The 72,089-nt window shown below is 32.6% G+C and overlaps 2 protein-coding genes and 1 long non-coding RNA gene across 4 annotated transcripts; 1 reads left to right on the top strand and 2 right to left on the bottom strand.

Moving 5' to 3' along the window:
* Positions 1-5,107: 5,107 nt before the first annotated feature.
* Positions 5,108-8,485, bottom strand: LOC145593144 (uncharacterized). The gene is made up of 3 exons (XR_014102559.1): positions 8,245-8,485; positions 5,941-6,430; positions 5,108-5,433 (listed from the first exon to the last, which is right to left on the bottom strand). It is a non-coding gene; the product is annotated as an uncharacterized LOC145593144 (long non-coding RNA).
* A 26,274-nt stretch (positions 8,486-34,759) lies between these two features.
* On the bottom strand, positions 34,760-44,549 carry LOC145593143 (uncharacterized). The gene is made up of 9 exons (XM_081649651.1): positions 44,318-44,549; positions 44,021-44,126; positions 42,759-42,925; positions 41,764-41,909; positions 38,749-38,840; positions 38,311-38,648; positions 38,117-38,186; positions 36,208-36,270; positions 34,760-35,178 (listed from the first exon to the last, which is right to left on the bottom strand). The coding sequence occupies exons 1-9, from the start codon at positions 44,461-44,463 to the stop codon at positions 34,993-34,995; spliced, it is 1,314 nt and encodes a 437-aa protein (XP_081505777.1). The 5' UTR covers positions 44,464-44,549; the 3' UTR covers positions 34,760-34,992.
* A 10,154-nt stretch (positions 44,550-54,703) lies between these two features.
* Positions 54,704-63,948, top strand: LOC145591536 (auxin response factor 19-like). Of its 2 annotated transcripts, XM_081648026.1 has the most exons (14): positions 54,704-55,190; positions 55,598-55,710; positions 57,923-58,021; positions 58,143-58,199; positions 58,696-58,851; positions 58,927-59,011; positions 59,248-59,338; positions 59,840-60,004; positions 60,075-60,197; positions 60,342-60,417; positions 60,513-60,651; positions 61,287-63,037; positions 63,115-63,305; positions 63,406-63,948. In XM_081648026.1, the coding sequence occupies exons 1-14, from the start codon at positions 55,121-55,123 to the stop codon at positions 63,539-63,541; spliced, it is 3,252 nt and encodes a 1,083-aa protein (XP_081504152.1). In that variant the 5' UTR covers positions 54,704-55,120; the 3' UTR covers positions 63,542-63,948. The 2 variants fall into 2 exon arrangements, with proteins under 2 accessions (XP_081504152.1, XP_081504153.1); XM_081648027.1 differs by lacking the exon at positions 54,704-55,190 and having other exon boundaries at positions 55,696-55,710; positions 58,147-58,199.
* The last annotated feature ends 8,141 nt before the right edge of the window (positions 63,949-72,089 follow it).

Raw genomic sequence — 72,089 nt, 5'->3', positions numbered from 1 at the left:
CCGTATTGGCCTCTACTCGATTCTTATTGTGAAACGTATTTCCTGCAATCTCAAAGGCATACAAACAAAGATTCAATTTACTCCAAACTAATATTAGGCTAAATTGGTTGAATGTTAATGCAACACACAATTCTAAAATATTGTGATCACTAGCTTTAATTAATAACAAGATTAAAAAGGAACTTAAATCGGTCGTCCTAATTATCTTATTAGGCGTTATATTCAATTACATATTCCATTTAATTTAACATGCAATATGGTGATCATAAAATATAATAAAATTAACATTAACATTGGAAGCAATTTAACCATAACAATGTTAGTCAAATCAAATCATAATAAACCTAATCATGATACTAGCAACAAGAATAATAAAAAGAGTAATTAAGTGAATAAATTACTCACGTTCCGCGTTTCTTTAAATTGCTACATCATGAATAAATTGTTAGTAACTTTAATAAAATTATAAAATCAAATTGAAATCAAATTAAATAAAGGTAGAGTTGATTTGGGGCCAAACCCTCAGTCGGTTCTACCTTTCATGCCTTGTTTTAAGTATAGAACTTCGGGTGTTTCGGGGAGTGCTTAAGGGATTTATGACGAGAGAATAGGGTATTTTTACCGTGGCGCGGTAAATTCAAGTATTTACGCGTTTTTAAAACTATGATAACTTTTGATCTATAACTCGGAATAAGGCATATACTATATTGTTGGAAAGCTTATCAAGTCTAATTTCTAACACAATTAAAATCAGATCAAAATATTTTTTATATTTTACGATATGGCCGTTTTAGTGCAAGGGTATCGGCTTTGGGCTGGGTTTTAGTGTTTTTCTCATATCTTCTTCATTTTAAATCGGAATTGGGCTTATGATATACCGTTGAAAAGCTTATATCAAGGCCTATACAACCAAATAATATTTGGATCAAAATTATAGGGCTACAAAATCAGTTTAGCTTGTTTTTTATGTGGACACGAAAAGAGAAAAATAAGTTATGGTTTGGGAAATGGGCTAAGAATTGGGTTGGTTTATGAGATGTATTGGATTGAATATGGATTTAAGCACTCCATAGATTAAATACTCAACCCGACCAATAATGACAGTGAAAGCTTGTTCATCATTGGGTTTGGTTTTGGGGAGACAATTTTAGTGTCTACGGCCACATGTCACCTCCCTTAATAAAATGAAGTGTTTTATTTCCACCATAATAAAATAAATTTCAATTAATTAGTACACATTATATACACATATGAATAATAATAAAAAATTGCCTTTTCATCTCCTAAACGTTAAATATAATTTAAACTAATATGTCATTTCATATCCCACAATCTTCATGTATATATATCTAACTAAATTCCTTCTTCTTCTTTCACAGATTCACCCTCACTCTTTTTTTCTTTTAAGTATTAGAAATGAAACAATTACTTCGTATAAAAGTATACCTACAAATGAAAACTAACCTAAGTAACAACCCGTGCATTGAATAGGCCAAAAAGCTAATTTTTATATAAATTGCTAGAATTTAAAGTCGTCTATAAATGCAAATCCCTTAAAGTCGTCTATAATCGGCTTTCTAGTCTTGGAACATATCATTATTTCCTTTTCAACAGATATAGACAATGATTTTATGGTTAGATCAATTTTGTTTCAAATAACTATGTCAAGCATTATGGGAAGGAGGGGACAGAGGAAGTACTAATGTCTACGTGGTGCGACACTTGGTGAAAAATTGGAATGCCAAGTGTCGCTGTCTTGTGGTCTGGCTAAAAACTTATCTTTATTTATTAGTTACTAGTATATACCTCGGGCATTGCCTTAGATTTTCGTTTATTATTATTTTTTTTAATTTTTTTTTTTGAAGAAAATTATTTTTAACTTCTGTTACTTTTAAATAAATTACTATTGCCTGTCTGCCTCTATTATTTTAATGTCACATTTGGACTTTTGGCACTATTAGCTTGACCTACTCGATTCATGTGATGTTTTATGCCTCTGAATTGTTAGGTTAGAATATTATAAATTACTTAATTCCGGATAATTTTTGCGATTGTTTTTTTTTTTTTGTTGTTTTTTACAGAAGTTTTTGAGAAATTTGAGTTAACATTTAAAAAAACAAAAAAGCAAAATAGAAACTAATTGTAGTACAAAAAATAAGTAGTACCTTTGCATTTATTCTTCTTCAAATAAGCCGGAAAAAACAATAGTAATATGATTAGGATGAAAATAATTATCTACTCTAGATTATATCGAAATCAAAAACGTTGAAGAGCTAAGGCAGGGTATATAATTTTAGGATTGACAGGGTAAATATGATTTTTATAAAGAGATGCATAATTAAAGGTGGGCATCGGGTCGTACTGGCTGTTGGGCTGCCGTGGGCCGTGCCTTACCGTGCCTGGCAGTGGCTCGTGTCGTGTCGTGCTGGACCACCATTTGGCACACCCCAGCCCACGGAACGACCCACGTGTCTGGCGTGCCATGCCGGGCACTAGGCCGCCCATAATATTTTTTTCAAAAAAAAAATCAATATATTTTTTGGACAACTTTTAAAATGGATATACAATTTAAATAATTTTATTAATTTGTATTTATGTTTTTTTATTATTATATTACTATTGTTCTTTTTATTATTCTTATTTTTATTATTATAGTTCTTTATTATTATTTATGTTATTTTTATGGTGGTGTCGGACCATGCCTGGTGGGCCACCGTGCCGCCCGCGGGTTCGTGTCGTGCTCATGCCGGATTTTTCAAAATCGTGTTCACGGCACGGCCCACTCCTTGGTCACCGTGCCGTGGCGGGCTCGTATCATGCCAGGCCAATCTCGTGCCGGGCCCATGCCGGCCAGCGGCTAGCACAGCCCATGCCCAACTCTATGCCTAATATTATATTTTCGTGTTAATGCATTTCATTTTTTTTTTTTGGTATCACATCTATGCTATTAGTATCGAATTATCTTAAGAAATTGGATATGAATTGAGAAGTACTTGGATACCTGTAAAAGGAAAGGACATGTACACAAAAATACACTATCTATTTACGTAACGTACACTATTTAATCTATAAGTACAATATACGAATAAGCCGCGGTTAAATACATTAAGGAGTCAAGGCATAAACAAAATTAATGAAATCAAAAACAAAATCATAATTGTACACAAAAAAATATTAAAACTCAATATAAAGAATATTTCATTGATAAAGCTTTGATGGTAGACCAAAACATTAATGATACTTGACCTTATTTATAGTATAATTATGTGGTGTATTCGGATATGAGTAAAATTTTATTATTAATTGGATACTCATATAATTATAATTATGTGGTGTATCGATAGCACTAAAATTTATTGTTATGTTAATTAGATATTCAAGATAGATATCAATATTTTATCTAAATATATTCTATCATTTAAAAAGAGGAATTTAAAACTCTAAAAAGATTAAAAGTCTATGTATAGTTGTCGCTTATGTGGCATGTTTATGTATAGTTGTCGCTTATGTGGCCGACATTTGGCAAAAAACTAAAATGACCAGTGTCATTGTCTCGTGGCTTGGCTGCGAGACTGGCTTTATATATTAGTGATATGATATAATACGATACTTCCTCCGTTTCTATTTAGTTGACACGTTCAATTTAGACACGCATATTAAGGAGAGGAGAGAGAGTGAGATAAAATGATAAAGCAAGTGGGGTATACTAAAAAAGAAAGATACAAAATGTACCTAAAAAGGAAATGTGTCAACTAAAAATAAACTTCTGAAAAAGAAATACGTGTCAACTTAAAAAAACGGAAGTAAGTATATGATATTAGATTGTTGGTTTTTTAGATTTTGTACTTTATTTATTTTAGCTATTTTATAGAAATATCTAATATTTCAAGCTTACTTTGCTAATTTTTTTTTTTATATTGAAAAATCCATACCTTATAAAAAGTTCAAAAAAAACTCTTATGAATAGTGTGATGACTTTTTTTACCCTTAAAAATGTTTATTTACTCATACTATAGCCCATTTGTGGTTAACTTTATGCTTTATGTACTTGATTCTTTTCATATGCCCATTTATATTAACTTTAACCCTATTAATGATAGTATCACAAAGGAGGGGCTTTTGATTTTTTTTTTTTATTTTTTTTTATCATGCATTAAAAGTTGTATAATTAATGTCTAATTGAGTTGTATTTTAGATAATATGTCAAAAAATTCATCTCTCTATTTAGTTTATTGCCTAATTTCCGTAAATGTTTTTTCCACTTTATACTTTGTTTTTGTAGAGGAGTATACATTATTTGGACAAAAATGTTTAATTATACATGAAGATTATCCTTTTCAACTTATACCTGGAGTAAGGATAAATTTGTTCAGTTTGTTAAGAAGAAATGTTAGCTTATTTATTGTTGTTAATTTATGCTTTTGTGTTTGTTTATAGTGGAAGTTAAACCACGTGAAGAAGAAGAGGAAGAGGAGGAGATGGTTGAAATAGATGTTAGAAGGCAAAATTGTTGAACCTGATAATAATCCTCCTCAAGGGGTGGGGGAATAGGCTGGACATAACCCACTTTGTTACAATTTCCTTTAAAAAGACCACACCCTCTGAGCTTACCTCATCACCTAATTAGATAATTTTCTTTTGAAATTTTCTTCGTTTATTTCAAGTTGTAACATTTTAACTCACACTTGCCAATGCATAATTTAAATCATTCATATTTCTAATTATAGATACATAAAAATCTAAAAAATTAGATAATTAAAAAATATATAAATCGAGATGAATTTAATTAAATCCTATTTGACTATTTTGCCCAACAAAAAATCAATAAAAATAAAAGTCCATTCACTAGTGGAAAAATAGTTATCCGTAACGGGCAAAAACAACCTATATGTAACAGGCAGCGGCCTTTACGGATAGGCTATATTATTTGTAACGGGCAATGTCCGTTACAAATAAAACAAGTGCCCGTTACAAATAACCCTGTTATTTGTAACGGACACATGTTTTGCCAGTTACAGAAAACGGGTTAATAGTAACAGACATAATATCTGCCCGTTACAAATAGTGTTGTCACAATTAAAAAAAAAAAAAAAAAATCCAGCATATGCTGGATAGTGGATAGCTTAATGATATATGCTGGATAGTGGATAGCTTAATGATTTTATCAATTACAAAAAATAAATAATATTAAATAATAACTTATGCAAGTATACACTTCAAATACAATTAGCAAAAGCCATAAATTAAAATGATTTTATCAATTAAAGAAATTAAAAACAAGCCCTGCACTTGCTAATTGCTATGACTAAGATTAGATTTAAATGATTTTCCACCACTTTTCTAAATTGCTGTGACTTGTAGGTACTTTTTCGGCATCTTCTTTACATTCTCACTTTGGCTGGCTTGCTTGACATTTCTTAGAGGAATAAAAACCTGCATTTAGATCAATAATACACTTCAGTCAAAAGTTTTAAACATTAAAACATAACATTAAAACCTACATTTAGATTAAGTGAGGAGGATATGATAGATGGAGAGATGGGAGGAGATTAAGTGAGGATAAGAGAGAGAAATTGATGGCCATCAATTAGAAAAAAAGCTCAAATTTTGAATAATCCGGCAAACAAATTGGGTTTTCTACCTTGCATAATATATCAATCAACTCCCATAGTTATATCAATTCAAAGACCAATTTTATCCAAAATTGTTAAGAAATTAAATCTATAAAACCGAATTAATCAACCTGAACAATTTCTTAAAATTGTCACAACCCACATCAAATTCTCAAAATTATAATGTCTACTAAAAATCCTACTTTAAATCTTCAACACCATCTGATCAAATCTCAAAACCCCACTAATAAAATACCAAAAAAAAAAATCCCAGAAAATTAATTGTGGAATCAAAGCAAAATCAGATAGAATGAAGAAGGCAAGAGACCTGGATGAACGGCGACGTTTAGTGGGACCCGAAGCCGAAGACTTGAGAGGGGTATTTTGGTCAAACTGAGTTCTTCTTGGTGTTCGTTTAGTAGCAACAATGGACTTAAGTTGAAGAGAGAGATCGACAATGCCAAGTTTCTGTAAACGTTCACGGTTTTCTTTAATCCATTGCTCTCTTGTTTGCTCATAATTTGAAATTGTTTCAGCAACAGCAACAATAGCAGATTGTTGTTCTTTCTGGGGTTGTTCCTGTTGTTGGGGTTGTTCGCTGTTGTTGTTTGATTTGGGAGTGATTTCAGCAACAGGGGGGCAGATGAGGAACTGGAGGAATAAATGACTCTACAGCACTACCAACCGTGTTGAACTGTTGAAGCCGCCGGAGAAGATCTGAGTAGCATATCTTGCCATACTCTCGGTTTACTCATCACCATACCCAAACTTGCATCTCCATGATACCCAGATTCACTGCCTTATCCCATATTCACTCCCTTGCACATCAAACCCGAACCCCAAGTTAGATATATATAAGATCTTGATAAATCATGCTCTATAGTTGCATAACTTAGAGATATAGGACGAATTGAATATGAATTATGAAAAATAAAAATAATTATATAGGCCTTGTTTGGTAAATGGTTTTTGGCTGGCTTTTTGATTGATTTTTGGCTTTTGGCTTTTTCTTTTGGTCAAACAGCTAAAATACATGTTTGGTAAATGGCTTTTTAGCTAGCTAAAAGGCCAGCTTTTCCGCCAAAAACAAAAAGCTGGTCTTACTAGCTTTTTGGTTTTGGCTTTTGGCTTTTCATTAAACAAATTACTTTTTTATCCTTGATTAATAATTAATAATTAGTGATTAGTGATTGAAGATTAGTAACTATTAATTACGGAGTATTAATTGGTAATTAGTGATTAGTAACTATTAATTATTAATTAATAATTAGTAATTAGTAACTATTAATTATTAATTAATGAGTAGTGATTAGTAACTATTAATTGTTAATTAGTAATTACCAGTAGTAATAAGTAAATAATAATTAATAATTAATGATTAATGATTAATAATTAGTAGTTAGTTATTAATAATTAGTAGTTAGTAATTAATAGTTAGTAGTCAATAATTAATAATTAATAATTAATAATTAATAATTAGTAGTTAATAATTAATAATTAGTAGTCAATAATTAATAATTAATAATTAATAATTAATAATTAGTAGTTAATAATTAATAATTAGTAGTCAATAATTAATAATTAATAATTAATAATTAGTAGTCAATAATTTATAATTTATAATGAATAATTAATAATCAATAGTTAATAATTAATAATCAATAATCAATAATCAATAATCAATTAGTATTTTATATTTAATAATTAATTATAATTAGTACTTAATAATTAATAGTTACATTAATAATTAGTAATTATTAGTACCTAGTAATTAATAGTTAGTAATTAACAATTAGTAATTAGTATTATATAATTAATAATTAGTTTTTTGTACTTAATAACTAGTAGTTAGTAATAATTAATAATTAATAGTTAGTAGTTAGTATTTTGTATTAGTATTAATAATTAAAAATTAGTAACTAGTAATTTGTAATTAAGAATACCAATAATAAATGAATAAGAACACATAATAATGTCCTTTAAGGTCATTTTGCATAGTTACAGCTAACAACTAATTTTACCAAACATATTTACATACAATAAATGGTCAAACAGCCAATACTAACAGCCAGTCAAACAAGCAAGTTAAACAGGCAGCAGCCAACAGCCAATTGTCAAACAAGGCCATAATTTAAAACTTATAACATACAAGATCTGAGTCTATGGGTCAAAGATATGCTAGTATATCATGTTTTTTGTAATCAAATCATTTAAAATTTATTGATAGTAGCTTCAATCCAAATATCGTACAGGAATCATGCTAAAAAAAGTCATTTCAATCCAAGAAACGAGACTAATTGATTATAATTTAATATATAAAACCGATTGATTTGAACCAAAAAAACGCAAACTAGCAAAGAAAGATCCAAAATCAGAATAAATGCCATCAAATCAAAAGAAAATCAAGCGAGAATAAGGTTGAAAGAACCCACTACAAACAAACATAAAACAATAGATCTGAACCAAAAAAATGCAATAAACTAACAAAAATCATTCAAATAAAAATCAGATTAAAATCTAATTATAAAACCCTAAAATTCTACCAATTCGAATCTAATTGTTACAGATCTAGAAAAAACTCACCAAATTTCTTTTAAAAAAACCGCATAATCAAAAGAAAAGATCAAATTACCTTGGGAGTTTTTGGAGCAATGATAGTGAAAACATCAAAACCTCCGTCGTATCACCTTCTTCATTAAAATTGTACACAAGAAGCAGGAGTGAAGTGAGGAGAATGAATGGAGGTTCAACAATAATGGAGGGAGGAGAGAACTAGAATATGGAGGTAAAGAGAGTGAAAGAGAATAATTTCCGAGTGAAAGAGAGTGAGTTCTAGAGAGGAGAGAGAAAGAGAGGGGGTGAGTGAAAGAGAAAGTGAGTGACGGCTGAGTTCATTTTAGGGTTTTAATATACAGTAACATTTAACTTATTTATTTGTATCGGGCAACTACTGTCCGTTACAAACAACAAATAATTCGTATCGGACAAAATACTGCCCGTTACAAATAATGCAATTTTTGTAACGGGCATCATTTTGCCCGTTACGAATAATATTTTCCTTACTACTACGTTGCTTTAATGTAATGAACTATTATTTTGCCCGTTACAAATAGGTTTATTATAACTAGAAAATTATTGCCCATTACAAATAGGGTGTTACAAATGACATTTTTTCCACTAGTGATTATAAAAATGTGAATAGTGTAAGTAAATTTACAAATATTGCAACTAAAAGTGATGGAAAATGTACATTATAATTCAAAAAAAAAAGCCATGTTGTAACTACAAAAAGCTTACAAATTCATTCAAAATGAAATAATGTTGAGTAATTAGGTTTTGATGATTGTAAATTAATAATGATTATCTATCTAACGTGTTTGTTAAGTTGTGCATAGAAAGAACAAGTATGCTTAAAACAAGATACAAGGAACCAGAGTATTGACAAGTATATATAAGGAACTTGAGCAATATAGGATAAGCAATAGAGGAACAAGAACAATGATGAGTGTTATGGTTGATGACAAAGGAACCATGAAGGTAACTATATATGTAAATAGGTGTTTGCATATGTTAGCTTCATGAGGTAAGTACTCTATGCATACATGAGTTGTATATGTGTAGGAGTATTTATGTTGCTATAAGTTTAATTAGTTCTCTCACTTGAAGTTTGTTTATGAGAAACAAACTTCAATCTAATGTTCTCTTAAGTGTCTATGTGAAGACAGGAACTGACTTAGGTGAAGTCAATGGGTTGGAACTTTGATGACTTCAAGAGAAACATGAGAGAATGAATGAAACTAAAGCAGGTTCTCCCACGAGAATTAAACCATGAAGGAACCTGAAGATATTCTCCAACGAGATGCAGAAGGAACTTTTGGTAGGCTTTGCCACGAGAGCCAGAGCATGTTCCCTAACAGGTACACACAAGGAGATTTCTAACAGAAGCATGACAGCAAGCTAAAGAGTGAAGCTTGGACTGCGAAGATGACAACAAGTTCTAGAAAGGAACCTGGTCTGCGAGTTCTAATAAGGAATAAACAATAGTGACAGCAAGTTCCAGTTAGGAACTTGGATTGCGGTTCCAAATGTGGAATATTCCCCCGAGATCTAGAATACGTCAATAATACAAGATTCCAGAACAAGAGTTTCACATAAACAACATGAAGACGGAGAAATCGAAGTATATCGCTCTAGGATTCATGTAAGTATGTTGGACATAAAAGTCAGTCTGGAACAAGTCTATAAAACCAAGGTTGAACTCCATACAGTCAATGAAATTAGAGTTATTGACTTGTCAGGAACTCAGAGACTGTCAGAGTTCCAAAACCTAATCGGAACCTAAGTCTGCACGTCTTTAAAGGTCGGTTTTAATGATATATATATTTACCTAATACGTGCATATTTTTTAGGGTTTTGGTTTTACAGAATAAAGATACTTATTTTCTAATAAATCTCTTTTGGAAAAAGATAAGTTATTTTTGGAAAGTATTTTAAGCAAAAATAAGTTTAGAATAAATTATTTTTTTTTATGATAAGTATATCTTTGAAAAAGATAAGCTAGTATATTTGGAAAATATAAGTTTGGAATAAAATCTGATTTTATGATAAGTATATCTTTTGAAAAAGATAAGCTACTATATTTGAAAAGTATAAGTTTGAAATAAAATCTGATTTTATAGTAAATATATCTTATTATTATTGACAGAATATATTCTTAACAAAAAGATATATTTTTGGAAAACTTATTTTTGGAAAATATCTTTTAAACATATCTTTTGATAAAACTTATCTTTTACGAAAAGAATGATTTGGGTGTACTATAAATATGCTCATATGTATTCACTCAAAGTCGAGGTTGACAAAGTGTAGTAATTGTGCTTAATAGTTTAATTCTTCACCACGAAGCTAAGTCAAACCTCCGGGTCAAAGTTCCAGTCAGGGTTTGGTTTCAGTTCGTCCAGTAAGTTCCAGACAGATCTTGAGTGTCCAGCATATTAGTTTTATCTCTTTATTCATTGATGTGTATTTAGAGTTATTCTTTGAGATCTTGTAATTAGGAAAAAGAGTTTTGAGTGTTTTATATATTGGGGTGTGAGAGTTCGTGAGAAGTCTCGTTATCATAATTGTATGAGTGCAAAGTGTGAGATTCTAGGGTGAAGCCGAGTGAGCTTCTAGTGAGAGGCCGAGTGGATAGTACTCTGGGAGTATTGAGTAGAATCTAAGTCCGGGACATAGATTGGATAGGATAGGGTCCTATCGTGTAGCAAGTTCAGTCAGGAACTTGTGAGAAAGGTCTTATTGTAATAGGTTGTAACTTGGAGTGTTTGGCCTATTATAGTGGATTGGTTTGGCTTGAAATCCCTTGGAGGGTCGATGTTTTACTTCCAGTTAGGCCCTGGATGGTTTCCTCGTAAAATCCGCTTTGCATTGTCTAAGTTCCTAACAGCAATCAGTTTTATATTCCGCGAAAAGTAGGCACTAAGAACATACTACAATTCACCCCCGCTTATAGTATATCACCTAAATAACAAATAACGACATTTATCTTCTCAGGATATGATTGTCAACGATTTATTTTTAGTCTGCGTTCAAAAGCCTTCCCAATAAGTTTTGAATGTTAGGACAATGCAAACTATTACAACTTCACTAGACAAACTTATTATGTCGCGCACCACGAGCGCGTAGGCTCCCCGTATCTTAAAATTCAATAAACAACCCGAAATCGCATGGGATACAAAACTAATCTATTAGATAAAATTAAACAATTATTAATAGTGATCTAATGTAGAATTGGTAATAAATTTTTCACTTTTTCATCTAAAAGGAAAAACACAAAATTCCTAAGAAAAAAAAAATCAACTCCACAAGACCACAATAAGTCCACAAGTTTGCCTGTTTTGTACACTCGGGTTATTTGCTCATTAATTTATGCTCATTTTATAAATGAGTAAATAAATTTTACTCAATTATTTAATGAGAAAAAAATAATAAGCAAATTATACAGGTATACGATACACCCAGGTGTATGTAACAAATTCTAAGTCCACCCACAACGAAGCACAATTAACCCAAAATTAGGCTGCCCAAACGCAAATAACCACTACAACGTCTACAGTTTACCTAGAAAATACGGAGCAAATATCTGATGCAACATAGTAGAGGTGATCATTTGCGATCTTGGGCGGGTAGCGGGCTGGGCTTATGTTTATTTTTTTGTCCAACGGGCTTTATGTAGCAAATCCAAACCCTTTTATGCGGGCCTGATACTTTGTCCATGCCCGCTTACTAAACGGGTCGGGCTTGTCTGTGGGCTAACGGGCCTTAAATTTTTGTTTTATTTTTTATAATACTAATTAATATAGGATATATAAAGTTTATTGGAGGATATGAATTATTTTATGGAGGATATATACTGTTTGTTAGAGGATATAAATTATATGATGTATGATATATACAATTTCTTAGAGGATATATATATATATATATATATATATATATATATATATATATATATATATATATATATATATATATATATATATATATATTTTAATAGAAGATCGGATATGTATAATTTATTAGATGATATAAATTATTTGATGGAGGATATATATTATTTGATAGAGGATATGTACTGTGTTAGAAAATATGTATAGTTCATCAGATGATATATATAATTTGATATAAAATATGTAAAGTTTATTGGAGGATATGAATTATTTGATGGAGGCTATGTACAGTTTGTTAGAGGATATAAATTATTTGATGAAGGATACGTACAATTTGTTAGAGGATATGTATAATTTATTGGAGGATATGTATAATTTAATAGAGGATATGTACAATTTGTTGGATGATATGTATTATTTGATGGAGGACATATATAGTTTGTTAGATGATATGTACGTAGTATTTGATGGAGGGTATATACAGTCTATTAGAGGATATGTATTACTTGATAGAGGATAGGTACAATTTTTTGATAATGTGTGGTATTTGATAGAGAATATGTATAACTTGTTGGAGGATAATGTGTTATTTGATAGAGGATACATACAATTTATTAAAGGTTATATATTATTTGAGGGAGGATTTGCAAAATTTATGTATGATATGTATTGTTTAATAGAGGGTATGTACAGTTTGTTGAAGGATATGTATTATTTGATAGAGGATATGAACAGGTTGTTACAGAATATGTAGTAATCCCTCCGTTTTTTTTTATTTGCATCACTTTCCTTTTATGGGTGTTTTTTTTTAAATGCATCACTTCTATATTTGGTAACTTTATATTATATTTTATCATTTCTCTCTTTTACTTTAAACCCCACTCAAATTATTTTATCATTTCTCTCTCTTCCATGGTCCCCACTTAAATAATAAAAATATCAATATTCTCTCATATACCTTCTCGGTCATCATCTTACTTTTATTATAATAATTTATTCACCCACTTACAATATTTTATTACTCTCCTAAAACTTTGTGCATTCTCAAGTGATGCAAATAAAAAAAATATAAAAAAAAATAAAAAAAAAAACAGAGGAAGTATATGATAGCGGATATGTACAATTTATTAAATGATATATTTTATTTGATAGAGTACATGTACAACTTGTTAGAGGATATGTATAACTTTTTGGAGGATATGTATTATTTAATAGATGATATGTACAATTTATTAAAGAATATATATTATTTGAGGGAGGATATGTATGTATAATTTGTTAAATGATATATATTATTTGATAGAGGATATGTAAATTTTGTTGAATGATATGTATTATTTGATGCAAACCAAAAATACAAAGTTAATTAATTAAAAAATTATTGAAAAAAAAACAGAGGATTTTATTTTGAAGGAGAATTGATATAGTATTTTTTTTAATTAATAAAATAAATAAAATAAAAAATAAAAAAAAAAGGTTTTTGATCCCTCGACAGGGACATGCCGTTGGGCACATACACTCTTCACTTTGACGAAGGTACGTATGCGTGGCATAGCTTGTTGGGTTCCTCCCCTTACCTCTCCCATACAATTCACTTGGTGAAGTAGCAACATTTCCCTTTAATTTATCGTTGTGGTAATAGAAGAGGTATCATCCATCGTATAGATAATATTATAGTTACAATGCATGATATCATTTAACTTATGGAGGATATCATTTAACTTATAAATGATATAATCTACATAATAGAATTTATTTTATAAAAATAATTAAAAGGTAATGGCGGAACCACCATTGAAGGTCCCGTACTAAGCTCATGGGTATAACATAACTTGCTCATTTTTCAACCAAAATACATGCATTTGTTATCAAAACTCTCACAATTCAACATACAATCACATAGGACAATCAATTTCAACAATTATATATCACACATGAAAGCTCCAAATCGATTTTTTTGTGCATTTTTCGAAAAATCTGAGAATCTCAATCAATTATCAAGTCAATTCAAGCATAAATCATGGATAAATATAATCAACAATCTTTATTTTCTCTCTCCTCTACATCCTCTTCAATTCAAGCATAAATCATGGACAAATAAAATAGAAGAATTTAGCAGAAAGTTGAGGAGAGAGAAAATAGGGGTGGGTTAAAGGTGAAAATGGAGAGAGAAAGTGAAGTAGAATTGAGTGAGAGTGTTGTTGGTGATGGTGAGTGGAAATGAGGGTGTGAGAAGTATGTATATATTGCCGTACAAATAATAGTTGGACTGACGAAATGTTTGGTCAGACTTGACTGACCCAATAGTTTGTGGGCACCTAAAACACTAGATCGATCCACCTTGAATTTAAAAACCCAAAAATAAAAATATTATGTGCAAATCTCCAATTCCAAAATGATGAAAATCTCCAACCTTGTCTATAAATAAACTAAAACAATAACCGCTGACATCATCACTTTTTCATATTGTACACAAATCAAGTTGTGGTTAAAATTTTTCCTACCTAAATTAATTATTGACATCATATTTTTATTTTTATTTTTATTTTTTACCTTAAATTATTACAATAGTTTTTTTTTTAAAACAATTATTATATTATATTATATTCCATATATTATATTATGATGAATTTATGAGTTACTATTTGGCTTCAAAATATAATTACTCCCAGTTAAAGAGTACTTCGTATTGCATAATTTACTTAAATTTATACTCTTCTTCAAAATTAGTTAGATCTAAATAGCATCAATAACTATATATTAAAAGACACACCAGCAATGACATGAGTCATCTCCTGGTGAGTCCTTAGTTTTATTTTATTTTTTTTGAAAAAATATTTAATTATTGTATAAAATCTTATACAAAAATAATTTCTTATATAAGTTAACAAAGATAATTACTTTAAATAAAAAAGATTTGATATATCTTTCCACATCAACATTTATGACTAGAGTAGAAAATATTAACATAATTTGCGACATATTTTAATCTACTTCAAGGAAGTATTCGTATTTTTTCTCTAATAAAAATAGTTGTTCACTTATTATTAGAATTCACATCAAATAGTGTGTATATTTGTTAATTTTTTTTATATTTTTAATTTTATTGTAAACTAACCAATTATATTTAAAGTGGATTTCTAAATACCGCCAACGTTTTTTATCAAACCGACAACAAAATTAATAAATGGACAAAATTACCCTCACTCATCCTCACGTTGCTTTCTCTCTCCTAAGTGCAACAAGCCTCATATCAAATGTCAACCACTACAAAATTAAAGCAACCACAATTGCCACTACTACTCAAGCCACCACGGCCACGCCCACCGTCACCCACCATCACTGCCCACAACCACCCACCATCACTACCCACAACCACCAATTAAGAGGTAGCAGATTTTTTTTTTTGTGTTGTCGAAATCTCGAAAGAACCAATAACATACAATCAACAACCATCGGAAAAATGACCCACCACCTTCCAGGAAGGTGGTGGTTTTCTTTTAAATTCGACGACCAGCACAACCGGTGCACAAAATTGGTCACTCGGGACGGTAATCGGTTTTCACCGTCGGTTGACCATGGTAACCGGTGTCCAAAACCAGTTACCGTCCCGGATGACCGGTTTTTCACACCGATTGTCCACGGTTGACCGGTGTCCAAAACCGATTATCGTGATGTTCAATCGTTTTCCGTTCCGGCGATTTACGCCGGAAATTATTGAAAATAAAAATCGAATCGAGGTGACGAACTGGTTTTCCCGACCACCGTGATGCTGGTTCATCACCTCCATTCCTCTTCGCCGCTGTCCTCCGTCGCCAACTTACGACCGCAGCTTCTCTTTGCCTCCAGTTGGCTGCTGTGATTGATGGTGGTTGGGAAGTGGTGGTTATGGCCCTTATGTGTGAAGAGAGAGAAAAAAATAAAAGAGAAATAGGAAGATGTGGTGGGGGGTATAGTAAGGGTATTGATGTCCGTTCATCTTAAATGTTGGCGATTTTGATAAAAATTGTTGGCGGTATTTAACACCCCCCTTTTGATACGGAGTATTATTTTTAAAAAATTATCATACGTGGCATGGGACCTAAACTAGTTGTAATTAATGATTATGTTTTTATAATCTATCTCATACGAGGGACATATGTAAAATCTAATATATATAAATAAAGTAGGCATTTTTAGGGAACATTTGGCACGCCACATAAGTATAGGTATTACTTCGACCAATTAAAAATCAGATTTGTATTTTATTTAGAATTAAAAAATTCTTACGCCATCTAAGCAAAAGTGGCGAATGAGATTTAATAATTTTGACATGTAGATGAAAACAACGAATAGCGATTTTTAGGATCTAAATTATTTAAAAAACTAAAAGTTATCTTTTTTTAGAAGTAAAGATTATCTTTAGATATTCAAATTTGAATATCAAAATTTACAAAAAAAAAAAAAATGCATATAATAATTTTCAAAAAAAATAAAAATAAAAATAAAAATAAAAATAAAAAACGTATATGACAACTTTAAAAAAACATATATGATAATTTACAAAAAAAATGTATGATTATATGGGAAAGATTTTTATCGTGTAATTATAAATTTAACACCTGATGATTTAGAAAAAATAACTTATATGATAATTTATAAAAAAAAAATGAGATTTAATAATTTTGACACGTAGATAAAAACAACGAATCACTTTAGGATCTAAATTATTAAAAAAAAAAACTAAAAAAATTATCTTTTTTTAAGAAGTAAAGATTAACTTTAGATATTCAAATTTGAATATCTATTTACAAAATCAAAATTTACAAAAAAAAAAAAAAAAAAAAAAAAAAAAAAAAAAAAAAAACCATATATGATAATTTACAAAAATAAAAAAAAAGTATGATTATATGGGAAAGATTGTTATCGTGTAATTATAAATTTAAAACATGATAATTTAGGAAAAATAGCTTATATGATAATTTATAAAAAAAAATGTATTATTTTACCATAAATAATAGTAATAAATTTAAATGATAAATTACCATTAAAGATAAATTTTGATAGAGTTTATGATAAGAACTAAAAATTGTTCATTAATCATAATTAAATTAAAATTTGTCATACCTACCATTATAAATTGACGCATCATACGACACCAACAAAATTTCGTATCAATACATTACTAAAGAGAATTTTGTATAAGTAATTTTGTGTCGTTTTAGGTAATCAATGGCTAGGTTATTTTAATTTTAAAAATCCTTTTAAATTTATGTTTGTAATCGTCATTATTTAAATTTTATTTTTTGGGGATACTTAACGGTTATATGCTTATGTTTTGTTTACTGAATTTTGTTTTTACATGCAGATCTAAGCAAAAATGATTGGAAAATTAAAGTACGAATTTCTTGCCTGTTTGTCATACTAAAATTCCGTAAATAAGATAATTTAAAAAGTTTGGATATGGTGCTATTTAATGAGGAGTTATTATTATAAATTGTTTACATTTATTAAATTTTTTTTATAAGCCTCTTTAGTTTTTAATTAATTAATTTTATGGATATATTAAATTAACTTTATTTCTTATTTTTAATTACAGGGTGATTACGTTTATGCCTCAATTATAGTCAACTTTGTTCCACACTTTCGTCCAAAATTGATTGAAGAATGAGATTTATGAAATTAAATTATAGTAGTTGAGAATTCAAATCATTAATTAATCTTATAAATATATTGTATCATAAGTTAATAAAATATTATTAAAACATGTTATCGTACCGAAAATTTAAAAATATATTGAATAAAAATTTAAATTGAGAAAATAATCATAATAAAATTATTATGATTTAAAAGAAAATTACAATTAAAAAAAAAGACCTCTTATATTATCTATGATAATTGTTATCATTAATATCTAAAGTACATTAAGTCACAATTAGAAAAACATAATGCTTATAGATAATTTTTTTTTTTTTAAATGAGATTAGATTAAAAAAGAATGATAAAATTTATATTAAAAAGATATGATTTTTTTATTATAATTTTTAAATTAAAGGTAGCTATTTATAAGATATAGAAAAGGAAAAATTTAACAAATTAATAGAAATATAGAAAAATATTTGATAAAAATCCGTGCATCGCACGCGCTTACAACCAGTAAATAATTATTTTAAATAAATTTTTTATGTCGTGCATCACCCGAGGCTTATCTAGTCACTATTATGACTCACCCTAGTACTCCTTCACCTACTACGTACTCGCTATACACTATTTAAGCTTTGTAAATTGTACTGATACAACACCTCGTCTTCATTCTTCATACTTGAAATCAATTTTAAAAACAATGCCAAATTTTCTATCTCCTCATTTCTCCACTCTTAGGCGCACACTCACACTCATGGCGTCGACTCGAATGACTAGCACGGGCTCTACTTCACGCCTTAATTCTTCAAATTCCAACCCTTTTTTGTCACATCATCATCATCATCATCATCACAACCTTAATCCTCCTAAATTACTACCGCATTACGGCTGCCGGCCGAGGTTTGGTGTTGGTGCTGCTGCTGGTTTTTCTTCTTCGTCAAAGCGCTCTAACACTTACAGTCGTACCGTCTCTAAAAACAAACCAGATTCTAAACCAGACCCAGACCCGGTATTTTCTTCCTTCATATTTATTGTCCTCATTGCATTATTATGTATTTTATTTATTGGTTTTTATCAAGTGATTTCATAGTTTTACAATGGCTACACTAAAATTGTGGCTATTATAATGAGTGAATCTCAGCCATTCAATTTATAAGACTCATCTTATACATAATTGTTAGACGATCAATTTGGGTTTTGGCTTAGTTGCCAATTTTTCATTTAGGTTTAACCTCAAAAGGCCGACTTAGTTTAATCTAACCTGGTTTATTTTAACAGATTTTTTACTAAAAAAATTAAAAAATTCCATGATCATCTATCATATCATTTTAGAATTTAATTGGTACTACAAAGTAAAAAATTTGAGGTAGATAGCAAAATTCCATTAAACAGTGGTCATTCTTGTTGCAATTTTTTTCCAATCAATTTTAAGTAAAAATTTACAAGATTATTATATAGGAATGGTAATTTGGATGTATGGGTTAGGTTCGATAAAGTCGAATTAAGTCTATTTTAAATTTGTGTAATACTATCTAGATTATTGTATCCATATAGGTTTCGCGTCGGTTTTTGACATCTCTAGCTAACAAGTAATTATAATTACTACTCGTTGACAGTGGAATATTCAAAAAGGCTGGAATGTGCCGTGGTCATTGACTACAACTTTATCGACTGCGGCCCTTGCTAAGCTAAGGTTTTCAACATCACTTTTAGTTTATTGTTCCAATTACTTAGATATTTTAGGCTATTAATTTGTATGTATTTATGTTCTCAAATCCAGTTTTATTATGCCGTTTGATTTACTGTCAAGAGCTTGCGAATACTTTGGACCATTTGGACCTAATGCACATGGAATCATAAATCTTGGAATTAGTTGGTATGTGTCTTCCTTTGCTTAAGTTATACTTGTAAAAAAATGGTTATGACTTGCCCAAATAAGTTTGTGTTTCAAGTTTCAATCTTCTCAATTTAATTTATTATGCTCTAAAAAATTATTATTCAAGTATTCTGCTAGATGTCTTATACAAGTAGGGATGCATGTTTCTTTAATACAACTTGGTGCATTATAACATGAGCATTACAACTTGATGTCTTAGGTGAATCTCTTACTCAATTTTTTGTTTTATAGTATATGGCTTACCATAGTTTTGTGACTTTTGTCCTTGTTTTCGTCAAATGTGGCCATTTTTATGAATCCAACAGTCAGATATGCATACTAAGTGCTCATTAGTGGTATTGATGTATAATGCTTTCACGAAGTCTTAGCTCAAAGTTTGAATATGATTTTGGAAATGAATATGTAACCTGATTTTGCTTAGTACTGGTGTTAAAGGTGAAGACTTAAGTTGATGAGTGCGCATTACTTGTAGACTCAAATAATACAATTCATCCACACTGATTTTAGCTTGAATTGACTCTTACTTTGTAACCTAGCTAGTTTGGTTTCATATTTTCATCTCGGTGTGTATATTAATTTTCTTAGTTCCTGGTCTTCTGAGTATTTTTTTTTTCCTGTGTATTGACTATCCAAATATTTGCTATCTAAACTTTGAAATGCCATGCCCTTTGATTTAGCAATCGGGTTGATATATATCCTGAACCTGCCAAGCCAGGAGCTCGATCTATCCACCTCTAGTTACATTTATATTTGCTTTGATTCATGTACGGATTTTGTAATAATCGTAATGACGTCTATCTGTTACAAGAAATTAACTAACATTTGGTTGCATTAATTTGATATCTCTGGCAGCATATCAGCATCATCTTTCTTTGCAGTGATTTTATTTGTCAACAGATACTATCAGCAGCAACTACCCAAGGACCTTTTCTACTGGGGTATGTATATCTTTTTGTGTATCTTCCCCTTTTCTATTCTCTTGATGTTCAACGATCATTTTGAACAAGGCTATTCGTTTGATTTATTATGTATCATTAATGATCAAGAATTCGTATGCATTTATAATCTTAGATCTAAAGGATCCATTCAATCTAAGCAAAGGATGGATTTTGTGGACTGTTATTGCATTGGACTGCATTTATGTTTGGTGTCAATTTGGTTACGCCACAATGCCAAATGAAGAGGTTAGGACTCTTGATAGTCTTGAACTAATTGTTGATTATGCTCTGAACTACTCATACAATTATTTTATCATCGACAACAATAAGAAGATGTCTAGTATTAGATCTACGAGTATTTCTCTTTCTAGTCACAACTGATCATGTCATATGATTTGCATCTATCCTTATCACAAATATTCTTAATTAATCACCAGTTTTGATATTTTAATTTCAGACTATAAGCAAACAGTGGTGGTATGTGTTACTAAAAAGCACACACTTCAGGTATCTTTACAAGGAATAATAGATCTTCATTTAGCCATAAACTGTATAGCTTGTATGTGGATGGTGGGTTGATTAAATGTATTTATTTGCAGTGCCCTTTGCGCGTTTGTCTGCCAGGGTATTATTGGTCCGGTTGTAGAAGAAGTGTTACTGTGCGGTTTTTTCTTGGCATCATTGACCAAATGGTAATTAGTCTAAGTGTATCAAGTTTGCCTGCACTGCTACATTTTTGTGCTGTGCCCGCCCTCAGGGAAATAGGGCTCAACCATATTTTTAAATTACACGACCTAGGCACAGCCCACCAGGGGCCAGGCCAGCTGTGGGCGTCAAGTCATGTTATGTCTCTTCAATGTCACATACTTGTCCTTAACATTTTTGTTTTTTTTTTCCCCTTGATCGGCAGGGTTCCCACACCGGTTGCTGTGGGGATTAGTGCAGTTGTATCTGCTATTGTCCAAGGAAATCCAAATCAGTATATTATCGGTATTTATTCTACCTGTTGCCTGTCAACAATAAGCATTTGCTAATATTTGTAATGCATGGATTCTGCATTTTTATGGACTGGTTCAGTATAAATTACTTTTTATATCTCATTTTAAATGTTTTCAATATGTTAAAAAGGCCTTGTTCTATATTTACCTTATTTTGGTAACCATCTTTGAACAAAACATAGTACATGTATGTGAGAAGTCTCCAAGGCAAATTCACAGAGTTATGTATAGTAAACAATATTTTGGGAAGCATCTTGTTCATGTTTTGGTCGTCTTGGCTCTAAAATGATATTCATATGTGCACATTAGTGTTTATTTCTTGTTGCTTTACACATTCATTTGATGATTCTATACAGCTTTGTTATCTAGTCAATAGCTCGAATTAAGTAATTATGCTTCATCCTTGTCACGACCCTTACACCCTTGCTCTAGTTCTAGTTCTTTAGTTAGACTTTTTTATCTGTATCTATTAAAATTCACAAAGGACTTATAATTTGCAGGTTTTATCGTTGGATCCTCTTATCTCCAAACTCGCAATTTGCTGACACCAATCACGATACATTGTCTCTACAACACCGTTCTTATGAGTTACTATATGGTATATATATCTTATTTGCTTTCTCCTCTTTGATCTATTTCATCATATAATAATGCTGTTTAGTATTTATTGCTGCTTTCAACGTTTTGTCCATAGATCATTCATAATTCGAGTATACGAACACAGTGTTTGTTCCACAACCTAATATGAGTAGTTTTTGAACATATGCACTAGTGATCAAGAACTTTTTACGAGTAATTTATTTTTATTTTCCTAGACTTTTCTAAATTTTTTTTCTCTGTTGTCCAAGTGAAATGTTGTACCACTGTACAAGGATGCAGCTACAAAAATCTGATTGAATTGAACATGGACTGTATAAGCTGTATTGTATCGTATTGCTTGGAGGCTCACCTACCTACGCTATCTTATGGTTTAATAGCAAGTTTTCTCTGATCTTCGAGAGTTGTATTGAGTTGATCAAATACATCTAGAATTCATACTTGTCATTTGCCAAATTATATTTCAGATTTTGCCCTCAAAAAAATTAAATTTCAGATTTTAATGTACTTTTTATTTACTTTGGGCTATTATTGACTTTTTTGTTAATGAATTTTTGGCATTTAAAGGCGTCTATTAACGCAGAAGTTGTCTATAATCTCCATCTAGTCTTGGAACATACCATTAATTCCTTTTCGTAAGATATAGACTATGATATTGTTGTTGGATCAATTTGTTCCAAATAACCTAATTTGGTTATAATTTAGGTAATTTGTCACGCTAAAATAATTGTATTTGGTACATCCTTTTATATATGAAGTGTACACTTGTGCAGATAGTATAGTTTTTCCTCCTATTTTCTCTCCTTCAAAGAACTTTTTCATTCAAGCAATAAATTTCTCGTAAGAACTCTATTCCCTTTCTGGCTTTCATCTCACCACTCTTCATACAAAACACTTTCCAAATTCCAATCATGTTGCTACTTGCTAGTTGCTAGCCTATCGAGTTAAGGCAAATATTTGACGGAAAGGACCAAAATTTTGAAAAGTTATCGTGACAAAATTTTGTTATTCTTCTCTTTATGTTCATTCAAATTGAATTAAAAATGTTACTCCGTATTTGATAACTTTTCAATTGATACAACAAAAATATAGCCATTGTAACTATTTACAATTATGACCCTAAATTATTCCACTCCGTCCATGTAATTGTCTGGCATAGAGACATGGTTTTCAGCATGGTTTCTCTACGTACCTGCAAACTAAAGAATAATTGGATTTTTCCCTACCCAAATCAATTAACCTTGTTTAACCTCCAAAAAAAAAAAAAAAAAAAAAAAAAAAAAAAAAAAAAAAAAAAAACAATAGAGCCTATGATACACAAATTGATGCATGTGAAGTAATTTTTGCCAATTTTAATCAAAATAACCTCTAAAGCCTTAATTAAGCAATTTTCTCTAGACATGTTAAATAGAGGGATATTCGACCATGAAAATCAAAATATTATGTTATTTTTAGGTAGGTTGGACCTCAAATTTGACAATTAAGAATCAAAATTATGTCTTGCATAAAACCTTAACCGACCAATTTACTTTGCTTGAAAATGGAGGTACACAAATTGAGACATTTCATGGGTGTTTTTGATTAGTTTTTTGGCTATATTTTATCAAATTTGATCCTTAATTAAGAGATAAAAGACCTCCCAAAACCTTTATTGAACATTATCCTTGCATGTAAATTAAGGCATGCAACCCGATGCGTTTCTTGGTATGCCAACTCGAAACATTTTTGGTTATTTTATTAACACTTTTGGCCTCAAATTGGAACCTCAAGGTAAAAAATGACTCTCAATCCCCAAAAATGTTAATGGAACAATTTTATATCATGCAAGCTCAGATGATTTCACACACACAACTGAGACACTTTGTTTTTCTTTTTTTTTTTTTTTTTTTTTTTTTTTTGAGGAAACACAACTGAGAGTCTGAGACACTAATTGAGAGGGAAAGTAGGATTTTAATTTTTTTTTTATTAAAAAAAAAACGAAAAATATTCTTTTTAGTCTAGAAAAAAAAAGGGAGTAAAAAAGGGGAAATTCCCTGTTTCTCATGGTGAGAAACAAAAGTTGTTTCTCATGGGGGCATTTTTGTGAATAAATCAACAACTTTTTCACTATTGTGGGCTCCACAGTTGAAAAAGTTGTTGATTTATTCACAAAAATGCCCCCATGAGAAACGAATTCGTTTCTCACTATGAGAAACTGGGGCTTCCTCGTAAAAAAGCGTAAAATATCCTTTACAAATTCCGTAGCATTCCAAAATGATGAAAAGCTAACTAACAAGTACTCTAACCTTGTCACTATTATATTATGCCTCACACATACAGTACAGTACTCCTTCACCTACTACAAGCTTTGTAAATGGTAATACAACAGCAACTCATCTTCATTCTTCATCCTTGAAATCATTTTGAAAAGAGAACACAATGCCGAATTTTCTATCTCCTCGTTTCTCCACTCTGAGGTGCACACTCACACTCATGGCGTCGACTCGAATGACTAGCACGGGCTCTACTTCACGCCTTAATTCTACTTTTTTGTCACATCATCATCACAACCTTAATCCTCCTATAAAACTACCACCGTATTACTGCTTCCGCCCGAGGTTTGATGTTGGTGTTGGTGTTGGTGTTGGTTTATCTTCTTCTTCAATGCGCTCCAATACTTACTGCACGGCCTCCGAAAACAAACCTCACCCAGACTCATACCTGGTATTATCTTCCTTCATTTGCTTAGCCCTTCCATTTATTTATTTTTTTCTTCTCTGGTGAAGAAGAGAGGCAAAACTATGTTTTATTTATCTCTTTTATACTACTATATAAATTATAATTAGTTTTGTTTTTCTTGGGGGCATATTCGTGAATAAATCAACAACTTTTTCATTATTATAAACTACACAATTGAATAAAGTTGTTGATTTATTTCGCACTATGAGAAATTGGGGCATCCCCGTGATTAATTACCAATAAAGTTTAACTATTATTTCTTATGATTACAATTTGAAAAAGGGTAAATTTTTCATTTTTATAATTTTATTACTTACCCCATTTGCCTGTTTTTATTTTTGTTTAACGAGTCAACTTACATAAGACGGAAAGATTTTTTTGGAATTGATTGTTTTATTATAGAGACAATCAATTTTTTCTCAATTAAAAAAAAAAGAGAGAGAGAGAGAGACACGATTACTTTGGGTATTGGCCAGAACTTATTTGGGTCTAGCATGAACTTTAGTTTGGAATTGTTTGAATTTTATGTCTGCTTAATTTAGGTTTAACCTCAAAAGGCCGACCTAAACCTGATCTATATTAACAGATTTTTTACGAAAAATAATAAAAATTCATCATCATCTAATTTTACGATTTAATTGGTACTACAAAGTAAAAATGTTGAGGTAGATAGCAAAATTCCATTAAATAGTGGTCATTCTTGTTGCAATTTCAATTTACAAGATTATTCCGTCATAAAAAGTAAAAACTTATAATATTATTGTATGGAAATGGTACAATTAGAGGTGTCAATAATTTGGATGTATTGGTTGGGTTCAATAAAGTTGGATCAAGTCTTATTATAAATCTGAGTAATGCTAAAGTATTGTATCGAACTAATTACTACTCGGCTGGGGTGACAGTGGAATAATATTCGAAAAGGCTGGAATGTGCCGTGGTCATTGCGTACAACTTTACAGACAGCGGCCATTGCTAAGATAAGGTTTTCAACATCACTTTTAGTTTATAATATTGTTCCGGTTACTTGATATTTTAGGCTATTAATCAGAATGTATTTATGTTCTCAAATTCAGTTTTATTATGACGTTTTATTTACTGTCGAGAGCTTTTGAGTACTTTGCACCATTTGGACCATATGCATATGGAATCATATATCTTGGAATTTAGTAGGGATGCATGTTTCTTTAATACAACTTGGTGGATTACATGGGTAATACGTCACGTAGCCTGTTCTGACCTGACCTGACCTGACCTGGCTACGAACCAGCTATGCTAGGAGCTTGATCTATCCATCTCTAGTTACATCTCTAGTTACATTTATATTTGCTTTAATTCATGTACAGATTTTGTAATAATCGTAATGTCTATGTGTTACAAGAAATTAACTAACATTTGGTTGCATTAATTTGATATCTCTGGCAGCATATCATCTTTATTTGCAGTGATTTTATTTGTCACCAGATACAATCAGCAGCAACTACCCAAGGACCTTTTCTACTGGGGTATGTATATCTTTTTGTGTATCTTCCCTTTTCCTATTCTCTTGATCTTCAACGATCATTTTGAGCAAGGCTATATTCGTTTGATCTATATACGTATCATTAATGATCAAGAATTCGTATGCATTTATAATCTCAGATCTAAAGGAACCATTCAATCTACGCAAAGGATGGCTTTTGTGGACTCTTATTGCTTTGCCCTGCATGTATGCTCAGTTTCAGTTGATTAGTAACCGCCAAATAAAAAAACATAGAGAGGTTAGGACTTGATAATTTTGAATTACCATTTTTTTTTTTTTTTTTTTGAATTACTTTTAGTCACTAGTTGTTGATCATTATGCTCTGAACTACTTATACAATTATTTTATCGTCGACATACAATAAGAAGATGTCTAGTAGTAGATATACATACGAATATTGTTCTTTCTAGTCCCAACTTATCACAAATTTTCATAATTTTTTAATGAACTCTTAATTAATCACCAGTTTTGATATTTTAATTTCAGGAAGATCTGGGGTGGTATGCGTTACTAAAATGCACAAATTTCAGGTATCTTTATTACAAGGAAAAGCTCTTCTTTTAGCCATAAACTGTAAAGCTTGTATGTGGAATTGTGGATGGTGGGTTGATTATGTATTTATTTGCAGTGCTCTCTGCGTGTTTGTCTGCTCGTGTATTATTGCTCCGGTTGCAGAAGGAGTCTTGCACTGCGGTTTACTCTTGGCATCATTGAGCAAATGGTAATTAGTCAAAGACTCAAAGTGTATCAAGTTTGCCTGCACTACTACATTATTGTGTTGCATTAAGCTGTGCCGGCCCTCATGCCAGGGGCTCAAGCTCAACCACAATTTTTAAAGTTAAAATTGACCTTGACATTTGTCGTTCCTGTAATGGTCTTTAAATAACACGACCTAGGCACAGGCCAGCCGGGGGTGTCATGTCATGTTGTGTCTCTTCGATGTTACATACTTGTCCTTAACATTTTTGTTTTTTTTTTTCCTTGATTGGCAGGGTTCCCACACCGGTTGCTGTGGGGATTAGTTCAGTTGTATCTGCTATTGTCCAAGGAAGTCCAAATCGGTTTATTATCGGTATTTATTCTACCTGCTGCCTGTCAACAATAAGCATTTGCTAATATTTGTAATGGATTCTGCATTTTTATCTGACTGTTTTAAATGTATCTTGTACATATCAATATGTGCAAGAGAGATATTAGGACCAAATAACATTGCTCGAGTGTAGACAATGGAAAAGAATGTTTATAAATTGGTTACATGTTTTGGAAATTAAATATTTTTAACATGAATTACGTATTATATCTCATTTTAAATGTGTTCAACATGATATTAAGGCCCTGTTCTATATTTTCATTGAATTACTTTTTTTTTATTATTGATTGGAAGCATCTTGTTTATGTTTTGGTCTTGGGTCTAAAACAATATTCATATATGCTCTTTAGTGTTTAATTCTTGTTGCTTTACATTGATTTGATGATTCTACACAGCTTTGTGTGAAGTTCTATCTAGTCAATAGCTAGAACTGATGAGTAGCTATGCATGTGGTGCGCGTGCTCACTTGTGAATTGGCATCTTCCTTGTCACAACCCTTATGGCCTTGCTCTAGTTCTATAGTTAGACTTTTTTCTTGCAAGAAACTGATTTATTTGTGTCCGTTAATATTCACAAGGGCCAATTTGCAGGTCTTATTCAAGGAATCTCTCATGTTCAAACTCGCAATTTGCTCACACCAATCGCAATACATTGTCTCTACAACACCGCTCTTTTGAGTTACTACTATATGGTATGTACTATATCTTATTTGTTTTCTCCTCTTTGATCTATAGTTTAATTGTTTTGACAACTCAGTTTCATACTTGAATTTCATCAAATAATAGTATTTGTTGCTGCTTTCAACGTGATTAATAGACCATAGATCATATATAATTCAAGTATACAAACACGGTGTTTGTTCCACAACCTAATATGAGTAGTTTTTGAGCATATGAACTACTGATCAAGAACTATCTAATTCATTTTAATTTTCATAGACTTTTATCTAAAGTTTTTTGGATGCAGTTACTGAAATCTGGTTGAATTGGACATGGACTGTATAAGCTGTATTGTATTGCTTGGAGGCTCACACATACCCGCGTTATCTTTTGGTTTAATAGAGAGTTTTTTCCGATCTTCGAGAGTTAGTATTGGGTTGATCAAATACATCTGGAATTCATACGTGTCAATCTTGTCATTTGCAAAATTATATTTCAGATTTTAATGTACTTTGTATTTGTATTGAACTTTTACGTGAATTGCTGGAATTTAAAGTCGTCTATAAACGCAAATTTCTTAAAGTCGTCTATAATCGGCTTCTAGTCTTGGAACATATCATTATTACCTTTTCAACGGATATAGACAGTGATTTTTTGGTTGGATCAATTTTGTTTCAAATAACCTATATTCTGGTTATAATTTAGGTAATGTGCCATGCCAAAATGACCATATTTTGGTACTTCTAGTTTTTCCTTCTATTTTCCCTCTTTCAATTCAACAAACATTTTATGTATCACACACAACCCTTTTCCTTCAAGCAATAAAAGTTTAATTCAATTCCCTTTCTTCTCAGTTCTCACCACTCTTCGTACTCGGACAAAACACTTTCCAATCATGTTGCTAGCCTACTAAGTTAAGTCAAATATTTGACAAAATGAACCAGAATTTTGAAAAGTTTCGTGACAGAACTCAAGTTACCGTTTCGTTACTTTTTTCTCTTAATCTTCATTCAAAATTATTAAAAATGTTACTCTATTTGATGAAAAAAAAAATTATATTACCTCAAAAAAAATTAAATAAAAATAAAAACTAGAATTTATAAAAAACTATCTAATAAAAAAAAATGTAGTAAGAAATTACCTAATAAAATTTAAAAGTGTTGTAAAACACTATCTTTGGCCAGACTTCCACCGTTGGCCTATTTTTTCAGTGTTAACCCACTCATGTGCGCTCACATGACCTTAATCAATAAAATCAGTTTATGATTGTTTCTTAATCTAGCCCTATTGGACTAATTTTGACTTAACAAATCCATTAACCCTATTTAACCATTAGTTAGCCTATGACACACAAATTGTTGATTTTTGCATGTTTAATAAAATGATCATTGAAATTTTAATCAAGCAATTTTCTTCTGACGCGTTGAATGGTGATGATATTTGGATATGCACATAGAGACACTATTATTTATGATTTTTTTAGCCAATTTGGACCTCAAATTTGACTCTTAATGTATTCCAAGACCATAACTAGCCAATTTATCTTTAAGAGATAGTGATACAAGAGGTCCTGAAACCTATAAAAACATTCATATACAAATTAAGGCATTTCATGAGTGTTTCTGATAAGTTTTTTTTGCTATATTTGTACTTGTACTAAATTTGATTCTTAAGAGATAAAAGACCTCTAAAACCTAAAAACATTTATATACACCCAAGTGCACCTACCTCATGTGCATTTGGATATACATAAAAGGTATTGTCCGAAATCTTAGTTGATCATTATTCTCGCATGTAAATTGAAGGAGGCAACCCAATGCGTTTCTTGGCATGCCAACCCGAAACATTTTTGGTAAATTTTTTAAAAATTTTGACTACAAATCGAAACCTCAAATTCAAAAATGACCCCCAATTCCCAAAATTGTTAACCGAACAATTTCATAGCATGCAAGCCGAGATGATTTTAGAACACGCAAACTGAGTAATGCATGATTTGTGCACCAGGGTGCACCATGCGCATAGTGCACCCGATTAAACAGGGAAAAAAAAAGGCGGAAAGAACATTCAGATGTTTGAAAAAGAACATATAGGTGTTTGAAAAAGAACATACATTATTAAAGAACATAAAGACATTAAAAAAAGAACGTGATAAAAACTTTGTTAGAATTTCATGAAAAATTACACGTTAACGGAAAAAATCTTTACCAAAGATATCATTTCCCCAAATAAAGTTTTATCTCCAAAAATTCAATTTTCCATAATAATTTTAGTTTTCTCTTTGTAAAATTATTTTCAACTAAAAATAATTTAAGATTTCATTTTCAAATAAAATTCAAAACTAACATATGTTAAAAGAACATAAGTTATAATGTAAAGAACGTATAATTCATAACCAAAGAACACACTGATGAAATTCAAAGAACATACGATAATAAATAAAAAAATTAATATGATATATGATAATAAAAAAAAATAGAAATTGTGCGTCACTCATCACCTGAAAGAACATATGAACCAAATTCAAAGAACATGCGAGCCAAATTCAAATAACATACTTTGTATTATTGAAACCTAAAAAATATGTTGAATCAACATATATATTATGGTACGTTCTTTGTATAGCATAAAAGAACATATTTACAAACATATATAAGTATGTTCTTTGTCAAATATATATTCTTTATCAAATAACAATATATTCTTTCCGTCTTCTGGGTGCATGGTGCACCCTGGTGTACTGTCTTATTTTCACAAACTGAGACACTAATTAAAAGGAAAGTAGGATTTATCATTTTAAAAAAACAACCTAAACTTTCTAGTCTAGTCTAAAAACAACAACAACAACAACAACAACAAAAAAAAAAAAGGAAGTAAGAAAGCGTAAAACCAACCGAGTATTGACGTTGGTGTTAGTGTTGGTGTTGGTTTATCTTCTTTTTCAATGCGCAGCCACAGCTACTGCACCGCCTCCGAAAACAAACAAGATGATACGAGTACTAAACCAGACTCAGGGCTTGTTCTCATTGACTGAACTCAGCTGAACTGAACTGAACTGAACTGAACTGAACTTAGCTGAACTGAACTGAACTGAACTGAAATGAATATTTTATAAGAGAAGGAAATTAGGAACTGAACTGAACTGAACTGAACTGAATTGAGCTGAGCTGAACTGAACTGAACTGAACTGAACTCAGCTGAACTGAACTGAACTGAACTGAACTGAACTGAATTTCAACGTAAGAGAACAGGCCCTCAGACCTGGTATATCTTTTTGTATGCTTAAGACATTCAATTTTTAGTCTTCTTTGCAATAATCTGTGTTTTCTTTTTTGTTTTTATGATCTAGTAATTTTATAGTATTAAAAAAAAAAACAAAATATAATTTGTGAAGGTAATTTAAATGTAGCAATTTGCAAAGGGAACTTTTACAATTTTACTTGCCCATTTCACTGTTTTTTTTTTTTTGTTGACAGTTCATCATTTTATTTGAACAAGTCAATTAATATAATACCGAAAGATTTTTTTTTTTTTTTTTGGAATTGATTGTTTGATTTTAGTCTTGATCTTGTGCTAAATTTTTAAGTTGAACATGGCCCTAAAGTTGGCAACTTTTTTGCAAATTATTAGCAAGACCCGCAACTTTTTTGGAGTATGTGGGTTTTATTGTTGGCTAGGCTTACCCTCAAAAGGCCAACCCGAATTTGAACCCGAATTGTAAAAGCGAGGCTCAGCCGGTCCATGATCAGTTGATAATCTCATAGTATTCTATAAGCATTAGACCTCAAGTCCTAGTATGTTTGTTTTTTTTTTCGTGTTCTACCATTTGGACTAATCCGGATTCAGGGATCAGTGTTGGGTGATTAGGTTTCAATCCTCTCCCGATTATTGTTGCGGGGATCCTCCCTACCAAAAGTAGTCCCAATCACCCTACACCAACAACCAATTGGTTCAGGTCCTTAGTATGTAATTGTTACGGAGTACAAAGTTTAAGCTATTTAAGTGTAGCAAAATTCCATTAAATATTGGTCATATTGTTGCAACTTGTTATCCATTCAATTTACAAGATTATTGTATAATTTTGCTAGAACTAACTATTTTTGTTAACATACAGTGGAATGTTCTAAAAGACTTTAATGTTCTAAAAGGCTGGAATGCACCGTGGTCATTGCTTGGAACAATATTGACAGTGGCCATTGCTGATATAAGTATATAACGTAGGTTTTCAACATTTTGACTTATTAAGTAATTTCAGTTACTTCAATTCAAATTTTAGGCTATGATTAATCAGTATGTATTTATCTATGTTCTCAATTTCAGTTCTCGTGCACCGTTCATTGTAGCGACGAAAGTTTGCGAATACTTTCAAGTCAGTTCTACACTTGGACCTAATGTAAATGGAATCATTCAAGTTGGGACTTCTTGGTGTGTAATTCTCTTCCTAAGCTTAATTTCATGTTCTACAAGATTGTCGTAATGTCTCTGGATTTTGTAATAATCGTAACATTTGATTGCATTTGATATCGATGGCAGCATAGCAGCATCAATTTTGTTTGGAGTGATTTATTTTGTCACAAGATTGTATCAGCCAATACCTAAGGACATTTTCTACTGGGGTACGTATTTGTGTACCTTCCCATTTCTATTCTCGTTAAGCCATACATACACTTGATGTTCATTTTGAACAAGGTTGTTTGAATTGTTTGTCGAAAACAAGTGCACTTACTTCTTTTAATGAATAATTAAGAATTCGTATGCACTAATAATCTCAGATTTCAAGAGACCATTCAATCCACGGAAAGGATGGCTTTTGTGGACTGTTATTTCTTTGGGATTCCTTTATGCTCTGACTTTCTTTAGACGCTACAAAGGAACAGACTTAACAGAGACTGTAGAGGTTAGGACTCTTGATACTCGATTACTTGTAGTCCTTACTTAAGGAGATGTCTAGTATTAGATCTACGAGTATTTGATTTCAGAGCACAATAGCTACAGAGCCATATCCATTTATATATGCATGATCAATTAATCACCAATAGTTTTGATATTTGATTTCAGAAACCTCGCGACAAATGGTGGTATTTGTTAGTACAATACACAAGTTTCAGGCACATATATCTTCACAAGAAATAGTTCTTCATTTTGCCATGTATAAACTCGTCGAGCTTGTATGTGGATGGTGTATTGATTAATGATTATGTATGTATTTGCAGCACCCTGTGTGTGTTTGTCTGCATGGGTATTATTGGTCCAGTTGCAGAAGAAGTCTTGTATCGCGGTTTTTTCTTGGCTTCATTGATCAAATGGTTAGTCCAAGTTTGCCTGCAGTCGCTACATTTTGGTGTTGCACACACTTACTTTGTTATTACTAGACATCTCCTCCTCATGTATCTGAGTTTAATTTTCGTTTTGCTTTTCTTGATTGGCAGGGTTCCTACACCAGTTGCTGTGCTGATTAATGCAGTTGTATATGTTATGATCCATAGAGATCCAAATCCTGATGCCTTCAGGGCCCATTGTATTACGGGTATTTGCTAATATTCGCAATAATATACTAAAGATTCTGCATTTTTATCGACTGTTATAAATCTATCTTGTATGCAAGGGAAATATTAGGACCAAATGACATTGGCCCAAGCAGTGTAGATGTTGTGGGAAAAAAAATGTTGATAGACGGATTAGCCCAAAGGGTAAAGCAGGTGGAAATTAATTATTTTCAATACAAATTAATCTAGCCTATGCATATAGTATGCGCGCTCACCTGTGAGTAGGCATCATCCTTGTCACGAGCCTAGCTCGTGGCCTTGCTCTAGTTCTTTAGTTAGACTTTGTTCTTGCAAAACAATTGATTTATTTGCATCCATCAAAATTCACAAGTGCCTTATGATTTGCAGGTAGTATTATGGGGTTGGCGTACCTTCAAACTCGCAATTTGCTGACACCAATCGCTATACATTCTCTCTTCAACACCATTCTCATAACTTACTCTATGTTATATATCTTATTTGTTTTTTCCTCTTTGATCCGTTTTCAAGTTATTTTGTTTTGAGAGCTCGTCATTCTTGAATTTCATCATAATCAATATCCTAAGATGGGCCTTATGCTTCATATAGTTGCTATTCGAGTTTACGAAAACAGTGTTTGTTCCACACCCTAATACGTGTAGTTTTTGAGCATATGTATTTACTTCAGGTTTTTTTATTGCTGTAGTTCAAGTGAAACGTACAAGGATGCAGTTTCTGGAATCCGGTTGAATTGATTGAACATGGACCGTACAAGCTATATCATTTCGCTTGGAGGCTTACTTACCTGTGTTATCTTATGGTTCTGCACTTTTACTAGTGAATTTTCTCCAATCGTTGGTGTTGTATTGAGAGTTGATTAAATACATCTGATACTTGTCATTTGCCAAACTATATCTCAGATATTATTGTACTCTTTTCTAACTTGGGCTATTCTGGACTTTTTTTTTTATATGAATGGCACTTGAAGTCGTCTATAATCAGCCTCTAGTCTTTTGGACTACCAATTCCCCTTCGATGGATATAGACAATGATTTTGTGATATACATTAATTTGTCCTTAGGGTTGTATGACACTCTTACATCTTCATGTACTCTTAAGGTCAAACGATAGAGTAAAATATGATATGAAGGCTGTCAGATTACCTAAAAATCAGGAAATTCAGGTTGTGATGAAATAAATGACAGATCTTTGAAGAGATAAAGTAGGGAGAAAATTCGTTATGTAAAATTGAGATAAAGTACCAAGATTTCAATTAATGGCTCTTCAATAAAGTATGTAGTAGCAGACTAGCAGCATATGCAATTGATGGCAGGAGTGTGGGTAAATGAGGGAGGTTACACTAAATGTTATCATCAATACAACTGGAATACCTTAACAAATGAAGCATTTTTGTGGATCAAAATCGGAATACCCAACATCAACAAGGCAGAGACCGTCTGGAGGGGCAGGAGGGGCAGTAGCCCGTCTACATGTAGCTTCCATCAGTTTTAGTAAAATATCCTCTTCTGAGCCAGCGGCTGCTTCCCTAACTACAGTTGCAACAAGAACACGAACCATCTGCAGTACACAAACAACACATTACTCAATCAATAGGGAAGAATGTCAGCAAGCAGGATTTCCAGATGAATGTAACTGTCTCATACTAAAGAACAAACAAATGTATCCCTTTTAACAAGAGACAGAAAATTCATGTATTGATAAGATGGGAGTCATGGGACATTGAAATTGCAACATGTAAATCATTATCAAATGATGTAGCTGAGGAATATCATCTTTGGTGATGGATTTATACTGAAGAAAACGTGTTTTGAATCAATCACATGAGATAAGACTTGAGCAAAACAGGTTTTTCGCAGTAAAACAAACTTCATCTGGAATAAATTGTTACAGAGTTGTAACCCTTCAGGCCCTCATGGTTTCATTATTAAGAATATGATACAGCTTAACTAACAAAAGTTCTATATAAGAGTCACATCATTCTCAAACTCTTCCCATTGCTCAATCCTCGAGATATTTTGGGAAAAGTCAACCATAAAGCACTACAACTAAGGAAATTTGAAAATTTTCAACAAACTTTATCCAGGCGAGGGTGTTATTCAGATATTCTCATATTCTAGTTTGAGCTCCTTTCACTGAACTATACGACCACACCCAACAAAAGAACTATGGAGCTCCACTTTTTTAATAACGGGTATTGCTATGTTACAAGCATGGATGATTTTATAGATTTATGAAGTAATGAAGGAGAAATTAGAAAGCTAGCCATGCTTTAGAAATGAGATTTATTTAAACCTCTGATTTTTCAGCTCAAAAATTACTTCGTATAAATCTTTCTGGTAGTACATTCATTCATGACATGATCATCAAATACCAGGCCCTTCTATGAACTTTTGGATCCTTGCTATGAATCCAATAGATTTCTCATCTGCACCATTACCAGATGGTGCACAAACAACTCAATAATTTAAGATACTGCAAACTCATGGATTTTATATGACAAATATTTGTGAACACTTTTACTGCTCCAGGGATTTAGTTAAATGATGACTATGAAATCACCGAAGATAAAGATTTATGAGTATTTACCCTTCTTAAGAAACGGTTGGCAACAAGCTCAATGCACATTACTTTCATACCATCTGCATGATCCTGTCAAGAAGAATGATAGTATAAGTAACATGATATTCATAATGTTGGAACAACTAGTCAGCTGTGTACAATAGAAAATATTAGCATTAACAAAAGAATCTTTTTACATGATCTCAAGCATAATAATGGATAGATGGATACCAAAAGATTTTTTAGCATGTGTTTTTCTAACACTCATAAATCCTTGTAAAGTTTTTTTATTTTTCTTATTAAATGTTTAAGACCTTTTGATGGATGTTATGGATCAGGTAGATTATATACAGGTCAATAATTGATTGTACAGGTCTGAGTAACCTATAGGTTAAATGCATATTTTTATTTTGGATCAACAAATGCCCAACCTCAAGCAAATTGGAGAGTTAAATATTGTCACTTCTATTTTTTTTGAACAGGTACACCGAGAGCCTGACAGGGAAAGTTCACAAATTTTATAATTATCAATTTATACTGGTAGAGTGGTAGACAACCAGCCTACAATTATCAGCATGTGGGGAAAAAATGGTTCACAAATCACATGTTAACTTGAGTAAAACAAGTTACCACTCACAACGGCAATTTGCCTCCTATAGTTTTATGGGCAATTGGGCAGTATTACATTCCACAGGCAATCACCAGAGAGTCGGGACAGACCAACAACCTGCGAGGACAGGGATGATATGACTATACTTCCTATTCTTTTCCCCTTGTGATTCTAGCAGTTACCTTATAAAAAACATCTTACCAAAAACTGACCAGCCTCAAATGCACCATGTAATGTTAACTTTTCATGTCAAGTTCATGATCAAAGTACATATCTCACCATAAGAAGAGCAATGACTATTAATAATCACCACAACATGAAAGTGAAGGAAGCACCATCAAGTACTCAACCTTCACCAGAACTCTCTTCAAGGGAGGAAAGAAGAAAAACCTCCTATTAGCAAATACAGACAGATACTACTCAGTCACCAAAGAATTTTCTCTTAACAGATTTCATGATAGAGATATTGGAACTACTCAACACATACTAACTTTCAGGCCTGGTCATACACTCATACTCACATCTTCCTCATCCACCATTACCATTCAATATTTCTTAAGTAATGAAAAATTTTAAAATCTCCCAATGTTTCCTTTCACTAGGATAGTGACTTGGAAAGTTGCGCGTCATTCCATATATAATATCCCCTCATTTGAACTACCAGCCATCCTCATACTCCATCTTTATTTCATCCTCTTTGTGAAATTTTTCCAATGTCCCAAGTCCACATTCCCCTCTCAACTTGAATTTCACACTTACTTATAAGCCTGGTCTCTCATTCTTAGAGCTATAATTATTTACAAAGCAAACACTACCCCTTAGGAATGACATATTGACATTTGTCAACACCAAAGACACACCTATGCAGCTATGCCATGGTGTTGCCCCCTTTTTTTCAGAACTTTTAATAAAAGCTTCATGTTCATCTTGTTTTTTACTTCACAACAATTGACCTTTGCTTATTCTATGTCAGCTTATGATGACACCAATACTCATCCTATTTCATTTCTTTGCTCGTGTGTGTAGCACGAAATCAGGACCGCCATACACTGTTGCACCAAGACTCTTTTGCCAGTCAGTTTGTCATAATTAAAAGAATGTGGTTTTTCATCAAGCCAAAAAGAAAGTGTTTATGAGTTATGATTAAATAAATCGTACAAGTATAGGACTACAAATAGTAAACATTTGATGCTTGTTCTAAAAATCAGGCATACGAATATACGATTAGCAGAAAGAGCCTCTATACCAGCATGTTAGCATTGGTATATACAATAATAAACCCTCCCACGCATAACAAAAACAAAGAATATAATTGAAAATAGTAACCTTATTTGAGCAAGGTATTCTAACTTCAGCTGCTCGAGCATGATACACAAAACACTCTGTTGGGGGTCCGCTGAAATATTGTAATGGCAGAATTTAGTATGGCTCATACCGCAGTTTTAGTTAATTAACATACATAATTTACAGATTCACAGGCTAGCCACATAATGGGGGCCAAAAGGGAAAAAGAAACTTACGTGTTTCTTGAAGCTTTGGTGTCTCGGGCAAACATTTTATAGGAAAGTAACTTTCCTTCTAATTGATGTAAAAGCCGATCAACTCTTCTGACAGAGAAGGATGTTGGTTTCTTTACCCCATCAAGCTCCTTTTTTTCAGTTGAAAGGTCCTTGAAATTCTCCTCATGATCATCTTCAGCAATTTCATTTTTTCCACATCTCTGACTCTTTTCAGAGCACAAAATTTCCGTCTCCTCTATTTCACTACTTTGTTCCCTGCGATCTCCTTCCCCCAATGGAAAAATGTAAAGATATCTCCGCCATTTGGCACAAAAATTTGGATGAAAAGCACGGGATACCTTCAACAATAAACTGAGTGGTTCACATTCATGCACAGTCATAATCAGCTAAATTTTCTCAAACAAGGGCATGTATTGAGAAGTTTCTTTAAGGTATTACCTGAGACACGGATACAACTCGGAGTTTCTCGGGTGCTGCTAAGTTAATGGCATGCTTAATGTCCTCGATATTGACATCCTTTCGCCAAGTATCTGGACATGCCATACAAAAATGCATCAGTCATAGCCAAGAATCAGAAATAGGAAACTATAGTCACACTTTTACAGATTATAGTTAGTGTTACTCACTTTCATAATACAATTAAAAAAATAAAAAAAAAAAGTATTCCCTCCATCCCACAATAAATTACATTAATCCCTACTTTGGACACCTCCAAAATAAGCTGCACTTTCCTTTAATGATTGTCACTCTACCCACTTTCTCTTACAATCTCTCTACTACCCATTTTCTCTTACAATCTCTCTACTACCCACTTTCTCTTGTATTTTCTCTACACCCACTTTTTCTTTATTTTTCTCTCTTTACCTTCTTTTACTTCCAATTTTATTAACATTTAACAATACTTTTATACTGGGTTAAAAGCAACCATGCAACTTATTTCAACTTATTTAGAGACAGAGGGAGTATCCACCCCTTCTTTGGGAAACTAGAATATCTTGTCCAGCACGGAATTATAGGAAGAAGCACAGAAACATTGAGATGAAGCAAATGTCTGCAAGCAATGTTTTTTAGATATAAGATTAGAAAATACCTGCACCACCCAATAAGTGTATTTGATAAGCGAAACAGGATTGACCAAAACTGTGTATAATATTAATCTTGACAAAACCTATCTGATACTTTAGATCAACCAATTTAATTTCTCACTCCCTTACTCTAGATAATTAAGCTACTGGTCATGTAATCTCACCAAAAAACCAAAAAAAAATACATGATAGGTTTCCAACGCATAATACTCAGGGTGATGCAACAGAAAGATCAGCCCAACCACCTTAGAAAGAAGTGTTATAGTGATTATGAAAAAAAAAAATCCATTGCTCAAACAGACAATGCTCTCCCAATAACAAACACCAGCCCCCGAGAATAAGCACTGCAGGAAAGGTTTTGGACTAGCCAACCACCTGTTCAAATTTTATTTTATTTTTTTATTGTGATGTCACAGTAAAATTTATGCCACCATGGAGCAACAATGAGCAATATCCACTGCAAAGAAGATGTATGCCATAAATATAGTGGAAACAAAGAAAATATTCTACAAGGTGTCTGCAACCTTGTGGCAGTGCCTAGAGTGTTGAGAATACTTCCTTTTTTGTTCTACTCACCTTCCGGTCTTTTTTTTTTTTTATATATATATACTCACTTCTACTTTATTACATTTTTGACAAACCCCCTTTACTATCTCACTCCTCCTATCAAACAAAATTTACACCTTTTCACTCTCTTACATCCACCAAACTTTTAAAAAATTTCCTTAATCTACATATCAACAGTATCCAAGTATAACAAAAACAAAATCCCCGAGATAGTATGTAATTACATAGTCCAAAAACAAAGAACATCTTTCAATCTAAGTCATCAAGGACTTAAGTATTAATACTTAAGCAAGCCAGTTTTATTCTTTTGCTTATTATCATCTAACTTGAACCCATTTCGGTAACCTCACATCATTTATCTTGCGCGTTATCCAGGCACCCCATAATTAAGTAGCACTTTGCTCCAATAATCTTAATAAGATACTCCCTTTGTCCCTTGGGAGCAGGTTTAAATACCAGATGTGGTCACAATCACGGTAAATTCAGAACTACTTTTGCGGGAAATCCGGATGGTATCTGGCAGTTGTGGCCTATTATCATAATCGCAGTAACCCACAATCCTTTCGCGATGCAGTGATGAGGATAATATTCACTACAATGCTTTACAATGTGGTTGCGATGCAATGATGAGTAACCATACTCAGTTTTTCAAAATATCAAGTAATGACTAAATATGAATAAAATGATAATTTGTCTCCTATATAAAGTTACTTTGGAATGCAGAATTTCTTACAAATAATGTCAAAGACAAATAAAGGGCAAGAAGGGAAAAACAATACTAAAGTTTGAAACTAGAAAACGATAAGGAACAAATTGTCACAATATATTCAAATAATAGTGATCATTATCCAAGTGACGAAGATTATAGATGATACACTTTCTCCGTTCTAAAATATTGCACTATATTGACTTTTACACTATTCACATGCTCTCCTTTGACTATCATTGTGATTTATATGTAATGAGTAATATAGTCATGCTATATCAACATATTGTCAACATGGTGCAATATTTGTGGAACGCAAAAGGTAATTCAACAAAAAACAAAAACCCCAAAAAAAAAAAAAAAAAAAAAAAAGAAAAAAGAAAGCCCTACCATTGTAAAAAATACTTGCATGCCAAACACAATTTTCATCAAACACTGATGGATACCTTTGTCTCTTGTAAATAACCATTCAAATGTGTTTCAAACATTCAATGTTTCGCAATACAGTGGCACAACTTGGACCTCTTTGAACCTAAGGGAATCTATACCCGCTACCCAGGTGTGATAGTTGCTTCATAATATTATTTGGCCCTTTCTCCTCCTACTTTTAAGGGTGTAAATGAGGCAAGATGAGCTAAGCACTTTAACTTAGGCAAGTCCGAACAAAGCTCATAATTTTATTCAAGCTTGATTCGTTTAGGGGGTAATAGTGCTAGCAAACAACACATTTATAAATCAAGCCATGATCATAAACAAGTTTTATTATAAAGTAGCTTTTTCTTATATACAAGCCCGGCTCATTATCATATATATGGTTGTTTATTGAAAGTCACGGCTTGTTTACATTACTAGATATTTTAAAACAAGGGTGAACTTGTTAACAACTACAATAAGGGATTATCTAGCAAGACCACACTAAAGATAAACTATGAGTGCATAGCAATATGAAGATAATGGATACAAGAGGAAAGCAATCATAGCCCAAGATTAGCCCAAAAAACAGAATAATGTGTACATCGATGCAACTACCCTAATCTTTACTCAGGTAAGCAGGAAGTTATCACTGAATGGTAGAGATGTCAAGAATCAACTTACAGAATGAGCAAACTTGGTTAAGTGCCGTCACCCCTTTGTCAGTTCGCCCAGCAACAACTACCATCCCTTCAACTGGCAAACCCTTTTTTTTCCTCTGTTGAGCCTTCCTTTCATCCACAAATATCCCAATGGACCTCTCCACCGGTCTGTTTTGAGTAGAGAAGGTAATCAAATGAGAAAGGAGGTGGGTTGGACAAGGGAAGCCAAATATTTTATCCGAAAAAGATTATCAAATAAAGTCCTTGAATCTAATCATACATTGTCTGAAACTAAATGCAGAGAGAAAGAGATCTGTCAACCAATCTGCTCATGTAAAGTAGGGAAGAGCTGATTCTCAAGACCGAAAATTAGCATGAAGTAAGAAATAAATAGATATCACATTCAACTGAAGGAGAGGATCACATATTCACATTCCAAATTTCCAAAATTCACCATGTATTCAAACTTTATTAGAGATGAGATCTAGAATTCAATAAACAACATAAATGACACATTCCTTCACTGTCTGGGTCTCAGTTAAAATAAGCAGTACAGAAATGCCAATATCTACCCATCTAGAAATTAAAGTCACTTCTTCCTACATGCAGTTTGCTTCTCTGTTCTTTTCTTTTTTTCCCAATTGGACCTTAGTAGCTCATAATTTTTGAGAAACTTTGGTCAACCTAATATAGTTGTTTATGGAGCATAGAACATTCCAAAGTAAAAACCAAGTATTCTAGAAAAAATTATACCACCAAAAATGAACTCAACTAGATATCAGAGTTACCAGAGACATAAGTAGGCTTTAAATTTTGAGACAGATTGAATAAAAAGAGTATATGCATGAGAAGTCTGAGACATAAAATGAAGAAAGGACAAATCTAACAAATAATAGACTCTTTAAGGCCGAGGGAGCTGATCTAATGCCAGAAGAAATAGAGGAAAAAAATCTGTGAATAAAAATAATGCAACACATTCATAATTATGAGAGTCCTGACAAAGTAACAGAAACATACTCCTGAACTGTGTTTAATCCAGGCTGCTTCTGCCAACCATCAAAGTACTCCCCATGATAGGACACAACTATCTTATAAGTCACTCTCGCCCATCGTCCAGACTGATCATCAGGGAGATTATTCTCCGGAGCATATTCATCAGAACTCTTCACAATGTCATCCACATCCTTGTCATGATTCAACAAACATATATTAAACATGAGCGCAAAAATAATTAGGAGACTTCTGAAACACTTTCCTAAAATTGTATCATCATATTACAGCAAGCGACATCAACAACCAGTGCAATCAACAAAACAATTCATATTTAGTCTTAGCATCAGAACAAAAATCAACTCAAGTCATAACTATGAATGTGGTAGGTCCAGCTAATGATGGTAATGGATGCTAATGAGAATACAAGGCTTGTGCTTAAGTATTTTAACTACAAGTTTGAGGTTATCATGGCATTAGTTGAGCAAAAAAGTCATAACGTATTGGAGGTTGATGAAGTTTCACCACTTTGGAAGTTGATGGTAATGAAACATCATCCGCAAACATATGTTTTTCTACACTAATTTTTATTACTACCCAAGACCACCTCTAAAGTGGTGATGTATGGTAGCAAAAACTTAAGGGGAAAAAAAATAAAAGACTTTTGGAGGCGCGTAAGCTAAAGCAACAACATGGACATTGACATGAGACTTTCTTTAAACTAATACCATATAAATTTATTTCCATTACCACTATACATTACTGCCTAGTGGCTATCATACAAGCCATGGTACATATATTGAAAACGGTTAGTGAGTGAAATGAACTCAAACTCGTAGTTTCGACTCTTATAATTTTGTTATATGGTTAAGTTGATGACATAAATATTTACAAACACAAAGTTCCTCAACACAAAATAATGCTCACAAATTGTACATCAACACCAAGAACCCTATACGATGATAAATCACAATGACAAATGTGACACTCTTCATTTGATCCTAGGCCGAAAGCCAAGAATGATCAAATCTCACCAACATTATTGCCCCCAATGGCTCTCTATAAACCAAAAAAAAAACACACACACACACAGAGACATTTGTACTAGTTCTAAAACTCTCAAATCTCACCATTCCTATAATATGAAGTTTGAGAAGTTCACAGTTCCATCATCCTACATGAAGATATTGTAAAGAACGGTCGCGCCAAGACCGAAAATTTCACAATCAAGTTCAAAAATTTAATCAAATACATAACCAGCAAAATGAATTAAACCATAAACGACCAACCTTGTGTCCAAATAACTCTGCCAAAGAAGAACGCCCATTCACTAAATCCAAATAATAATCGTTTACTGATTTCCATGGCCTTGAGTACATATACTGGTAACATTCCCTACAAATTTAACAAGAAAACTAATAATTCAACAAAACCCACAAAAATTAACAAAAGATTAATGAAACCCAGATGACAAATTCAGATTTTTACAAACAATTTGAAGTAATATTGCAAAATCAACAACGTATTGATAAAAAAGAGCAGCAAATAAAATTGGGTTAGTTGAAAATTGGGAAGAAAGGGGTTACCTGGCTGTCCATCGCAAGTCCTTGCTAGGGTCAGTGTGAGCATAGTGATGGTGGACTTTATACTCAGCATCAGTCGCCATTTTTAAGCTTCGAGCCTGAACCCAATATTGAGGTTTCAGGCTTTTAGCAATGGCGATTTTGAGCATGTCGCATAATTACACTTTTTAAGTGACAACTACTAGGAACGTTGGACGCCAAAAGGGCCGTCACAATGAGGATTGAAAGGGGTTGAAAGACTTGAAACTTGAAAGTGGGCGAACTCATTCACTTGATCTAAATCCGAACTATACCCGAAATTATATGGTCCAATTAAGGACCACCTTACCCCTTGAAAAACTACCAATGTTCTAAAGGATATTAAATTTCATTAATTAAAATCATATCGCATTTACATTAACAATTAATGATAATGAAAACGAATTTAATAAAATCAAATAAGAATTAATCGAGGAATGGTTAATAATCCAAATACATAAATATAACAATTCGGCACATTCTCGATTCGTTGTCTCATACAATTTTTTGAGTGGATTCGTTATCGCTTTCGCAATTTTGTGAGAAAGTAAATTTTTGTGCTGATTCCGTAACCCGAATCTGAGCCATAATCAATCGTAGCCTCGCACAACCGAAGACCAAATAAAACCTTGTCTTTCGAAGGAGTCCAAAAACCTTGTCTTTCAAAGGAGATCGAAAAAACCTTGTCATTCGAAGGATAAACCCTTTCTTTCGAGGGAGGCATTATTGTAACCTAAGAAACAAAAAGCTTAAAAGAAAATAAAGATCGGGGCTTTCCACCGGTGAAATCCGATGGAAGCCCCTTCGAAATTGACAATAGAGACTAGAGTTTATGAAAAACAACTAATGTTTCTGATGCTGGATTACATGTATTTTAGTGTTTTTTTTTTCTTTATTATACTATTATGTAGGATTACTGTATTTTGGAGGCGGAGATGAGGCAAGGTTAAACTCATCTAAGAAAGATAGGTAAGTGGGACCACTTCTAAATGTATCACTGAATGCATATAGAGTATCACTATATGCATACATTGTACTATTGAATATCCAATGGTACTATTTGATCATCCAATGGTAGTATTGATCACCCAATGGTACTACTTTAAATTTATAATATGCATTTATGTGTAATTACACCCTTGCCCCTTGTCTGCATTTCTCTATGCATAACGAAACTCTATCAGGACAAGCTCCCTATAGGTGAGTTTAATTTGGGGAGGGGATTATGTGGGTTGTGAGGAAGGGAAGGTGGGGATTAAGTAAGTGTAAATATCGATGTGGGGGGAGTGGACGTGGGAGTGGTTTTAGGTTTGTACTCGCACGGGGTGGGGATGAAGATAAAGTTTGAACCTGGCATAGGAAACTGGATGGAGAATGAAAGATCAAAATATGCCCCGTTCTATTTACATCCCTATAATTTTATATATTTGTAAAACTCCTCTCTTATAAGCAAGATTGCTATTACATGTTAGAAATCATGGAAAAGACTCAACTTACCTAGTAAAGATTTTACTTCATATGTTAAAGATTTGGGCCTTGTTTGGTAAATGGCTTTTGTTTGACTTTTTTTGTTGGCTTTGGCTTTAGGTTTTTTATCTTAGTCAAACAGCAAAAAAAAAGTGTTTGGTAAATGCCTTTTTTCAGTTTTTGTTGGTTAAAAAACCGGCTTTTCCGCCAAAAATAAAAAACTAGTCTTACTAGCTTTTTGATATTAGCTTTTGGCTTTTTACCATTAACATTACTTTTCTATCCTTACTTTTAATTAATAATTAATAATTCACAATTAATAATAAATAATTCACAATTAATAAATAATAATTAATTATTATTGTTGTTATTATTATTTATAATTATTATTATTATTATTTGTAATACATATTATAAAGATGATAAAATATACCAATGCCCTTAAAAGTCATTTTTATACTTGTATAAAACAACTAACAGCCAACTGTACCAAACATATTTATTAACAACCTACATTAAAAACCAATACTAACAGATGGTCAGACCAGCCAAGAGAAATAGCCAACAGCCAAATAGCCAAACAAGTCCTTGACGTTTATATATTGCTAAATAATAGTAACTAGGGGTAGAGGTTTCTTAAGGAATTTTATGTCTCTATTAAATATTCCCAAATGACTCTATTAACACGCATTAGTATCAAATTGTACTTTTTATGGTATTATCATGTTACCAAAATAATGATTTATTTATACCAACAAATTCAAAAAGTTTTGTTGGTATGAATAACATCCTTTGTTGATATTTAGATAATAGCATGAACCATTTAAACATAATTTTATATCAACGCGTATTATAAAAGTCATTTATAAGTCAAATTATAGAGGTAGAAAAAATCCTCGAGATTCCCTTGCCTTCTTAGACTACCAAGTACTTATGTACGAAGTTCAAAGGATTAAAAATAGAATGTTAAGGTCGAATCAAGATTATTACTATGTGTAGGCGTCGTTCGAAGTGCGCCTACGTTAAAGCATGTGTGAATATGCTTGGCACTCATAGGAAATGGGAATTGACATAATACGATTAGGGACAAGGAAAGTAGGGAGCCACCAACAAGTTTTTAAGGAACTTGTAAACCGTTCACGGATCATAAAAGGCAACCACGATAAAGGGACAACGATAGGCAACAACGATTGACCCGTGAAGGTTACACCCCATTCATAATCCATGAAATTACTAACTCCATATGGTCCGGAACCACGAAAGGAGGATCGGGGATGATGGTACGAAGTAAGTCATGGAGTCACATTCGCCCGTATTGGCCTCTACTCGATTCTTATTGTGAAAAGTGATTTATGCGATCTCAAAGGCATGCAAACAAAGATTCAATTTGCTCCAAACTATTATTATGCTAAATTGGTTGAATATTAATGCAACACATAATTCTAAAATATTAGTGATCACTTTAATTAATAACAAGATTAAAAAGGAACCTAAACCGGTTGTTCAAATTATCTTATTAGGCGTGATTTTCAATTACATATTCCCTTTAAACACGCAATATGGTGATCAATAAATATATAATAGATTAAACATTAATATTGAAAGCAATTTAACAATAAATTGTTAGTCAAATCAAATAAAAATTAACCTAATCATGATACTAGCAAATATAAAAATAAAATAAGTAATTAATTAATTACTCACATTTTACGCGCTCCTTTAAATTGCTACATCATGAATAAATTGTTAGTAACTTCAATAAAAATATAAATCAAATTGAAATTAAATTAAATTAAATTAAATTAAAAGTAGAGTTGATTTGGTCCAAACCCTCAGTTAATTATACCTTTCACGCCTTGATTTAAGGACGGAACCTCGGGTGTTGTATGGACTCCTTGGAGTGCTTAGGGGAAGTATTATGGAAGAATAAGGTGGCTAGGGTTTAGACTAAAGCAAGAGAGAAAGAGAGAAGAGAATGATTTTTGGTGCCCCGAACTGCAGAAAGGAGGCTCATATTTATAGAGGAAATGAGTAGAGGGAACAAACGCAACCCTAAAAAGATAAAACCCTACTTTGGGGCACCGTGACACGGGAGTGGTTGGCGCGACACGGCAATGACTGCCGTGACACGGTATAATGAACCGTGACGCGGGACACTATTTACCCTAAAACATGTTAAGATGGATAAAGCACGTGCAGGTATAGGCGGAGAAAACACAGAAAACTCCCGTGACACGGCACATGTACCGTGACATGGCAAAAAATGCCGCGACGCGGCAATTTCCACCATGGCGCGACACGTGGCACCGTGACACGGTGTACATTTTTTCCATATTTGCGTCCAAATTCATAAACGCGTGAGAAAACTCGGAAAATACACGGAAAAAGAACCGTGACACAGTGAAAAATACTGTGTCATGGAAATATGTACCGTGCCACGTCAGCTTTTGCCGTGACGCGGCATTTTAGCTGTGCGGTAATTCCAGTTTTTACGCGTTTTTAAAATTATGATAACTTTTGATCCGTAATTCAGAATAAGGCATATAATATATCATTGGAAATCTTATCAAGTCTACTTTCCAAATCAATTCGAATCAGGTCAAAATCATTTGTAGATTTTAAGATATTGCCGTTTTAGTGAAAGGGTGTCGGTTTTGGGCCGAGTTTAGTACTTTGCTCATATCTTCTTCGTTTTAAATCAGAATTGAGCTTATGATATATTGTTGGAAAGCTTATTTCAAGGCTTATCCAACCAAATAATAATTGGATCAAAATTATAGGTCTACAAAATCAGTTTCTCTCGGTTTTGTGATGTGGACACGAAAAGTGGAAAGTAAGTTATGGTTTAGGAAAATGAGTTAGGAATTGGATTGGTTTATGAAATGTATTAAATGGAAATATGGATTAAGCACTCCAAAGGTTAAATACTCGACCCGATCAATAATGACGGTGAAAGATTGTTTATCATCGGGTTTGATTTTGGGGAGACATTTTAGGTGTCTACACTAAGTATCTCAGTAGGAGACCCACCCCATTATGTCCCATTGGTCCCAATTTCACACGTGGTAGGGCGAGGATGAGAATAAAAACTATATCTACTATAATGAGGGGTGGATTTTAAGTTGTACTTGCTCCAATCCCGCCCGTGACATTCCTAGTTATTACACCTCATTAAATTAAATAAAAATAAAAAAATCTCGGAGAAATGCACTTGTGTAGATGGTGAGGACATGGAGGCACTATATATTGGAGTATGTAGACAAATCTTCTTCCAAATCTTTTTGGGGATTCAACCTTTTTCCATTTTCTTTTTCCTTTTCATACGGTCTTTCGGCTTTTTTCAATATGCTTTTGCCCAATTAAAATCATCAAATAAAAAGAGAACAATTTTTTTTTTTTTTAAAGCTTAGCTGGTGACTTACGGTAGCCATGTGATGGTCAAATAATGGTCAATTAAAAAAATGTAGGAATCAGGAAATGTCACGTGGGCCCATCCAATTGAGAGCATGAATCCAAAATACAGATTTAATACTGTACGAAGTATTTTATACACAGGGGTATTTTGGGAACTTACAAATTGAAATGGCTAAACTAACAAAAAACCAAAATTACATCAGATTGGGGAGTACAGTGCAGAAGAGTTTTTCTTTGTTTAGTAATAATGCACAATTATCAATTTTCATGAGTTCCAAGTACCAACCTTTAATTAATGTGCTTACAAAGCAAGTTATTACTACTTCATTTATTTCAACTATTACATTCTTATGTTTAATTGGTTTTGAGCAAAAGTACACATTTAGAACTTCATCTCTTTAATTTAATTTCAATTCAATTTAGTTTAGTTCAATTCCTAATTTCCTTTTCTCATATACAATTTAGTTTAGTATCTCAATTCAATAAATCAGAACAGACCCTTACTCCATAGAGCAATATATTTTACTGTACCCATTTCTAAAAAAACTAAAAAAAAATTCACCATTAATTTATGAAATTCTTTCTAGCTCTAATTTGATTAGATTTGGTGATATATAGTTATTATAAATTTTTTAAGAATTGTCTCAATGCATATTTTTCATAATTTTTAATTATTATTTTATAATTTTTATTTATAAATAATCAAAGATAAAAATCCTTGAAATAATGTACGGACAAACGTGAAAAATAGAGATTTATGTCAACTAAAAAATCAATGGTGTATACAATTTTTTATCGGTTAAGTACAATCTCTAAGACTATCTTTATACAAGTATACAATAAAATGGGATAACTCTAAAAATGTATTTCATAACAAAATCACTCGTGCATCTGGGAGTATAGGTCTTATGTGTTTCGGAAACGCATAGGAGGGAAAAATAGTAATTTGAGGTCTATAAAGGCATTTTTTTAGGTTTGCAATTGTATTTTTTGTGTAAAACTATGAATGTATATAAGGGTGTGTTTTATTCACCTAATTTTCACTTATTTGATATTCACCTAATTTTCACTTATTTGAACTTATGTTATTGGAATTTATCTGAACTTATCTTAAGTTATTAGACCTTATTAAAACTTGTACTTGGGTAACCCTTATCAGGAAGTATTTTTCCTACACTTATCTATTTGAACTTGACTAAACTTATTACACCTGAAATAAGGTGAATAAAACAAGCCTTAATACCATTAGAGTATAGATTGTCTTATTATGACTATGACATATCACAATGATGTAATATTTTTTGATGTACCATTTACATAATTATTTGTATCATTAGAAAATAATTTGTACCATTACAGTATTTAATATATGGTACTAAAAAAATTATAAAAAGTTATATTATGAAAATATATATTGATATTATTTTAATAAAAGTTACATGATGAATATGTTTTATCATATTTACAAATCACAAATCACAAAAACTATCAAAATAATCGAGATTATAAAGTATCAAAACCAAAACGTGCTAACTATTTCAATGCAGTTATCATATTCCATGTTAGGTAATTTATTTTTTCTAAGTTTCTAATCAATAAGTAATATGCATGGTAACAATTTATACAATTACTAGTGATTAACAACGTACTTTATCATGATGAGGAGGAGTCAATGAGTCATACATTCACTTGTAATCTAATACTTGTATCAATTTTTTTACCTACTAAATCTACTTTTGAGTTTAGAGGAGATCTCAAAAAATTTGCATGTATTTTTGAAAGTGAAAGGAATGATATGCCACATTCCATAACAATACTTCTTTATAGGGGTGAACATGGTCTGGTTTGGTGCGGTTTGCGTCTAAACCAAACCAAACCGCAAAATACGGTTTGGTCAATTTTTCAAACCAAACCAAACCATATTAGTATTGAAACCAAACCAAATCAAACCGTAATAATGCGGTTTGGTTTGCGGTTTATGATGAGACGACATTTTTTCCTAAAAAATTGTCAAATATTAATAAATTTATAATAAAGTTTAAATAATTAGCCCAAAGGGATTGAATTTTACTACAAAGTTTTAATAAAAATAACAACCAACTAATCAAGTGTTTAGTGCTAATACAATAAGAGCAATATGAGTTATATGACCTATTGAATTTTAAGTATTGATATTTGAGAATGAGTATAGAGTATAGTCTTCTAATGATTTTTCATGTTGTTTTTGTTTTTTTCAATTTTTTTTATAATATATAATAACTATTTTAATTTAATTAAAAATTATATAAATATTAAAATGCGGTTTACTGGTTTACGGTTTGGTTTGGTTTATAATTTTCGAAAAACCAAACCAAACCGCAAACCATATTTCCCCAAAAATCGAAACCAAACCATATTTTTCCAAACCGTAAACCAAACCAAACCGCTAAAATGCGATTTGGTCTGGTTTGGTTACGGTCCAGACCAAACTGTGTACAGCCCTACTTCTTTACCAAACTGCATTTTTTTTTTTAACAAATCAATTCATTAATAAAAAGTCATCCGTCATTTACAAATGAAATCTAAATTAACAAATACATAAAATTGAATCAAATTAGGGTTTCCTTTATCAATGCTATGATCGTTGAAAAGATCTTGCACTGTGGTACATCTCTCGCACACATCGCTGGAATATACAACCTTTTTGGAGAGACGGTCTAACGATTTATTGTAGCCGTAAGGATGATTCTCATCTGATTTGCCTGAACGCATTTGAAAACTTGACAACCGTTGCGATCCCGAACAAATCTTTACCAAAGAACTGACAATAGGGCCAAAGATGATTACCTTTTTGATGAACCCTAACACACAAATAAACCCTAAACATAAACAAACAACTAAACTAACAAAAACTAACGACTCCACTATAGGGAGACACTCCACCATAGGGAGACGGACAAATATCTACACTACTTGTGTAGATTTATTGAAACCTAAAATGCAAAATTAAATAAAATTAAGGGAAAAGCCTTTACCAAACTGCTTAAATCTTCATTAGTTAGATAATTGTCGCAATTACTTGTTGAGATAGAACTATAACAAACCATCTTTCTTTACAATACAATTTGAATTTTTTTATAATTATTACGTACTTGTAGTATGTAAAACGATTCCGCTTTCACGTATCATTCTTAAGTCGCAATTACTTGTTGACATAAAATTGTTTTTTCAAGGCCAAATTAGTAACAACCTTGTCCTGATTTCGATGCTTATTATAATAAATGTTCAAATATGTGTATAAGAGACATTGAAAATACAATGTCGTGATTATAATAGAAAGACGGACTAATATAAAAAGCACCTTTTAAATTAGTTAACAATTAATTATACGGAGAAAAAGAGGGTGTAACACTAGGTCATTAAGACATTGAGGAAGCCTCGTCATCAACATTTGTTCACCTAGTACCATATTCGGCAACTTATTGATTGGAAGTATGAAAGGAATTCCATTCCAGAATATATGCAGTATATATATATATAGTATTCAAATCTTATTAGATAATGTTCATTTGTTCAAGTGTCCACTAAAAATATCATTACATTAATTATTAGATATCGCCAATATGTTTTTAATCTCATAAAAATATTTCAAAACATAGATAAGATCGATGAATGCTATTTAGCTCCTTATAAGATAAACCGAAAAAGTCTATAATTGTGTTTCACTATTTCAATAATTAGAAGGGAAAATAATTATTGGACATTGATCTATGTTATCTTTATTGCAAACAGGTTTGAAATCCCTTGTAGGTATATAGTCAATTCTAATCGATTCAATTTGTCACGAGTACAATATTAGCTTTTTCCTCGCGTTATTAGTATAATTCAGACTTACGAATTGAAGTATAAGTTATAACGCTAGGATTAAAGAGTGAACTCATGCATTCACTCACTCGATCACCGTTAAATAAATAAATATTTTGATAAGGAGTACGTATAGTCTTATAATTCGATCATTTCCATAATACCCTATATATGTTAAAGTATAGTCTTATAATTCGATCATTTCCATAATACCCTATATATGTTAAACTATAAATGCATCACCTGCCTCACAGAGAAAATAATTTAAAGAAAATAATTTAAACTCCTATATGGATATACATGTAGTAAGGGGTACAATACATTTCCTTGCTATTGTTACTCCCAAAGATAGGAAGGAAAGAGTTGTGATCAATCCAATAAAAAAAAACACTCTAAAAACATAAAGTACCAAATTGGCATATTACTACTTGAAAGTACAAAAATTCATGCTTAACAAGTAAGCAAATCACACACAGATATTTTACTCTGCATGCACAACATAAGATATATTCCTAATAAAACTATCACACTATTTTGCCTATTTTCTTAAAGGATTAAATCAAAATAATTTACTAGCTACTAGAGCAACATATAAAATAAGTTATGTAACAACGAGCTTAGTGCCCCAAAATTACAATGGATGCACGCAACAAGTTCTCGTGTTTTTAAAAGGAGTAGAATACATTAGGACATTACAATTGTATAATGATCTAATTAATAGTGGAAACTTCAATTTTTCAACAACAGATTTGATAAGTTATGTAACAACAAGCTTAATGCGCTAAAATAAAATCACATCGGCCACACTCAATAAGATCTTGCGTTTTTAAAATGAGTATTTTAGTCAAGACTGTGCAACGTCCTAATTTTCGGTTACAAACACTACATTAATATGTTTGAAGATTATTTCATGCGGGTGGGACCTTCTTCAGCAACAAATACAGTATGATAAGTTATGCAGCAACAAGCTTAGTGCCCCATAATCACATTTTTTGCACTCACCAAGTTCTCGTGTTTTCAAAAGGAGTAATTTAATTAGAACAGTCTAATTACTGGTTATATACACATTAATAGGTCTAAAGACTATTTCATGTGGGCAAGAACTTCTTCAACAACAAGTATGGATCATTTATGTAAGAACATGCTTGATGCCTAAAGAGGCCAAGAATCACATTGGATGCACTCATCAAGTTCTCGTGTTTTCAAAACGAGTAGAATTAATTAGGATGCCACAACGGTTGAATTATCAGTTATATACTGGATACACATTAATAGACCTGAAGACTAATTCACGTGAGCGGGAACTTTACAATGGGCGTTATTTTTAATTTTTTTTTTTTTTTGTTGAAAACCATGAACGCTAATACGTTATCAATGTTTGTCAACACGGATACTCTCTTTGTCTATAAAAGTTCTTCTTGTTACGACATTTTTCAAACAAAAACCATAACCTAGTTTAGTTTAATAGGTTATACCCAATTTTTAATAAATTAATGCTAGCTTCACCAATGCTAGTAGAGTTAAGAGTTGTAGTAGTAGTAGTAGCAATAATTCTTACTCAGTTTGCCCCACCAACTTTCTTTGGTCCCCCAATTGCCCAATCCCACCAAGCAAACTTTCTCCCTCCTTTACCCTTTTAGAGAGAGAAACTAAACAAACTCAACTCCCCTTCATTTCTTCCTCCTTTCTTCTTCTTTCACAAACTATTTCTGCAATAAAATCACACCAAATAAATAAAAATTAAATCTTTTTAGAGAGAGAAACATAGAAAGAGAAAGAAGAAGACTTTTAGAGAGAGAAAAAATGTCTGGAGTTTGTAGGGGATTTTAGGGGGCATACTTACAGCATATGGTCTCTCATTTGCTTAGCAACTCCCAACTTTTTTTTGCTCTCTTTCTCTCTCCTCGTTTTCCGCCTTTTTTTGGTACAACCCCACTTCACTTTTTTGGGTGTTGCTTCACTTTTCCGGCGACTTCGCCGGAAACCCATCTCTCCGGTTGCCAGAGCTCCGATCCTTCTGAGCTTGTTTTCTGTCTACTCGGAGTTTAGATTGTTTTGATATCAATGAAATCTACAACGACTACGGCGGCGAATACTGCTTCGCAGACTACTAATAATAGTCCGTCTTCTGAAGGTTTGATCTCTCTTGCTGAATCTGGGATGAGTTTTTTTTTTTTTGGGTCACTAAGATTTTGGAAGATTTCTGCATTTTTGTCTTTTGACTGTAATTTGTGTATTTTTTTTTTTGGTCCGAGTAATTTTGGAGAGATTTTCTGAACTTTGTTCTGTAATGAATTAATCACCACTTCATCATTTATTATTAGTTACAACGTTTGGATTTTCATGCTTGTTAATTACTGTATAAATACATCAGAATAAATCTAAAATGATCACATGACTGTTTGTAACTCTGTATTAGTCAATTATACCTTGTTTATTACTGTGGTTTATTTATTATTCCCTACTAAATGGGTTGTATCGTATAATAAAAAATAATCGAACGGGGCGGAGGTGATAATACGTGTGAGGATGTGATTGCAGGAGAGAAGAAGACGATTAATCAGGAGTTATGGCAGGCGTGTGCAGGGCCTTTGGTGAATTTACCGGCAGCTGGGACCCACGTTGTGTATTTTCCACAAGGTCATAGTGAACAGGTTTGTTGCCTTTCTTATGCCACCCTTTTTAATGTTCATGCAATTTTTTAGCTAATTATGGTAATTAAGTTATAGTTTGTTGTTATTTTTTGGACTAGTACTAGTATTATTTGGTAAGTAAAATAAAGTTAATATGGTTTTTTTTCTATTTGGGTAATGTTAATGATGTTGAAATGGGGAATGTATTAATATGGTAGTATTTGTTTTTTGTTTCCCTAATTTTGAGGGAAACCTTTGAGTTTGTGTGACTTGCTAGTCTTTTTCTTGTTGCTTTTGTTTGTGGTCCATTTTTTTCTATCTTAACTCTTTTTTTTGTAATTATTAGACTTGTTGAATTGTAGAATTTCTTGCTAATTATGGTCTATAGTGCTATTTTCTTTCTAATCCAACAACCGATACTCTTATGGCAATGTCAGTCCAATGGTTGGAAATAGGGTACTAAATCCGATTAGAATTTACTCCCTTTGTTTCATGATGATTCCGATGGATAACCATGGGGGGGGGGATTCTTATTTTGAGCAAATGAAGTATGTTTTAATGGATATGGATAGGTTTATGGATAGAACATTTTTTTATTTTATTTTAATTTTACCCTTTTATTTTTTTTGATAAGTGTATGGAGGTAGTCCTAACGATACACCCAACCTTATTGAGGAAGATGTCGATTAAACCCTAACCTCAAAGTTCCCACTTAATTCATGCTTAATCATAGTATAAAGATTGTATCATATACCCCTAAATGCCAAAGAGGCAAAAATAGTTTAATCACTAGCTTTAGATATTATTTCTCAAAAACTATAAAGTTGGAAATTTATGACAAAATTACACGCCATTTGATGTTATTATATACCATAATGTTTTATAATCTTAAATTCTTAATGTTAGCTACTTATACATACTCCTTAGGGTTAAGTTTAGCATTATCCTAGAAAACAGAATTTCACCAGAAGGTAGGACTGTATCACAAGTAATGGGTTGGTAATATTCTCATCCAAAGTGATGTTGCCATATTTTTGACTTCACAAGGTGTGGTCCATGGGGAATGACTTTGCAGATCATCTTTTATGGCATGTTTCTCTTTCTCATTTCTTTGTCTTGTTATTCCTCGAACTTGTTTTTTTTTTTTTCCTAGTGGGCAGGAATTTCCCAAAACTATCTAATTCTCTATCTATTTTTGTTTCCTCAGTTGAATGAATTTGAAATTGGCTTGTAATTTAATCATCATAAATTATTACAAACCAACTTGTTGCACTTTTTTGAATTTTGATTAGTTGTAAGGTCAAGTTTCTAAGTCAATTAGCCAAGAGACTTTAATGTTTATTATTATTGTTTTATTTTTTTTTCTCTTATGCTACTATGCTAGAGATACATAATATAATCAATATCGGAAAATATATTAGTGGGGAAAACAGTCAAAAGACTCAAAACACTATCAGCTGGGAAGACTGCTATAGTGCTATGTGTGTTTTGGGCCATGTTTCTTCAATATGTCGTATTTGTTGATTGATCTATGTCCACATTCACTAGAATAGGGTAAGATCAATATACAGGATATTGAAGCAGACTAATACAAGTTCAACATAATCCTCATCATCATCGAGAACACCTGAGCTAGACATTGTATACTGCACTTAGTTTTTCCTATTGATGGCAAAATTTTACTCACTTACTGGTTACAGGGTATACTTTGATTAGCTTTTCCTCAGCACGAAATCACATGCTATAATTTTGAAATTGAAATGGAGTAATTTTGGGTGCAATGTATCAAGCGCAGTGAAATAGCATACATGAGATTATGGGAGTCTGGCCTATTGGTAGCTCACAATGTGTGTTGCCAGGTCTTGAATGGAGACTTCTCTGAGACTCAGATATCATTTTCTTCTATTCTAGTCTTGACCATCTTTTTAACTTCTCTGAGACTCGGATGTTATTTTCTTTTTTACTACTAATACCAGGCATCGTATAAAGTTTTCTTCTCAATCTTTCTCACTTCCTGATAAACCTTAAATATTTTTGTAATATTTCCCTTCGTAGAGTTTGGGTAAAATTGGGGAATTGCTAGTGGAGTAAGAACTATTACCTTATACTGTTAAGTCGAAAACCTAGTATTATTATAGCTTCTGCCTGTATAGTTTTTGAGAAACAATTCTTGCTGTCTGCATAATATTCTTGATCTCCTTGATAATTCTGACATGAATCTCAAAATGAACAGGTGGCGGCATCTTTGAAGAAGGATGTGGATGGTCAGATACCAAATTATACGAATTTACCTGCTAAGCTACTATGCCTACTTCATAATGTGACATTGCATGTAAGGTTATTTGTATAGTTGCACGCGGCCTCTGTTTTTCTTGGTCTCTTGCTTTTGAGAAGGATGGACTTTACTTTGATTGACAGATTGAGTACAACAGCTTACTGATTTCTTTCTGTAGGCAGATCCAGAAACTGATGAAGTATACGCTCAGATGACTCTCCAACCAGTTCCTTCTGTAAGAACCTTGATGGATATTATTACCATATCTTTGTTTTTAAAGGATCAGTTTAATATTGGCTGTTGTAATTGCTTTATACCTCTTGCTCTTCCTACTGGACCCCTCCCTAACGCTTGTCGATAAGAGGGAATGGAGAGAAAGGGAAGGTAGGACAAGGAAGGGGAATAAGCTCCCTTATTCTGATAAGAGGTTGTGGGAAGGAAGAGAAAGGGATCCAGTTTCCCCCATTTTTTAATTAACACCATCCCTCCAATATCGGAGAGATTTGAAGGGAAAATGGAGCTGACTTCCCCTCCTTATTCCCTCCTCTTCCTTTCCTGTTTATCTTCCTATCTGAAGTTCCGAACATAGTGTACAGAAAATGACCAAATAGTACCATTGGGGGGGGGGGGGGTGGGTGAAGGGGTGGGGGAAGGGGGGACACATCAGGCAAATAATATAGTTCAATCTTTTTCTTATGTTTTTTATCTGTTTTATTATTTTTTTTCATCAGTTTGATAAGGAAGCTTTGTTGAGGTCTGATCTTTCATTAAAAGCACACAAACCACAGACGGAGTTTTTCTGCAAAACTCTGACTGCCAGTGATACAAGCACCCATGGAGGCTTTTCTGTACCAAGACGAGCAGCAGAAAAGATTTTCCCTCCTCTTGTAAGAAGTCTTTATCTAGAATTCCTCATCTATATTTCTGATATTAGAGTTTACGCTCATCATTTGAATGTATAGGATTTCTCCATGCAACCACCTGCTCAAGAACTGGTGGCCAGGGACTTGCATGACAGTGTGTGGACCTTCCGCCACATATATCGAGGTAGGTTCAGATTCTGGTTTTTTTTTTTTTTTTTTTTTTTTTTTTTTTTTTTTTAACAAGTTTACCTTTAATATCAGGGGAAAAAAATTTCATAAAAAAATACGAGAGCCTAAAAAAAATTTCACATGATAAGAAGGCAGGAAAGCTTTAGAAATAAAATACATTTGCATGAACACATACAAAATTGTTCAGTTGACAACATTGGTTGTTAATCTCTCTTTCTGATCTTCAACCAGGACAACCAAAACGGCACCTGCTAACAACGGGATGGAGCCTTTTTGTAAGTGGGAAGAGACTTTTTGCTGGTGATTCAGTTTTGTTTATCAGGTATGGACTGTAATCATAAAAAAAATATTATAATTATTTTAAATTATTAAGCAATACATGTATACTAATGCCAAAAGGGCCCATTTTGTAAGTGGTGATAAATGGTGGTTATAGGAATGAAGTTGTTTATAAATTTGTAAGAAAATTCAATCTCCATTTCCATGGTAATGTTAATTCAACCTGAATTAACCTTTTCTTCACAAATTACCATTACCATCCGTTACCTCTAGAGAAAAGGGGGGGGGGGGGGGGTGGGTATTGGGTGTTAGTGAACATATATGAAGAAAAACATGAAGTTTGGGATGCCATTGCATTACTATGAACGTTAAGATGTTATATTGATTTCATAATTACATTTGAAACTCATCCCATTACTGCTTATAACCTACTATCAAATTGGCTGTAAAATTGTTTACCTCCATGGTGGTCTGTTTCTCTGTTATGAGTCCAATCTGAGAAGCTATACTCATTATTGTACTGACTTGTGCTTTCTTTGAGCAGAGATGAGAAGCAGCATCTTCTTTTAGGGATTAGGCGAGCTAACCGACAACCAACTAATTTATCGTCATCAGTGCTCTCTAGTGATAGCATGCATATTGGAATCCTTGCAGCTGCTGCCCATGCGGCTGCAAATAATAGTCCGTTTACAGTTTTCTATAATCCAAGGTGGGTGTCATTGCACTCTTCTTAATCACCACTCTGCATCCTTGGCCTCATTAGATGTTGATGTGTGCAGAGCTAGCCCATCAGAGTTTGTGATCCCACTTGCGAAGTACTACAAGGCTATATATGGTCAACAAGTATCTCCTGGTATGCGATTTAGGATGATGTTTGAAACTGAAGACTCAGGAACTAGAAGGTAATTTTGGAATACTGTGTATGGGACGGTCAAATTGTTTCACCTCGCTGTAAAAGTTAGAGAAGAAATCCATCTCGAAAATCACTGTACTGAAATGGTATTAAGCAAATTGACTGATTGAGAACTAATCAACCAAATTTGCAGGTATATGGGTACAATTACAGGTATTAGTGATCTAGATCCTGTGCGCTGGAAGAACTCACAGTGGCGTAATTTGCAGGTAAATACTTGCTGCCTCTGTTGCAACTAATTATCTGTGCACCTTATTTAGTGCATTATCTAATTGTTGATAGATTACTTGATATCTGCACTCAGGTTGGTTGGGATGAGTCAACTGCTGGAGAAAGGCGTAACAGGGTTTCTGTTTGGGAGATTGAACCTGTTACAGCTCCATTTTTCATATGTCCCCCACCATTCCTTAGGCCAAAGCGTCCAAGGCTACCAGGAATGCCAGGTACATATAATTATACTTCTGCAGATTGGGATTTCTGTTTCCAAAAAATCACATCCCATAGGGTATCTTTATTCCTTCTAATTTTCCTTAGGTCTCCCGTCTCCTCTTTGAGCTATTCAATTTGATACTCGTGTTAGTATGCTATCTCACATCATGGCAGGATCCCTCTTTACTTGAAACTTATCCTACTGGAATGCTTTCATGGGCCTTAGATGACTTTCTGTTTAAGATACAAGATGATTAATCAAAGATTGCTACTTATACTACTCTCTGATCATTTATTTATACTGCTTCTGCCTGCTGGCATGTGACAAAACCGATATTTTCCTTTATGAGAAATTTTAATGATACCATACTAATTTACAGTTTTACATGTGTTATTCCAATGTGGCTTATGAACCTCCAATTTTCACGGGGTTGGGTGAGCCTATATGATGCCTCGCTATTGGAATGAAATGGTTGTCTTTCACAAGTTTTTCTTAGGTCTAACACAAATAACAACAGAAAACGAAATTGGGATAAAACATGTTATTGTATCCTAATATGATTACCTTCTTGTTGTGGTGACTGTATTGATCATTTTCTTGTTGCACTGTTTTTCTAATTGGTTCTAATCTAATCTTACTCTGTGGCAGATGATGAATCTGATGTCGACAACCCATTCAAGAGAACAATGCCATGGCTTGGAGATGATCCGCATGCTTTAACAGGCTTGAGCTTGATGCAGTGGATGAACATGCCACAAAATCAATCCTTGGCTAATCCAATGCAGGCAAATTTTTTGAATACTTTACCTGGTACTCTTCAGAGTCTTCCTGGTGCTGACCTGTCCCGTCAATTAGGATTTACTGCACCACTGATGCCTCAGCAGAACAACTTGATCAATGCTCAGAGTCCAGTACAATCAGTTCAGCAGCTTGATCAGCTCCAGAAGTCATCAGGAGCTTTGAACCCATTGAGCTCTCTAATACAGTCGCAACAACAGTTCTGTGATGTTTCTCAGCAATCCTCGATGCATAACTTGATCAACCAATCCCTATCTTCAAACCATGTCCAGTCGCAGCTAGTACAGTCTCAGGGTCTTGTACAAAGTCAGAATTCATTTCAACAGCCAACTTCTCTTCAAAGCCATCAGCCCCTGGGAAACCTACCCCCACAGCAGCAGCAGCAAAGTCCAGGACCCAGTCAACAACCAAGTTTAAATCAATTGCAACAAGTTACTGACAACCAGCTTCAGCTTCAGCTTATGCAAAGGCTTCAGCAGCAACAGCACTCGCTCTTATCTCAGCAGTCTGCATTGCAGCAGATAAATAACGTGAACCAACTCCAAGAACTGCAGAGATCTCAGTCAGATGCATCTCAAAGCTTTTCTAGGGCATTTCCTTCATCACAAATGATGGATATGCCTCAAGCACAAATGAAGTCTCTCCCTCAGTCCCAGGTTATGCCACAGCAGATATCTAGGAGCAGTAGTCTGACAGCATCACACTTCTCTCAAACACCTCAGGTCCCAAAACTCCCACAGCAGCAGTCTGGTGTAATGCCGGAACTGCATGGTCTGGCTGGAGTTGCACTCAATCCTATGTCAAATCATCCTTCCACTGCAGTAAGCAACAGTTTTGTAGGAGCTGCTGCAGGTGGGCATTCAGCACTAACTGATGATATTCCATCATGCTCAACTTCTCCTTCGACAAACAATGGTCCTATTGTCACTCAGGCAGTCGTGAACAATAGAGGTCACCGAAGTTATGCCTTGGGAGAAGGGATAAATCAGTCTAATCTTTTGAGTTCCAACAGTTTAGAGACTATGGCAGCTCATAACTCGTTTCAAGAGTTGCATCAAAAAGCTGCTGTCAAGCCTTCTGTCAACATTACTAAAGTTGAAAGCCAGGGGCATTTAACCCGGCAAACATATCAGAATATCCCTATGGATTATCTAGATACATCCTCTGCAACATCAGCCTCTCTCTCTCAGAATGATATCATAAGTCAGAACAATCCATTAGCTAATCCACAATCAAGTTTGTTAGGAGATACAGGTCACGATGTGGAGGTACAAGCTGATGTTAGAAACAACATTCACGCTGGGGCAAGTATTAATGGCCAGCTGGGGACATCCTTGGTCTCAGATACTTTGATGACAAAGAATTTACCAAGGTCTGATAAGGATTTCTCAAATAACGTCTCTTCTGGTTGCATGCTTAGTACTTATGAAAACTCGAAGGATGCTCAGCAGGAACTCTCATCCTCAATGGTTACTCAGTCATTTGGAGTACCAGATGTCGCATTCAATTCAATTGATTCTGCATTAAGTGATGGTAGTTTTATGAATAGGGGAGCATGGGGCCCACCCCCACCATATCAGAGACTGCGGACCTACACTAAGGTAAAACTCTTAGAACTTTTCTCATGATCTGGCTTAGAATAAAAATTTTAATGAGTGACTTGGTTATTTATTTGAAGGTTTACAAGCGTGGAGCTGTTGGTAGATCTATAGATGTTACTCGTTACTCGGGTTATGAGGAGCTCAAGCAGGATCTGGCTCGGATGTTTGGCATAGAGGGACAGATGGAAGACCGGGGAAGAGTTGGCTGGAAACTAGTATATGTGGACCATGAGAATGATGTCTTGCTAGTGGGTGATGATCCCTGGGAGTAAGTCTTCGCATGATTACAATTAATTTGCTCCCCTTATCATTATTATCACGATCATCTATTCTGCTTTGAGTTCATATTCTGTCTGTTTCAATTTCAGTGACTTCGTGAATTGTGTTCGGTGTGTAAAAATCCTCTCCCCTCAAGAAGTCCAACAAATGAGCCTTGACGACGATTTTGGAAATGCTTCTCTTCAGAATCAAACCTGTAGTAGTTCTGATGGTGGAAATGTATGAATTTTAGAGTCATGCTTCTACCAGTTATTGTGTGCAGAAGACTAAATTGAGAGGATAGAGTTGGCCCCTGGCATATACTTGTGCTGATTTTTATGCATTGCTGCAATCTGCTGTGATGCAAGCCGAGTTTTCGCCTTGATATAGAAAGTTAGAAATCATTTCCCTCATTTTTGGGCAAGCCTTGTGGTATCCATCATAAATGGCTAGTAGGACAGGGAGCTCAGAAAGTTGGCAACCAGACCATCCTATGATTTCAATGGTATTCTGGCAAGCCTTCAAAATTGTAGTGATGTATGTTCTAGATTAATGTAAATCTCTCGCTTAATTTATAAAATCAAAGTTCTCGGTTCAAGCCACTTTGAGAAATTTAGCTTGAAAATTTTGTAGCTAATTCATTCAACCAAGTGCATTGACAATTTTCACTCTAATCATTGGGAACTGTCTTAGTTCCATCTAATGATGAAAGTCATTATATGCTGACTTTTACGCCTGTCCTCTTTGACCAATGTTAGTCATATACGAAGTACATAAGAAAAAGAAAAAACAAAACACGAATTTAGATGACATTGTTGAAATCATCTCAATGTATTATATTCTAAATACTTCGTAACATATTATTTTCTAAACAACAACAATCTACCCTTTACCACAAACCAAATTTTATTTCAAGGCACATTGGATTAAATTCAAACTGAACAATAAATAAACACCCGACACACACAAACAAGCAAATGAGCAACTCTTTTCTCTCCACATTGTAATCCCCCATATCTTTAACTTCATTATAATATATTTATTTATTACATTTATACAAATAATTTATTTCGGTCTTATTGTATAAATTATTTTATGTAAAAATTTAATCGAATTCTATTAAACTAATAAGCATTTGTTTAATTTAAAATTCTCTTTTTAGTCATCAACATACTTTGTCAATAGTTTAGTAGCCCAATTCTAAGTAAAGAGAGTTTAAACTCCTATTCCAGCCCAAACCACAACTCTTACTTCTATTTGAATAAGGAATTTAGCCCATACCTTCATACAAAAACCTCAAAACCCTCAATTTTTCCCCCTCACTCACGTCATTCTCCCTCTCACTGCCTTTCTCCCTTTCTTGCTCCTCACGATTGAACAATTTTTTTTTTTTTTTTTTTTTTTTTTTTTGCCGTGAAGCTGCTGCGCACCACCACCCTGCTGCTGTTCCGACGTCGACAACACCAGTTTCCTCTACTTCCCCTTCTCTTCTATCTTTCTCTCCTTTCTTGCTTAAATTTCTTTAAAGTTTCAATCTTTATACTTCCTCCGTTCTTTTTTTTTTTTATTATTTTTTTTAAATTTTTTTTTTATTGCACCATAAGGGGTTTCACGCTTGCCAATGCATTACTTTGGCTATTAATATCTTTAATTATACTTTTGTAAAAATTATAAAAAATTGATATCTGAAAAGTAGATTTCAAGACGAATCTAACTAGATCCCACATGACTATATTTTTCCTAATAGATACATCACAAAAGATGGTCAAAGAATTAAGTGAATAGTGTAAAAGTCCTTATGGTGAAATAAAAGAAAAACGGAGGAAGTATAAATTTTTCAACGATTATTAATTATTATGGTTTGATTATGTATATGAGTTATAAAAGATTATAAATTTATGAAGTATACTATGTTTTGTTTATGATATAAAATTTCAGATTTATATTATGTACTTCCTCTGTTTTTTAATACTTGCAACACTTCTCTAAAATGGAAATGTCACAATACTTGCAACAAACTATAAAAGGAAAGTTATTTTAGGGAAAAGATGTATTATTTCTCTTATTTAAAGCACATGACCCACTAAATTAAATTACACTCCTAACAACCACTCATTTCATTTTAAAGTTTATTATATCATGTGAACCCCACACTTCTTAAATACCGTGAAAAAGTGTGTGTTGCAACTATTAAAAAACGGAGGAAGTATAAAATTAGGGTTTATACTTTGAATTTTCATGTTTTAGGGCAAAACGTGCTAAGCAAGTTATCTATCTATTCTATGATTTCATAATGACAATCCATAATTTTATATCTAAAATTATTTTTCAGATTTTATATTTTATGAAATTGGGGTTTTATTTTGTTTATTTGAAGATTTTAAGGTTTTAATGTGTAATATACTATCATACTTATTGTGTTATGAATTTAGATCATTAAAATTAAAGCTTGAAATTTACAATTTAAATTATTTTCCAGATTTTATATAATCTGATTTTTATTATTATTAAGCCATAAAGGTTTAGAATGCTTCTACATATTGTAAACAACTATTTATGCAATATGACAATTATAGATTATTTGAATTGCAAAAACTATTAATAAAACAAATTTTCAGCATATGTTAGTAAGTTAAACTTGCTGGAATTTTATGTTATAAGCTATATTTTCATGATTTTAACATATAAACTTATAGTTGAACTATTGAATTATTAATTTTGACTATTGGGAATAATTTAAAGGCATTAATTTGATGGTTTAAGAGGTTTTAAAGTAGTTTGGTATTGCTGTAAATTTATTTTCTTGGGTGTTGATTTAGTTATTGTTGTTTGGTTTAGGAGAGGACGTCATACAAGGTGATTTTTAGTCCCTAAAGTGGCCAACCAATTCGTTTATTCAAGGTACGTACAAGGATACGAAAACCTTGATTTTAGGAGTATGTTTAAGGACTTGGAAAACTTAGAATCATGTTAGGAACTTGGGGATTGGTTGAAATTGTATGGTATTAATTGTGATTAATGCTTGATTTGATGGTTGGTTTTGATGCAAGTATGAGGATTGTGTATTAATTTATCTTGTTAGTATTATTCATACGTTAATTTGCAAGATGAGCTTAGAGACAAAGGTACGTGAATATGTGGAATGAATTATTTTATTACTCGTTCATGATTATAGAAATGAAATGAGTAAAGGAAGAATTAAAGTCTTACAAGACGAGGTTACGGATTTGAGGTGTCTTATGCACTTAAGGTGTTTATACATCGAGGTAGTTAAAGGATTCAATAATAAATATTTCTTGTCACTAATAAATCAAGAATTGAATTGGAAACTTGAATTGCTTGGATGATTTGATATTTGATTGATTGTATTGTTTGCATACGAGTCATCACCAAGTCTAAACATGTAAATCACGTAAAGTGCAAGATGGATGAGCAATAAAACTCTGGATTGGTGCACATCTAGAGTAATGACAATCAAAGGTTGGGGTACACGGGGTATTAGCCGTGCACTTTTCTAGAGGCAGTCTGTAGGGAATATTTCAAGCATTATGATCCCAAACTTGAACCCCACTGTGATCATACACTAAAGTACGGTGGCGTTCCAAAGGGAAAGAAAAAGAGTAAAAAGAGTCGCCAACAAGTTTTAGGAACTTGTAAACCCAAGAGACAATCCAAAAGGACCATCAACTACTCCATAAGGTCTTGAACCAAATAGGGTTCGGGGATGAGGGTACGAATCCAATCTACAAAAGAAAGGACCCGCCCTATAAAATAGGCCTCTACTTTGTTCTGCTCGTATTCATGTGCGCTTTTCGAATAACATACAAACATTGTATTAAACTTACTCTGTTTATCTATGTTGGTTGAAATTAATGCACAAATAAGACTATTATTGGCGATCACTTGAGTTAAAATCACATTAGCCTAAACCAAATTATTAATTATCTTATTAAGCGTGATTTCAAGTACCAATTCCATTTAAACCTGCATAAAAGGTGTGATCAAGCAATAAAAATAAAATAAAACAAGCAACATAATAATAAATCAATAAATAATAATAATAACATCATGTTAAGGCATAATAAAGCTCAATAATAATAGCAAGATCCTAGGCATGATACTAACAAGATTAATAACAAACCCTAGCATGTCACTAAGCAATAAAGATCAAAGCTTTAAACCTAACATGATACTAACATGATAACATGATATTAGAAATAAGTAAAGACACCCTAAACATGATACTAGAAAGCAATAATAACATCCTAACATGATACTAGAAAGCATTAAAAGCATCCTAACATGATACTAGGAATCATAAACAATAATAAGCATGCAATCTACATTGTTAATAAAATAGGGAGTAAGCTAATCTACTTACTTTGAAGCCTCGTACCTCTTTCTAATAACAAAATACACAAGTTAGTAAACTTCAATGAAAATAATAAAGAACAATTAAATAATTAAAGAATTAAAGAATTAAATTGAAATCAAATTAAATAAAGTTTAGACTAGTTTTGGACCAAACCCTCAGAAATTATCAACCTTGCACGTCTAGGGCAAAGGCAACTTCGAACTTGGCTAGGTGTTTCAAGATCTTGTGAATGCGGAATATTGTGTGTAAAAAGGTTGGTTTAGAAATAGAGAGAAAGAATAAGAATTAAGTAATTCTTGAGAGAGAATAGAGAGAATTGATAAAAGTTGATGAGAATTGATAAAAGTTGACGAGAGATCATGATTCTGAAAACAAGGATTCGGACCCTATTTATAAGAAAATAGTCCGAAAAAACATAGAATTTGATAAGGAATAAAACTACACGCTGTCGCCAGGAATCGACTCTGTCGCGAGGCGACAGGGTCTGTCGCGCGGCGACAGACTTGTCGTTTGGCGACAACCTGTATTAGCGCGTTTTCTTCACGCGGAATCCGATCTTTAATCAACTTGATCTACGGAATCCGTACAAAAGATAAAATACGTATTTTCAAGATAATAAAATAATATTTTACTCCAAATAAAAGTCTATTTTAAAATAATTAATTATTAAATCTAATAATATTAGAATTTAAAAGAATCTTCTAGAAACTTCCAGAAAATTATAATTAATCCTAATAATTTTAGGAATAATAATTAACATCAGGCCCTCCTCTAGATCATTGGGCCGTATTTAAATAATTAACCGGGCCCAGTTTAGTATATTGGCCATAACTTCCTCAATATTCATCGGAATTGGGCTTATAATATAAATCGTTGGAAATGTCTTTTCAAGCCCCATCCAACTACACCATTATTGGACCCTTATCATGGACCAAAATAAACTGGATTGGACGTTTTCATAAAATAGAGTGGGTTTCGAAAACAGAGAAAGAGATTTTTAATAAAAACTAACCGCAACACTTGACTTTTCACATTTTCACCTTATTCGATTATGGTTCGACGTGAAAGGTATTCATCACTGGGTTTGTTTTTGGGGAGACACAAATGGGTGTCTACACAGTCTGATCAACGAGTCTCTTATTTTAAATACTTTTTAAAAACTATAAGGAGTTAGATGAGATCTCATACTAGCTATGGTCACGGAGTCGCTCCAGTGGCCATTGGATGTTTATTGATATTTCCGAAAGGAGGCATGGGGTTTTTCTTTTATTGATGTTCCAAATGGAGCATGGGAGGACAACCTAATCCAATGAATAAAATAAAATGATTTATCTATTATTAATTAGTGAAGTCTTAGTAATGTAAACAGTTGAGTCATGTGTTTGAGTCTATAATTAAATTGTATTTGATGATCGCTTATTAGTAGCATGCTAGGAATTTCTTATTATATTTCGTAGCTTGTATGTACTCAGCGTTGCTGATTGTGTGCTTTTGTGTGTCTTTCTTTGGTCATGGCCTTTGCCTTTCAATGCCCCTGTAACGATCTAATTTTTACATTTGTAATATTAGGGAGCAGATTAACCATAGGTTTTTATATATTCAGAACTTGCATCAAGGTGGTGGGATTTTGAGTGGAGTGTTGGTTACCATTCACAGTTTATATTATTTCTTACTTTTGAATTTATTTAAACTCTGGTTGTTTTATTTACCACTTTTACTGGTTTTGAATAAGGGCATTAATGGTTCCAAGTTGTAAGACTTAATTTGGTTTTGATCGTTGGTTTTGAAACTTATTTTTAACTGAGTTAATTTTTCCGCTGCTAAATTCTGAATTAGCCTTAACGTTTGAACACGTGGCGGTAGCACTTTGGTAATTATCTTGGATTTTGTTCAGGGTACTTACATGTTTAAAGGGAGAATTATTGGGGTGTTACAAAGTGGTATCAGAGTTAGGTTTAGCTTAATTACCGCTAAAGATAATTTAATATTTTTTTAGGCGCCTAATGTTTTAAGTGTTGTGGTTTTGGATTTAAATTACTTAATTTACAATTAAACTTTAATTTTTGAAAATTATTTTATTTTAAATAAATTGTTTCGGCAATATTAAAATAAAATATATGTATTTATATATAAATTATTGTGTTATTAATTGTTTTTGAAATGTTGAATCCGCGTATTTATTCTATTATTTGAACTTGAGTATTTATTTTATTTTATCAGTGAGTTTGATAGTTTAGGATGGGCATATAAGATAGATTATTTCTCTCTATATACGTTGTATTTAATTCATTTGTACTTTTATTCTTTAATGAAAATGAAGTGATTATGCGAGGGATTTAAATTATGTATGTGTTATTTAATCGTGCAAATTTGGGTGTTGTGATCACCTAGTATCATGTTTAAGGATTAAAGAATACAATATAGATTAATTTGGGATGATTTGTGCAATGTAATATGTATATATGAATGATCATTATGTGAAGCATGTAATTATGTGACTATTTGTTTATGCTTATTTAATGATCTAATTTATTTGGTGCTTTGGGTTATTGGTAAGGTCTATATTTCTATTATTTGATATCTCCTTCAATTTTTGCAACCAATGAGTATTTATTTGAGAAACCTTATGATCAAATTAGGAATATACTTGGAGAAATGATGAAATATTTGGTGATGATAAATTACGCGAGAGGAGTGTATGAATTTTGCTTTGGTCAAGCTGCCATACTTTAAGGAGAGTGGAGACCCTGCTTTTCTGTAGAAGTAGGTAGTGAAAGATGAGTTTTTGTTACTTTGAATTGCCATGAGAATTTGAGGAGCATAAATTTGGTGGAAAGAGAATAGAGATACGATTTGTGAGACAATTGACTTTCGTTGGGAGAATTTGGAAACCAAGTTAGAGAGAAGTCTTATCAACCAATTTTGTGAAAGAAAATTTTGAGGAGTCCATGGATTCATAAATGTGAAAATATGAATCAGGCCTTTTGGGTTAATTAATGTATTAACAATCATTATGGATTTAATGAATCGAGTGTTCCATGAGTACAGTAATTCGATAAATTTATGGTTTTATCAATGATATCTTGCTATACTTGAGGAGTGATGAGAATCATAATGGGCATTTGAGGATTCTGTTGACAACTTTTAGTGACGACATGTAATATGCTAAGTTTCCGAAGTGTGAGTTTTATTAATGAGAGAAAGTTGCATTTTTGGGACATTATAATAAAAATAAATAAATCACTATTTGATTTTAAAATTCAAGTAGTGAGTGAGTGGCCTACACTTAGCAATGTGACCGATATAAGGAGTTTATTAGGATTAAATACTTAGGGAGGTTTATGAATTACTTTTGAGGATTGCTAAATATACCTTGATGAAATGCAGTTAGTTTGAATGGGATGAGAAATGTAAACAAATCTTTTAAACTTTTAAAGAACATTTAATCATTGCACTTGTTTTAGTCTTACCTAATGAGAGTGATGGACTTGAAGTTTATATTGATGTTTCCAAAAATGAGTTGAGGTGTATGTTGCAACAAAATGGGAAAATGATAATACTTCTTACCAAGACAAATCTTATGAGACCAATTACCTTACCAGATCTTGAGATTGCGGCTGTTTAAATATTTTTTTTAAATAAGTTAAATTCATTAATGAAGTACAATACAAAGCTGAATAATGATAAATTACGTAAATTATTAACAAATTTACAAATTGCGTTACAAAATAATTAATAACATAAAAGTCATTTACAAATAATAAAATCAAAAGTTTACTAATAAAATTACAAGAGCTGTAATTATACTTGCATCTCAATCCTTTTCGAATCATTTTATTATTACATTGCAAGTGTGTCACTCCTATTCTATTTTTGCATGTAATGTATTCAGTGTACACTATTTTTCAGTATACAAATTAATGGGAGAGGAAACTTGGCATGTGCCCTCATACGAACGCGGTACCAAAACTAAAGTCGGGGATACATATAATTGATATAACAAAAATATGTTGCATTAGATTTGATCCTCTTACAAATTTGACCACTCATGTTTTGGCGCAAAGATTTCCTTTAAATAAATTTGTTTGTTGTGAATTAGAATTTTTCCATCTGCCAACTTAGAGGATTTGAGCATTAGAAAATCTTGAGTTATCTCATTAAGAAATAGTTGAATTATTAATTAGTCAACATGCCATCAATAGACAATTCGTAATAGACTATTCTTTATTTCCTCCCTTAAATGGAAACAAATTAAGAGAAGTATTACAAGTAGCTATTAACCAACTAGACCATATTTTACTATTATTCAACTCCAGAGTTTATATTTAGGAACTGTCATCTAATAGTTGACTAATCTTACTGAATTATTATAGTTTTAATTAAAATCTTCTTATTCATTCTTTATCTAAATTTAGTTCA

This window comes from Chenopodium album, chromosome 18 (assembly GCF_948465745.1).
Source record: "Chenopodium album chromosome 18, dcCheAlbu1.1, whole genome shotgun sequence".
NCBI lineage: Eukaryota > Viridiplantae > Streptophyta > Magnoliopsida > Caryophyllales > Amaranthaceae > Chenopodium > Chenopodium album.
The sequence above is the reverse complement of the archived record's forward strand: the minus strand, read 5'-3'. Positions and strand labels throughout refer to the sequence as shown.

Excerpts from the sequence above, each read along its gene's own strand:
- LOC145591536 (XM_081648026.1), top strand. The coding sequence starts at position 55,121 with ATGAAATCTACAACGACTACGGCGGCGAATACTGCTTCGCAGACTACT. Across the intron at positions 55,711-57,922 it reads CACAAGGTCATAGTGAACAG|GTGGCGGCATCTTTGAAGAA; the intron begins GTTTGTTGCCTT and ends CAAAATGAACAG. Across the intron at positions 60,005-60,074 it reads ACAGTTTTCTATAATCCAAG|AGCTAGCCCATCAGAGTTTG; the intron begins GTGGGTGTCATT and ends TGATGTGTGCAG.
- LOC145593143 (XM_081649651.1), bottom strand. The coding sequence starts at position 44,463 with ATGCTCAAAATCGCCATTGCTAAAAGCCTGAAACCTCAATATTGGGTT. Across the intron at positions 44,127-44,317 it reads GACTTGCGATGGACAGCCAG|GGAATGTTACCAGTATATGT; the intron begins GTAACCCCTTTC and ends TTAAATTTGTAG. Across the intron at positions 38,187-38,310 it reads ACCAAAGCTTCAAGAAACAC|CGGACCCCCAACAGAGTGTT; the intron begins GTAAGTTTCTTT and ends ACAATATTTCAG.